The 72,089-nt window shown below is 32.4% G+C and overlaps 4 protein-coding genes and 1 long non-coding RNA gene across 9 annotated transcripts; 1 reads left to right on the forward strand and 4 right to left on the reverse strand.

The window, feature by feature from the left end:
* Positions 1–11,446: 11,446 nt before the first annotated feature.
* LOC148194115 (uncharacterized) lies at positions 11,447–13,509 on the reverse strand. The gene is made up of 2 exons (XR_015781774.1): positions 13,377–13,509; positions 11,447–11,624 (listed from the first exon to the last, which is right to left on the reverse strand). It is a non-coding gene; the product is annotated as an uncharacterized LOC148194115 (long non-coding RNA).
* A 13,134-nt stretch (positions 13,510–26,643) lies between these two features.
* On the reverse strand, positions 26,644–31,073 carry LOC124845567 (squamosa promoter-binding-like protein 9). Of its 2 annotated transcripts, none has more exons than XM_088095618.1 (3): positions 30,366–31,073; positions 27,835–27,974; positions 26,644–27,573 (listed from the first exon to the last, which is right to left on the reverse strand). In XM_088095618.1, exons 1-3 carry the CDS (start codon positions 30,740–30,742, stop codon positions 26,969–26,971), a joined length of 1,122 nt encoding a protein of 373 aa, XP_087951744.1. In that variant the 5' UTR covers positions 30,743–31,073; the 3' UTR covers positions 26,644–26,968. The 2 variants fall into 2 exon arrangements, with proteins under 2 accessions (XP_087951744.1, XP_047178640.2); XM_047322684.2 differs by having other exon boundaries at positions 26,644–27,576.
* Positions 31,074–49,334: 18,261 nt separating this feature from the next.
* LOC148194116 (myb family transcription factor RLI1-like) lies at positions 49,335–51,355 on the reverse strand. The gene is made up of 7 exons (XM_088095619.1): positions 51,038–51,355; positions 50,825–50,957; positions 50,446–50,522; positions 50,317–50,356; positions 50,059–50,113; positions 49,739–49,808; positions 49,335–49,635 (listed from the first exon to the last, which is right to left on the reverse strand). The coding sequence occupies exons 1-7, from the start codon at positions 51,353–51,355 to the stop codon at positions 49,564–49,566; spliced, it is 765 nt and encodes a 254-aa protein (XP_087951745.1). The 3' UTR covers positions 49,335–49,563.
* A 4,566-nt stretch (positions 51,356–55,921) lies between these two features.
* LOC148194117 (uncharacterized) lies at positions 55,922–58,155 on the forward strand. Its single transcript, XM_088097116.1, has 2 exons — positions 55,922–56,860; positions 58,138–58,155. Exons 1-2 carry the CDS (start codon positions 55,922–55,924, stop codon positions 58,153–58,155), a joined length of 957 nt encoding a protein of 318 aa, XP_087953242.1.
* A 4,810-nt stretch (positions 58,156–62,965) lies between these two features.
* Positions 62,966–66,718, reverse strand: LOC148194118 (myb family transcription factor RLI1-like). 4 transcript variants are annotated; one of them, XM_088096032.1, is made up of 7 exons: positions 66,175–66,713; positions 65,360–66,047; positions 65,060–65,276; positions 64,692–64,808; positions 64,285–64,336; positions 64,084–64,153; positions 62,966–63,435 (listed from the first exon to the last, which is right to left on the reverse strand). In XM_088096032.1, the coding sequence occupies exons 2-7, from the start codon at positions 65,969–65,971 to the stop codon at positions 63,226–63,228; spliced, it is 1,278 nt and encodes a 425-aa protein (XP_087952158.1). In that variant the 5' UTR covers positions 65,972–66,047; positions 66,175–66,713; the 3' UTR covers positions 62,966–63,225. The 4 variants fall into 4 exon arrangements, with proteins under 4 accessions (XP_087952158.1, XP_087952160.1, XP_087952159.1 ...); XM_088096034.1 differs by having other exon boundaries at positions 65,192–65,240; positions 65,360–66,718; XM_088096033.1 differs by having other exon boundaries at positions 65,192–65,276; positions 65,360–66,716.
* Positions 66,719–72,089: the final 5,371 nt, after the last annotated feature.

The following is a 72,089-nucleotide window of genomic DNA, read 5'->3' on the forward strand; positions in this document are numbered from 1 at the left end:
CATGGTATGGATGAACCAGAGGTAATAAAGAATAAATTAAATGAAGTTGTTGACCATTGTCATGGACCTTTAAAAAAGTGAAGATAATAGTCATGTTGACGACTTTCCAAAAGTTCACAAAGAAGGCAATAGAGATGGTCATCACAATGGTGAGTTTGAGATATAGATTGCGACTGATAATGAACATTAGGTGGGAGGTGAGGATCATGAAGTGGAGGTTAAGGGTGATGATGAAGTGGAGCGTGATGGTGATGATGAAATGGATAGTGAGGGTGATCATGAAATTAAGATTGATTCTGGTTGTGCAAGTGAGGATGATGACGAAATAGACGATGTAGGTATAATAGATGTAGGACTTGTAGATGTGCATGTGAATGTTGTTAGTGGTGTTGAGAACATTGTAGAAAGGAATGTAATAGTTGAAGTGAGTTTAAATGAAGAAGACATTGACGAAGAAGACAATGAATCACTTTATGGTATACATACCTTGTTGGAAGTTCCACATCGACTAGAGATAAGACCAAATTATAATATATAAGTGAGGTGCAAACCTCACCCTACAAGCCAGTTTTGTGGGGTTGAGTTAGGCTTAAAGTCCACTTCTAATATACCTAACCCAAATCAAATGACATAGGGTTGTTTGATGACAAGTAACATTCAAAATTTTTGGTGTGTCCGCAAGACACTCAAAGTGATGGTGATGAAACAACTAGTTATGGTTCATTTGAAACATTTATTGTGCCAAATCTATGATGGAGTATAAATGGGAAGTGGGAACAACTTTTATAGACAAACACCAATTCAAGGGAGCTGTTAGAACTTATGACTGCATGTTGATAAAAATCTAAAGCTCGTGAAAAATGATAAGTGAAGGGTTATAGTCAAATGAATGGGGGGCCAACAAATATGTCAATGGATAACTTATTGTGCATATTTGCTTTCATGTAATACTTGGCAATTGAGAAAAATTCTGGATGTCTAGTTGTAGTAGAGAATTCAATATTGATATAATGAATGCTAAGTGGTTGAGTGACACCTTAATAAGGTTCTTACTAGAAAATCCAAATTTGAAGATAAATTATATACGTATTAAAGCTATTAGGAAATGAAATACAAATGTGTTACGATCTAAAGCTCATAGGGAAATGGTAATGACATCAAATAAAATAGAGGGTTCATTTAAAGACCAATTCAGAAGAATTTATGACTATGCATATGAAATTGTTGAGATCTAACCCTGATCAACAATAAAAGTGAAAGTGGATGGTGATGCAATTTTTAAGAGAACTTACACTTGTTTGAAAGCATGCAAGAATAATTTATGTGTCATGAAAACCCATTATTGGTTAGGATGAGTGCTTTTTGAAAGGGAAGTATAAAGGAGAGTTACTAACTATTGTGGGTCGAGATCCTAATGACCCGATGTTACCACTAGTCTATGTTGTTCTAGAAATAGAGAACAAAGTAGCATGGACGTAGTTTTTTCAATTATCGATTAAAGACCTTCGGGGTCATGAAGTATGTAGGTCATGTATGTTTATGTCCGACCAACAAAATGTATTTCTATTCATTGCTGCTTTTATGTTTATGTTACCTTTTATGTGTGTATGCTGATTGATTCAATGTCATTTTCCATAGGGTCTATTGTCTACTATCCAAGAACTTTTACATGGGGTAGAGCAAAGATTTTTCATGCGAAATTTGTATGTAGAAAAATTCTTTTTGGCTAAAGATTGAAGAATCTTATGTGAAGGATTAGTACAAGCACATACCCTCAAGTCGGGAAAAAAGAAATGTTAAATATTAAAGAAGTCAAAGTAAAGGCATACAAATACCTGATAGCTATTACCTCAAGGTAGTCTTTGTTCCTTACCAAAACATTCACAAAATATAGATACCTCTTAAACACATTTGTTTTAATCATTGAAATATATTTTGGTCTAAATCTAAATTTACAAATCAAGCAATATGTGACACACTTGACAACAACATGAGTGAAGCTTTCAATGGTGTCATTGAAGTAAACCCATTATAATCATGCTAGAAGAGATTAGGCTTTATATGATGAAAAGGTGGGCAACCAACAAAATGAAGGCATCAAGTTTATAATAATCCATCTACTCGAAGATTCAAAAAACACTTCATAGAGAATCAAATTTAACAAAATATTAGATCTTGAGGTAAAAATATAACTTTGTTCTATTTTTTAAAACATCTTGCTTTGACTTTGTTGTCTTTGGACTTATGTATATACTTTTTGGACAAGTAGTCAAGAGAAAAATTGTTTAAAGTTAAACACGAATCCATGACTGGGGACAAGTCTATAGTCAACATAGACACTCAAGATTGTGTGTAGGAAGTGACTTATCACCAACATCTCTTGCTACTATGCAATTGCAGCAGTGAAGTTCTTAAATTTGGATCTAAAAGACTATATACCTTATTGGTTTAGACGCTCAATGTATAGAGAAACATATGGATCCATTATCTATCTAGTAAATGATCAACTTTTATGAAAAAGAACAAAGAGAAAAAAATGAGAGTTAAAAGAAAGATGACACCCAATTAAGTAAAAGGTACATTTAGAAAAATGTTGCATTCTAATAAATATGTATATGTAAGGTACATATGATGGGAAAGGTTTGAGATTAAGAAATAGTTTATACTCTTTAAATTCATCATAGTTGAATTTCATCATATTCGAACAAATGTTTAAAATCCTATAAATATTTATTATTTTGAATTCGAATAATTTAATTTTTCATTTTTTTGTTTTAATTTTATGGACATATATAGCGAAAAAAAATATAATATTACTCTTATTATTTAGATTTCAGAAGTTACGAATTTGATTTTACGTAATGTTAATATTTAGATTAACGTAATGTGATATTCAAATTCATTTCACACTAAATTAAACTATAAAAAATGAATTTTTATTAAAAAATTGCTTTAAATGATCTTTATATTTTAAAATTTTAGTTACTAGAAAAATATTTTAGTGCACTACTCAAACTATTATAAGAGTTGAAATGAAAATATTTACATCATTATTCACTATTTATTCTTGAAGCTATTGAATTTTTAGGCAATAATTCAATTATGATTTTTTATTAATAAAATTAAATATTTATTGAGAAATTTTACTTTTAATTTTTTTTCAATATTAAAAATGCAACTTCAACATTAAAGCGTACCACAAGAAAAATAATACAACATAGTATATATTTTTATTTTGGAAAAATTTTATTAATAGTTCTTTTACTTCAATAAATTTCCATATTTACATTACTTTATTTAATTAAATTTCTTAATAAAAGGTAAGTGGATATATGATATTTATAAATGAATTCATGTTGAATTTAATTGAAAGAAATATAATAATAAATTCTTTATTTAGTCCTCGTGATTCAATTTAAAAAAAAAAACAATTTAAAGACATATTCTTAAGAAGTACTTGTTCAAATATTATAGACTATCTCTAAATGAAAATTTGATGAATATTCTTAAGTACTTGTTCAAGTATTCTACACTATCTCTAAATGAAAATTTGATGATAACAAAATATAAATAAATATTTGAACTTATTTATAAATAGACCACGAACTTTCTAATATGTTTTGTATAACAAAGCTACCATATAACAACAAAAGATTTTAATATCATTTAAAGAGGAATTAATTGATGTTAAAGGTAATATTAAAGACAAATCAAAATACTTAAATTTTATTGAGAAACATATTTCTATAGTTTTTTATTTTACAACTCAAAGATTCCATGTAAATGACCAAACTGCAATAGGTATAGAAACTCATTTGTCCCTATCTATAATTTTGTATTTCACTTACATAATGGAGTTACTGGATTCAAGGGTAAAGTCGCCGAACCTGATTGGAACCCAGAACGTCAGTCATTGAAGGTTATTACAGTAATAATGAAAAATTAATAATGAAAAAGTAAACGAGGGACAGAAAAGAAAGTGAAAATAATATGTGGTTGTTGTGGAACCCTTAGAACTATCTCTAAAGGTTGATTTGATGTTAGATGGCTTTCATAAAATAAAAGAAGTTTGTGTTTTGTTTTATATTTCTGTTTGTCACAATAGGCTTCAACCACAATTTTCTTCTTGTAGGAAATCCTTGTGCATACTATTAATTACTCCAAATTAATTATATATATACATCTTCAACAAAAACAATTTTTTATTCAATAAAATGAATGCTTTTCATACTTTTTAGTGTTTTTTTACCTCATGTAATGTAACTTTCATGGCAAAATGTGAGATACATGCTGTATTTGTCTCCTCTTTTTGCACGTGTAACTATCTGTATACAAATATATAGTATAAGAACATTACTTTATATTATTAAACATGTTAAATATGTTTATGAAAATCGAAACCAAGTTTACATTGGAATTTTTTTTAAAAACTGATAAAGATAATAAATTACGAACAAAGATTTCTTGAGGAGTGTAAATCATTATTTTTTAAGGATTTATATGTCGTGTTATGCGCTTACTAGATTATGAATGTGTTCGATATTCATGAGTGCTCTAAAGAACATGTCAATATCTCATCCCCACTTAGCACTCATATACGTGATTTAACCAAATGTATGCTACAAATCATATACCACCCATAAGGGATATGAAGATCATTAAAAACTTTGTTTAAACTAAAATTCTTTCACCACATAGAATTTTAATTATTAAGTTTAACCTCTCAATAATGCAGCCTCTAACACTTTCACACACACCATAGGAATAGACATAATTGATTAAATCAATTTAGTGTTATTAGAACTAACAAGTGATTTGTTTTTACTCATATGAACCTTATTCATGGGATCTTCAATCACATAGGTTGGGTTACCATCATTTGTTTGTTTGCAAGTGGCCTAATACTTGTGCATTCTATAGAGGCATTTGAAGTAGAAGGTTGTTGATTCTCATACCATTTGAGAAAGTTACTGATAATAACAAATTTGTCGATGATATCATATGAAGGAGGATTCATAGGAGGTGATTGTGAGGGAGGACGTCATGTAATGCATAACACATGTCAATCTTATGGTCTAACTTGCCACAATGATCACACTTGTGACATCCTTTTCTAAGCTTGCGAGACTGATTGTGGTCATCATGTTGAGATGCTAATGCAAAGGAATTATCAACAGAAGTAAGTGTATCATTGATGGTGTACTTGGTACACCTAAAAGAGTGAAACAAGTAGAAGCCAAATTGGGTACAACAAGTGAACCAAAATTTGATCATAGATATAGAAATATTTATCAGAAAGTTTGTGTAATACAAATACCATGAAGAACTTTGACCGTTGCTCTATTTTTTGAGCAAAAGTATTGGCAAGAAACAATAACTCATTAAATTCACGTGAAGGAGCATGAATCTTACCCATATAATTAGTCATAGAGTCTTGAAGTTTAATGTTTAATGTCGAAGTCACATAATCAATGTCATCTAACTTATCGACAAACAAGTTCACATTGACATAGTTAGTATATATGGTCAGATGAGACGCACTAGTGACAAAAGAGATATCAGAAAAGATAACAACGGAAGAAGTCATATATGAACATGAGAGATAGAGAAACCCTAAAAATCCAAGTTTTTCCAATCAAGATAATAAGGTCAGATCCAAAGAAAAGAGGTTGTGACGAGTTCAACGACGATGATCGGAGCTAGAGAAGACTATGCACACACAACCACGGGCGGTTGTAAAAGAAGGCGGCTGCAAACTTCGACCGACGCGTGGGAGCAATATGGACTCTGATGGCGATGATCTCGGCTGGTTGAAATTGAATCTCTGACAACGGCGATGATGGCAGATGGAGGTTTCGACTCTGATGGCGGTGACGATTGTAGTGGACAGGGGCAATGAAATCTTTTTTGAAAGAACCTTAGGCTCTAAATATCATATTTAATGTAGTGAAAAATTATGTATGAGATTAATCTCTCGTGCAAAAATTATACATAGGATGCTTTATTTATAATGTAGGAAATATAGCTCAAAATATAAATCGAAGAATTATAACAAAATAATAAAAGATAAGTAATTCAAGATAAAAGATAAATATAAGATATCTAATCATATAATATATCTAATACAATTATTATGCATGAAAACTGATCAATTATTTATTCCAGAACGTTGGAATTATTTATTTGACTATTGAATAAATGTATATTCATATTTGGAAATGGCAAGAACATTTAATATCCACTGTTACTCTTGTTCTAGAAACTTCAACTATTCACTATAAACTGGGGTCTTGAGTGAGACGAAGATACACAATGGTAGTTGAGTAATCTCCAACTAGTAAGTTTAAGGAGTAGTAGTGAATTGAATATCATTTGAGAGAGAAAAAGAGTTTCCATAATATTTTGGTGGGTTTTTCCTATATTGAAATTATAGTGATCAGTTATTTTTTCTTTTAGCTTTTTTTCCCTTTTAATCTATTCTAAGTTACACATACAAAGAGAAAATTTTCTGCTTTCGCATAGTTTTCTCAATTTCCCAACAATAGGTATAAAAACTCCTCTGTCCTTATCAATAATTTTGTGTTCATTTTCATGCTATTATCTTTCAATTTTTTTTGCTCTAAGCTTTCTTTATAATTTTTTTAAGTGAAGAGTTTTGAGTTTTTTATTCCTCACTTGTTAAAACTTTTTACTTCATATTTTTATATATATAACTAATCTTCTCTCACATACTTAAATTCTAAGTTTGGTAGAAAAATTAAGGGATGGCCAATAGACTCATTAGTAATTAAGTTTGACTAGTGAAATTCTTCAGTTAAATTGTTCTTTAATAAAGAATTAGAAGTACTACAAAAACTGTATTAATAGTGAAATATAAACTGGCATGTTTATTTTGTACTTGTTGGACAAACTAAATGTTATAAAAAAAAAACTCTTGTCATTCTATTTCTTTACAACCTATTTCTTCATGGAGACAACATTAATTCATTAGACTAAAAAAATAGTTTAACTCAATTTGCTTCAACTATTTTTTTAATTTAATTTGGATAATTTTTTTCTTCTTTTTTTATACAATTTAATCCCGTACAACTCTTTTAACCACAGTATAATTTAATTTGATTTGAATAAAGGGTTTTTCTAATTTTTTTTATACAATTTAATCCATTGCAACTCTTTGAAGCATCCGTATGTACTAACACAGGCATTTTGAGATTTAAAGAATGTCAAAAATCACATCAAAATCGATAAACAAAACAAATTATTAGAGAATTAGATCAAACTCATGAACAAAAAAATCAGACAAACAAAAACAGGATGGCACGAAAACCATTCTTAGCCGGTTAAAAAAAATTGTAATCTATAAAACTATCAAAGCCGTACTCCGGCCACCATTGTCATCTTCCAAAGAATATATATGTGAATAATATAATATGGGCATTTTACTAGTTTAGTAATATAAATGTTAGATATTTTTTTGAGATAGACGGGGAAAATTATTTTTAAGATATTAGTTGTTCATATAAAATACCTTACACTTACTTCTAACATAAGATTTCATATTTATGGATTTTCTTATATATATATATATATATATATATATATATATATATATATATATATATATATATATATATATATATATATATCTCAACTTTCTGATTTTTATGAGACTTTAAATTCTACTTAGATTTCTTAAACAATAAAATAAGGAGACAAGTGACAATACATATTTTTATACCTTTCATTTGATACTCATACGAGGGTAATATATAGAGTTTTAATGATACAAGCTAGAGAAACTTTCTTGAAAAAGACAGAAGAGTTTCTCCTTATTCTAGTACAGCATGGAAGATTAAAGACACAGAACATTACATTATACCATAATCCGCATTGCTTTAGCTATCTTTGGATGCTCATGGTCTTACCCTCTTTTGAAGGAATATGTATTTCTAGATAAAGTTCTCAATCTCAGCTTCTTCCTTGCATTCTGAATATAATCCGAAAAAGGGTCTTCTCTGTTTTCCTTGCTGGTGGTAGCATGAGCCACATGATCTGCATGTGCAGGGTCCCTCGGATCCTCATTGCAGCCAATGTTTGAGTTGCTCCTGATTTTATACTTGGTACGTTGAATGTAATCGGAGAAAGTGTGATCATCGCATAGTGGTTTCTCATCACCTTGTTCTTCTGTTGGGTACGCCCTAACGCTCACCACTTCTGGATTTTTTGAGTGTTTCATTTGCATGGAAACAACATACTGTGGCTGTGGTTCTTCGAATGAAGCAATCTTTGCTCTCTGGCCATTGAGTGCCTTAGAAGCTGCTGAGTTTTTATTCCCCATGGTTGATGAGTTCACAAACACTATAAGGGTTTTTGCAAAGAGCTTTAAAAGATGAGAAGATTGTGGGTTAAGCACACTTTGGAAAGAGATTAAAAGGGTTTCTTTTATAGTGTGTAGATTCGGGTGAAAGGAAAAGAAGGGTTTGCAGAAGGTGTATATCTTTCAAATAAGATAAGATTCTTGGCCACACCATGTGAGACTTTCTTTTTTCTTCTAAGTTTATCCTTTGATTGCTGGGAATGTGAGGACAGTTTCCCTAATCAAGAGTGACCCTTTAAATGCGATTTTAGGAAGAAAGCCTTTAACCTTTTCTTTTTATATAAACAAAATATGTAGTTAAATTAAATTTTATTGTTAAAATATATACAACAAAATATAAAATGTTCTAGTGAATTTATATATACATGAAGTATATATATAAACCTAATAAGGTAAGATTGATTTATATATTATGGATTCAAAAGAGCTATTTAGTAAAAGATTTGAGGAGTGTTTGGCCGGTAGCATAAAGTAAAGAGTGTGTGGTTGTGAAGTTATCTGTGACCTCTCCTCAACACAAAGGAACATGTCAAAGATTCAAAAGCTTTCAATATTATTCTGTCATGTTTTCACATTGTGGGTACTCTCACTCCATTGGATATGTTATGATCATTTTCCACCGTCTAAATAAGTGTTTTCTTCTTCTTTGGTCAAAAGTTTAGCTCTTTTAAGGAACCTTCTTGGATTTTTCACATCGATATTATTTTGATGTCTCTATATCATTGGTGAAGTTTAAATTTAATCTCTCAAAAGATTTGCATTCATTTCCTTGCTTTAATTAGTTTTATATGAAATCCTTTAAAGGTTTTCTTGTTAAAATTAACTTAAAATAAAAAATTATTTCAAAATATCTAATCAATTAAGTCGAACGTTTTGTCAAAACGTAAAAGATTGAAGTGTGTTATGAGTTAGTTGTAATTTAAATTATTCAACTATTTGTAAATAATCTCCTGTCTCAATTCTTAAAGAGGGTGGTGTGAATGGTAAGGCAGCTGAGGCAATTGCTTTAGGATCTAATTGCTTAATATTAAAGCCATATTAAGTATTATTAAGGTTACATATCCTTAATTTTAAGGTTGTTGTTTCAATAATATAGTCTTTTATTATAAGTACGAAATTTCATATAAAGTATTTGTAGCTATATGATTTTCAAAATAATTAAATAATGCATAATCCAAATATATTTACACATTCCATATTTATTGCATTAAATATTGTATTAGAAATGTTAATATTAATTGTCGATTTTACATTACATGAATAGCCTTTTTGATATTATTATGTTAATTATATCATTATTTTTAAGCTTGATTAATTTTTAATCTTATTATTTATGTTTTATTTAATTTGATCTCACCATTGATAGAAGGTTAACATATCCATATTTTCAATATTAGCAAATGGTATTCTCAACTTTGAATCCGGAAGTGTTGCTGTGGTTACGTGTACTTAACAGTGAACTCTGACTTGAAATAGCATTTTCAATAATTCATTGTACATAAATAAGCATTTAAAATAAGTTGAGCTATATTTTTTAATAAATTTAATTATTTTTAATAAATTTTTGTTTCACAAATAGTTATTACAATTAAATAATACCTGATATTTGTGGAGTTCTTATAGCAAATTTCTTGAATTATTGTTCTGATAACTATTTGAATTAAAATAATAATAGAATGATACATTTTTACATTAATTTTTCCTATAATATTAAAATAAAATGATTATAAAATTAATAATTTTTTGTATTTTTTTTAAATAATAAAAATATATAATGTCAAATAAATATAAAAAAAAATGTATGTATTAAAGTATCAATTTTCTTCCGGGAATACTTTTAGTTTAGTTATGATAGCACCAAAATATGTGAGAAAAAAATGCACTGTGAGATTCATGTGAGAGAGTACACAAATCATAGGAGCATGGATGTGAGAAGAAAGATACGTCCGTGAATGTATGAAACATTGGATACAGGGTTGTTAGAAAGAAATTTTAAAGAGTTAAGAAAAAACTAAATGGATTAAAAAGACCTTTTTTTTTTATCTTGTTCTTATATTAAAAAATAAAATTATAAATTGTATTTTTTTTTTTATTTCCGGTACTCCACATGCATGTTTTTTTAACTTTTCAATTGATTTAAAAGGAAACTGAAATAATTTTTAACGTTTTAAATTTGTCATCAAATTAAATAATTAACATTTTTTTAACCTTTAAAATAAGTTCTATTTTTTTAAACTCCCATCTCTCTTTTATTACTTTTTTTAGTAAATTTTGTAATATTTTTTTCATTACCCTAACGATGTTAACATTAATAAATTAAGTAAATTTTATTTATTTTATTTTAAAAATGCATTTAATTAGTTTAATTGTTATTTTAATATAAATAGTCATGTTTTCAAACTTATTTGTGCTAGAACACTTGTTAAAATTTTAATTGATGGGATCTTGATTACATGCTATTAATATTATTAAGTTTTTAAGAAAATTAGAGTACTGTTATAGTTCAATTAGTCAAAGCTTTGGTTTGTCGTAGATGGTTTGGTGTAGGGTTCAAGTCTCATTTATAGTACTTTTTAATTTATTTATTATTTTTAACATGCTATTGGAATTGTCTTAAGGGGATGTTTGAGTGAACTAAAGTTGGCTTGGATTCTTAGATGTTACATGAAAAACAATTTGATGTGCAATGATGCTATTAAAAAGAAAGAACAATGAATGTAATTGGGTGCAGTTGGCATAATGCATCATAAATTCCTTGGAAATAGGTATTAAAATAATTGCTTTTATTATTTAAAATTTTGGATTATTAATTGGAGATAATAATTTGTAATTTTGAACTAAATATGATGTTCTAGGGGAATAGTTATTTATTCATTTTTTATAAAGCTCATTCAAACAAACCTCAAAAACATCTCCAAATAAAAAATTGTGTTATTTATAGCATAAAAATCATGAGTATATTAGAATATGCTTAATTTCAGTGGCAAGTTATGTAACATCCCTATTATATAATAACAATTATTACATAATAAAGACGTCAACATTCCAATAAAGAGAACAGTCGGATCATGACGTGTAATTAAATGTGAAATTACAGTCATCAAGAAATAAAAGGAACTGAAATTTAAACTTCAACAGTTTATAGATTCGAACACTACATGTGTTCAGATGGGAAACTCCTAAGAAGACTACTCTGCAACCTTAGTATCCTCCAGCTCTTACTCCAAAGGGATTTCCTCAACAACGTCTGCTCCCATCCAAGTGGATGATCATCGCCAGAGAAACATACCCAAACAGCACACAACACAAACAAGTAGGGGTGAGCTAGATATATAAAAAAAAACATGTTATATCAATATCACAGTTAACTCATGGTGTCATACATAGATTTATATAAAAGAACAATTATAGCATGCTCATTGAACCACGACTCACACATCTTTACACTCGCATAGTTCTGCTGGCACTTTCCAACACTATGCAAGGTAAATCCACACATATGACTCATCCGGATTTGTATAACTGTCGAACCAACAGTCGTCTTTGCACTCGCATAGTCTGTTGGTCTTTCTCCAACACTAGCAAGGTAAATCCCCAACCTGCCTATCTCTGCCATCAAAGGCTATAGACGAGGACCTCCCTCTACTCTCACCACTGACACTGTTCTTCTCTATGTGAGCATGAACAATGCTTTGAGTGTAGGGATAGACAGACCGATCCTAGGTTCACTACAGTTATACTCAACAACCACAACATTACATAGTCATCTCTCCCTGAGATGTCCAATTCATACTCACATACATCATTATAGTTCACAACCATGTTCAGATGCATAATTCAAATGCAATAAAATTCAATCATTTTAGAAATCATACAAACTGAATATATCAAAATAAATTAACAGTACATAATCTGTTCAATAGGATTTAAGTTAAAAACTTGTCGAGTAGACTTCCAGGAAAGAGAGGTGCGTCACAATGGACAACTTAAGTACCAAATCTTTCCTTAGCCAAAGCGTTCCTCAACTAGTTTTTAACAAATTTCTTATTTACAGATTTAAAACAACAGCATATAATATTAACACCGAAATTTAATATAGATATCAAAAAAATAGAAATTAAGCAATATTAAGATCCCTGAGAAGATACGAAATTAATATCTCTAAATCTGTAACTCCGATTTCAAATCTGAATGGTCACAATAATTCACTATTTGTTATAAACTACATATTAAAATTTCAGGTTGATCCAACGGTTAACTAGATAGATATTGAGGTTTTACCGAGGTAACTCAAGTGCAGAATTTTAAGTGGTTTTCAATTATACTCAAAATGCGAAACTAATTTCCCTAAGCACAGACATTTAATTACAAATCTGAACGGTCAAAATGACTTAATATGTCTTATGAATTACATACTAAATTTTGGGCTCAATCTAACGGTAAATAAAATATATATGAAATTTTTACCATAATAACTTAAGAACAGAAATATAGTGTTCATCAGATTTTTCAAAACTTAAAAATTATTTTCTCCAAACATAGACTTTTAATTTATAATCCGATCGGTCAAAGTGTATTAATATATCTTAGGAATCATATATAAAATTTTCAAGTTGATCTAACGGTCAAATAAATCGTAATATATATTTTACCGAGATGACTCAGTAACAGATCTACAGGGGTAATTAATTTACTCAAACATGCAGGATTTATTTCTCTAAGTACAGACTTCTAATTACAAATCCCAACGGTCAAAGTGAAGAAATAGGTTTTAGGATTCATATATTAAAATTTTAGCTAAATCCAACGGTCAAAATAATTAAAAGAAAAGTTTTACCATACTAACTCGAAAATAAGAAAATTATAATCATGAAAACTAAATTTATGTAAGTGAATAGATAACTACCATTACCAAAATTTTAACATACTCATAACTCATATTCATTATCATAACATGGATAAAAAATCATATACAAGAAAAAAGATTAGCTCCCCTTACCTCTATTCCAGACTTAATCTCCTGCTCCGAATTTGTTTCCCTGAAACCCTTCAGAACCTCTACTCTTCTTACAACTAAAAATTTCTCCCTAACTCTTTCTTCTCTATTTCTCAAGCTCTCACTTGATTCCTCTTTTCTTGGTGCAAAATAACATTCCCTCCTATGGCTATTTATAGGTAAAAAAATTTACTATTCATTAATATTTTAATATTATTTATTATTTTAATATTATTTAAAAATAATATTTCAATCATTTTCTCACCAAATCTGATCCTAATTTCTACCTACTACTTTCTTCCATGCTAAGGAATCTTAATGCTGAAAATTTATTTTTACTATTTACTTTTTTACTATTTACTATTTACTTTTTACTATTTACTATTTACTTTTTACTATTCAATTTAAAAAAAAATTTACTAAATAAGTTACCAAAAATTTGAACCTCTCCTTCTAAAATTACTATAATTTTATATCCAAAATTTACATTTTTCTATCCATTAAAATTATTATTACTAATAAAATACTAAAATTTACTACTATAAATATTTTCTTTTTTTTTTTTTTCATGGGTCTTACAAGTTACTATTCATTACTTGAACATATGAGCCACCTCGTGTTTCATTATCTACAAACTAAAGGGGCAGAAGCAAATAATGGAGTTTACACTAGTAAAAAATCGGGTTTTTACAGCGCACATTATGCCACGGTTCAACGAAAACCGCAGCATAATGGTGCGCGGTGGCAGTTTTGTAAATAAAACGAACATATATGCCGCGGTTCTACTGGGAACCGCGGCATATACCCCAGTCAACCATTGCCTTTGACGCCACGTATGAATAAAAAATTAAATAACAGAGTATATGCCGCGGTTCTCTGCACAACCGCGGCATATACCCAGCCAATTTATTGCAGGTGCTGACTGGGTCAGAGAATTTCAGAAGTTACAGGGGGTATATGCCGCGGTTCCCCAGAGAACCGCGGCATATACCCCAGTAACGTCTCAACTTCTCTGCCAGTCAGAGAATTTCAGAAGTTACAGGGGGTATATGCCGCGGTTCTCTGGGGAACCGCGGCATATACCCCCTGTAACTTCTGAAATTCCCCAGAAGGCAGTTGGGAAGCAGTTGTGTTGAGTACGTTACAGGGGTATATGCCGCGGTTCTACGAGCAACCGCGGCATATTCTGCTATCTGAAATTAATTTAATATTGATTTGAAATATTTCGAGGTATATACCGCGGTTCAGCGGGCAACCGCGGCATATAGTTTGAAAATAATTTCAAAAATGCCATTTAGTATTATTTTTTTAATCAGTATATGCCGCGGTTGCTCGTAGAACCGCGGCATATACCCCTATTATACCGCGGTTAAGTAGTGAACCGCGGTAGATTCCCCCGTTCAGAGTTAAAAATTAAAACTTTGAACAGTGATCGTCTTCTTCCCGCAAGCCTCTGTTTCGCGTTTTCTCTTTTCCCTCCGACTCCCATCATCTCCGATACGCTATTTTTCTCCGTTTAAACTTCAAATTGTTCGGTTCTTTCTCATTTGTGACGATAAACAACAGTTTTTGGCCGATCAAAAGCATTTGAAACGCGTCATTCCCACTCCTTTGCGATTTCGTTTTTTTTGCACCAAGCGTTTTCGTCGTTCTTCTTCCAGGTATTTATGCCCTTTTGCATTGTTAAGATGATTTCTTCATTAGTTTTTGCATAATGCTATAGTTTTGGTAATGTATGAAGGTTCTATAGTTTTGGTAATGTATGAAGGTTCTATAGTTTTGGTAATGTATGGTATAATTTTTGCTTTAATTTTGATAATGCATGAAATTGTTATAGTTTTGGTAATGTATGGTATGATTTTTGCTATAGTTTTGGTAATGTGTGTTGTAGTTCTTGTATTATTTATAAACCTTAAAATATTATTTATGTAATATTTAGGAATATGGATCGAAATTGGATTAATTTACCACGTATTAGTGCTGAGTACGAGAGAGGTGTAGAGGAATTTATACAATTTGCGCAACGTAATGAGGGGAGAACTGATGATGAAGTGAAGTTTAGATGTCCTTGTGTGAACTGTTTGAATGGGAGAAAGTTGAACGCAACTCAAATTAGAGAACATCTTATATGTGATGGTTTTCTAAGATGCTATACAACATGGATCTGGCACGGCGAAGAAATGGATTTTCCCACTGACTCTCAAAGTGTAAATGTTACTGATTCCACCATGGAAGAAGATCGACCGGATGAAGACAAATTGGAGGACATGATCCGCGATGTTGGAGCAGAAAATTTTGCCAAAGCTCATGTGTATGAGACGATGTCGACTGATGCGGAAACACCTTTGTATGTCGGTTCAACTAAGTTCACACGTTTATCAGCGGTGTTAAGGCTCATGAATTTGAAGGCGAGCAATGGATGGACTGATAAGAGTTTTACAGAACTGTTGACGTTGTTGAATGAAATGTTGCCAGATGGAAATACACTGCCCACTCGTAATTATGATGCGAAAAAAATTCTTTGTCCAATGGGTATGGAGTATAAAAGGATACATGCTTGTCCCAATGACTGCATTTTGTATAGGAAAGAGTTTGAATTTTTGACAAAGTGTCCAAAATGTGGCTTATCACGATACAAGTCAAAAAACAATAGTGAAGATAATGGTCAGATAGAAAAAAATGGATCTGCTTTGAAAGTAGTTTGGTACCTTCCAATAGTGCCCAGACTTAAGCGTTTGTTTGCGAATCCCAAAGATGCTAAAAATCTTAGATGGCATGCAGATGAGAGAAAAATTGACGGGCTGCTTCGTCATCCAGCTGATTCAAAGCAATGGAAAAATATTGATCGACAATTCCCCGAATTTGGTAAAGAGTGTAGAAATCTTAGGCTTGCTTTAGCCACTGATGGAATGAACCCATTTGGTAATCTGAGTACCAATCACAGTTGTTGGCCAGTTATATTGATAATTTACAACTTATCTCCTGCATTGTGCATGAAGAGGAAGTACATGATGTTATCTATGATGATATCTGGTCCAAAGCAGCATGGAAATGACATAGATGTTTATCTAAGCCCACTAGTTGAAGACTTGAAGGTTTTGTGGGTTGACGGGGTTGAAATATTTGATGCATTCGCTTCAGAGACTTTTATGATGCGTGCAATGTTATTTTGCACCATTAATGACTTTCCTGCTTATGGTAATTTGTCAGGATACAGTGTCAAGGGTCATAAAGCGTGTCCTATATGTGAAGAAAACACTGCAGCTCATCAATTGAAACATGGAAGAAAGACGGTGTATCTGCGTCATCGGAGATTTCTAAAACGTAATCATCCATATCGAAGGTTAAAAAAAGCATTCAATGGAGATCAAGAGAGGGACGAAGCACCAAATCCACTTACTGGCCTTGAAGTTCTTCAAAAAGTTAATAAAATACATCATGTATTTGGGAAAACATCGAAGAAGTCATCTGTAACGACCCCTTGGAAGAAGAAATCAATATTCTTTGATCTTCCATATTGGTCAAAGTTAGATGTTCGACATTGCATAGATGTGATGCATGTAGAAAAGAATGTGTGTGATAGCTTGATTGGTACATTACTCAACATTCAGGGAAAGACAAAAGATGGAGTGAATGCTCGTTTGGATTTGGTTGACATGAATATCCGAGAAGAGTTGGCACCGAAGGAGATTGGTAAACGTACTTATTTGCCCCCTGCATGTTACACAATGTCTAGACAAGAGAAGATAAGTTTTTGTGTATGTTTAAAGAGTATCAAAGTACCACAAGGATACTCTTCAAATATGAAGAGTTTAGTGTCAATGCAGGACTTAAAGCTTGTTGGCATGAAGTCTCACGATTGTCACGTCTTAATGCAACAGTTGTTACCGGTGGCTATTCGTGGAATTTTGCCCAAAAATGTTAGGCACACCATAAACAGGTTGTGTTCATTTTTCTCGTCAATATGTAGTAAAGCCATCCATCCTACAAAGTTAGATGAACTTCAAGGCGAGATTGTTATCATCTTGTGTCAACTAGAGATGTTTTTCCCTCCATCTTTTTTTGACATCATGGTACATTTACTTGTTCATTTGGTTAGAGAAATCAAGTTGTGCGGACCGGTATACTTAAGATGGATGTATCCTATTGAGCGTTATATGAAGATTTTGAAAGGGTACGTTAAAAATCCATATCATCCTGAAGGTTCGATGATTGAAAGGTATATTGCTGAAGAAAGTATCGAGTTTTGTTCAGATTACATGACATCAACGAATCCAATAGGAGTTCCTCGCACAGCATGGTTGAATAAATTTTCTACAAGTAAAAGCATCCGAGGTGTCAATGTGGTGACAAAAGATCGCGAAGAATTGTTGCAAGCGCATCTTTATATATTGAACAACACAGATGAGGTGATCCCTTTTTTGGAAGCACACAAAGCCATTGTTAAGAATCAAAATCCAAGACAATCAGAGAAATGGCAATTGATGGAGCATAACAAAACATTTATGTCTTGGTTCAAATCTGAAATTGACAAAGAGCCACATTCTTCTGAAACTTTATTGTGGCTTGCAAATGGTTTGAAGTTTGATGTCGTGTGTTGTACAGGTTATGAAGTCAATAATTGCACATTCTATACGAAGACTTTGGATGATAAAAGCACAGTACAAAATAGTGGAGTCAGTTTAGAAGCTGAGTCACTTCAATTTTCCACATCAAAAGATCAATCTCCTGTACTTGGATCAATGAGATATTATGGTATAATAGAAGAGATATGGGAGGTTGATTACACCAAGTTTTCCGTTCCATTGTTCAAGTGTAAGTGGTTTGACAATAAGAGTGGTGTGAAAATAGATGACTCGGGTATGACACTGGTTGATTTTCGCAAGGTGGGTTATCGAGACGAACCGTTTATCATGGTACATCAACCATCTCAAGTTTTTTATGTCAAAGATCCTTCGTCTGACCATTGGTATGTTGCTCTTCAAGGCAAAAAACAAATTGAAGTTAACGAAGACAATCTAATTAATATTGATATTGCTGACAACCATTCATTTCAAACTACAACAAAGTTGGATGACCAATCTGTAGTTGACGATGATGTACATGCAATTCGGTCAGATCATGATGAGGGAATATACATATGATGAATCCATATCTTTATGTATGAATTTTCAATTTGGATACTATTACATGTTTTGTTAATTTATATGATATTACATAAGTCTTGAAAGAAAATTTAATGTTGTTATTTATTTTGACAGATATATGGCTGATCATCCACATTCTTCAGGGGATGAGGCTCCCCCACCCAGATCCACTAGAGGACCCACTAGGATGAAACAACTATTAATCAGGAAAAATAGTGGTGAAAGAACTCCGGTGAATGTGAATGTCACCACGGGTGTGGCAACTGGCCCCTATGCAGATGACTTCCGATCATACCTTGGAGTAGTGGCACGTGATAAGATTAGCATTCTCATTCCATCTTTTGATCATGTGTCCGAGGGTGATCGGAACATTATTTGGCAAGATATATTGGTAAGTTAGTTAATAGCATTTGAATTATAATTTGTTTATATTGATAATTTTGTACTAATACAACTTTATTATGTTTTTTTCAGATGACATTTGACATTCCAAATGTCCCAACACTTAGAAATAAGTGTTTGTCAACTGTTGCAGAAAATTTCAGAAACTTTAAAAGCAAGTTGACATCAAGGTACATCTTTGGACACCTTAAACATAAAACTCCATGTAATGCATATAAGTCCATTGATGAGGAGACTTGGCGGGTTTTTAAAGAGAGTCGGATGTCAGAGGAATGGCAGGTTAGTGTAGTTCATATTATTCAATTCCTCATTAACAAATATATATCATATGAACTCATTAATTAATGTGTATGTGACAGGCAATTAGAAGCAAAGCACAAGGAACAAGTGCTAAGAACAAAAACCCCCACCTATTATCTCGTGGTGGGTATAGGAAGCTTGAGGAGAAAATCCTCAAGCAAAAGGCAGATGCTATACCACCATCTCAGAGTGGTAGCCCTCCTCAGCCTCCTTCTCCACCGTCTAGACATGAGAAATGGAAGTTGGCCCGTATGCGACCATCGGGCACCTACTCTTCCGACACTGCACGAGAGATTTCTGAAAAAATTGTAAGTTATCACTGTTCCTAAAATAATAAATATTGTCATTATACATACTACATTAAACTATTTAAAGAATAATGGTGTTTTGTAATGTTACAGGACGCCTTGGTTGAGCAGAGCTCCCAAGGCCAATTCACTCCAGAGGGTCGCCAGGATATTCTTGCTGCTGCAATTGGACGACCTGAACACCCTGGACGTGTACGTGCTGCAGGTCCTGGAGTAGGCATTACGGATTATTTTGGGAGCTCTTCTCGTCAGCCTTCATATTCGTACAGCGATACACAAAGGATGACAGAAGAGATCACAAAAAAGGTCCGACAAGACCTTATGCAGGAGATCAGGGCCGAGGTGAGGGCTGAATTCCAGATGCTCTACCAGGAGCAGTTTCAGAGCATGCGCCCGATGCAGTCTCCTATAGAGGAACATGTGGTCCCTCCCCCTCCCACAGGTAAACTTAATAAACATTTATGTGCAATTATTTCTATCTCTTGTATAATCTAACATTTACTCTGACAGGGAGAAGCGGCAAAGGAAGTTGTTCCGCATCAGCCATCCCAGAGGATGACATGGACGATGGTAGTCCATGTCTGCTATACATTTTAGAAGAAGATGAGATGGTGCTGGTAGCTCGTGGAACAGAGTTTAGGTCAGCGACTGTATGTCATGGTATGCAACTATTAGAGGATGAGGTGAAGGTCTCAGTGGATGAAATGATCATGCCAGATGCCTCGGTTCCACTGTCCACGGAAGAGATTTTCACTGTGGAACAAGCATATAAGTCGTTTATCACTTGGCCTAAATTTTTGGTTAAACCAGTTTCTGACCCCTCGGTATGAAATTCTTCTTTACACTTCTCAATTTTAAAGGTTTTTGATGTCAAAACTTATCTTATCTTTTCATGTAACAACAGACGCAGGAACAACAGAAGATTCCTCTATCTGAGGATGACCCTCTTTCTTCATTGCATCTACTTGCTGACATCCTTGATGATAAGCCTTTGGAGGTTCAGTATGATGCTAATGTATTTGGGCATGGCTCTGAGGTCCCAATATACCTTAATAGCCAAGATGTCCGTGAGCTTGCGTCGGGAACACAAGAGTTGAATATTTCAATTATTCAACTATGGACGATGTAAGTCTATGACCAATTATTTATATATAAAATTGATTTATATATCAAGTATCCTTATATCAAAGTTAATTTTTGATTTCAGGTATATGTTTGGGGTCGCTAATAAGTTGGGGCGTTCTGATGATTATGGATTCATTGATCCCCAAGAAATTCATGAATCAAATGATTTTGACCATATCAACATGAGTCTGATAAGAAGTTTTGGAAGGGGCAAGAAAATATACTTTTTGCCTTATATATCCGGGTAAGTGAACTTTGTTAACATAATAATGTTCCATATGTGATTTTAATATTTAATAGTTACGTTATTATGAATTTCAGGCGCCATTGGCAACTTCTTGTTATGTCTGTGCAAGACAACTATGCTTTGTGGTTCTGCTCATTGCACAGGCCTCCTCCCACACAACTCAGACAAGCAATTGATTGGTAAGAACCTCAATGTTTGGACTTTCTTTGTTATATAACTGAATGCTAAAACATTTTTTTATATACAGTTCTATTCCAGCAAGTATGATGATGGACGGGAGATCAATTGCTAAGAGTAGAAAGATTGCTTGGATTTCTCTCAAGGTTTGACATATGCTAAAGTCTGACTTTGTTATAATTGTTTTATAACAAATGTTATTCACTAACTATTATCAACTGTGATGATATATTGTAGTGTAACAGACAAAATGGGTCATATGAGTGTGGATACTATGTAATGTATTGGATGACCCATATTGTTCGTTCTCACATCACAAGAAGCTGGGAAACGGTAATATTTAACTTTAACAAATTTTGATTTTTTAACAAATGTTGAATTCATATACACTAATTAAAATGAATTGTCTTTTGCAGAGATTCAAGACTACTACACCAGTTCCTGAGAAGTCACTACTATTCATTAGGAACGCTGCTGCGAAGTATATAGTTAGATTATACAATAGCTCTTAGATTTAGATTTAAACAATGCATTTGATTAGATAGAATTTTCTTAGACTCTCTACTTTATTTGATGTTGAAATACATTTGAACATGTGTTTGTTATGTTGAAATTGAATTTCTGTAAATGTTTTTATATGCAGGTCTGTTTTTGTGGTAATGGATATCACAAAAACAGACCTGCAATTTTAAAAAACTGCAGGGGAATATGCCGCGGTTCTAACCACAACCGCGACATATAGTGCTTCGTTTTTTTTTTTACAAACGAGACATATGGCCGCGGTTTTGACACTAACCGCGGCATATTCGTCGGCCTATATGCCGCGGTTCAACCGCGGCATATAGTGCATTTTTTAATTTTTTTTTTAAATTTTTTTTAGGGTTTAGGCAGCGGTTCCCTAGACAACCGCGGCATATTCCGCAGCCTATATACCGCGGTTCGAACCGCGGTATAAAGTGTCTGACTTACTACCGCGGCTGAATATGCCGCGGTTCAAGAACCGCGACGTATAGTGAAAATGAACCGCGGTAAAAGCCCTTCGCTGCACTAGTGTTAAAAAAAAGATTTGGATAAAAAATTGGGTGAAAAAGCAAATGAATTAAAAGAACTAAATAAAGTAAAGGAGACAAAAGTCTATTTTTATTGAAATATTATGATAACCTGATACCCACTCAAAAAAAAGAAAAAAGAGAAACTTGCTTAAGAAAAAAGATACAAGAATTTCTGCTTATTCTAACGCACTTTCCATAACAACTGAGATGAAGTGCAGAAACCTGACCGACAATGTTCGATGTTTTTGATCTTACCCTCTTCTGACGGAGCTATTCCTTCTGGTTACAGTCCTTAACTTCTTCCTAGCATTGGCAATAAAATCTGAAAAATGGTCTTTTTCATAATCCTTGTTTCTGTCGTTGGATTCATTGGCCACATCCACAGGTACAGCGTTGGTATGATCCTCATGGCCTCCAACGTTTGACTTGCTCCTCATTTTAAATTTGGAATCTTTGATGTAAGTGGAGAAAGCTTCATCATTACCCAGTGCTTTCTTACCATGCTGCTGTTCTGTTTGGTACCCCTTTGGCCTTGAAGAGAAGTTTATTCGGTTTGGAACAACATGGTGCTGGTGATGGTGCTGGGCTGGTTCTTTTAAACCCATACTTTCTGCATGGCTGCTGTACTCTGCGTTTGAAGGTGCTGAGCTTTTGTTCCCCATTTTTGCCTAGTTTTTAGCAGAGAAAGCTTGTGGGTGTGGTTGGAAGGAAAGGTGTCTGTTTGGTTTGAAGATTGTGGTTAAGTGCTTATACCTACTAAAGCTGCAGAACAAAGCTCCGTTTTTATAGTGATTTGAGCGTTGGTGTGAAAAGCATATATTGAAGAACATGGAACAAAAAAGTAAAACATGTTATGGACTGCGTCAAAACAAAACCAACAGTTTCTGCAGAATCATTGTTTTATTATGCAATATAATGTTAATACCTTAACAAAAGTTATGAAGTTAAAAAGTTAATGCTATTATGTATTTAATAATATTTAGTCTCTATATTTTATGAAAGTTATTTAATTTTTTTTTCAACAAAATAAAATATAAAGTACTTTTATAACAGAATTCTATATAATTTTTACATGTTGAAAAAAAGATTTTACATAACTTTTATAAAATATAGGAATGAAATATTTATAATTTAAATTAAAAAAATATTTTTTAAATGTATTTAATCATTAATATAAATTTAATGAAAGAAATTTTATTAAAACATTTTAAATTAAAACATTTTAAATTAAAACCTTAAAAAAAACATATTAAAAGAATTATACGCATAAAGACAAAAACCCTTTCCAGAGTTTCAATAAATAGTGAGCTGTAAATATCGGACATTAGGCTGCCACTGCAGCATTTATACATCATGCTTTCCTTGTGCCCCCTGACGTATATCAAACAACCCTCTATTTTCCTTTAGCGGACACAAATTAGGGTTCAATCAAATCACATAAAAGCAAATAAATAAATAAATAAAAGGTAACGATTCTCCTTGAGAATACACCTTTTGGCTGGCTAAGTGCATGCTTAAATTATCCTATTTATAGAATAATTATCCAATCAGAAAAATATATCTTCAGTTGATGAAAATATATCACGATAATATTTTAATCTTTTTCTTGTAGAGTATAGTATTTTACGAGTTTGACAATAAAAATAATTCATTGTTAAAACAACTAACCAATAAACTTATAACATATATATATATATAACTAATTATGATTAGATGATAGTGTAAAAATTGTTTGCATAATTAGAACATAGGTTATTTGATACACAAAACAATTTTCAAACTCTCTTACATTAAGTGTATTTTTGGATTAAAGTATATTAGAGAAATATATAGCTTATGAGGATATGATAAAGGAACATGTTCTTTTACTAGAACAAATTCTTAGGAAAGATTAAATAAACAAAATTTTAGCATATGCTTTTTCTCAACATATATATATATATATATATATATATATATATATATATATATTCGATCTTAACAAAAATGAACAAAAGCTTTCGGCATTCTTCTTCTCTTTTATTTCACACCATAGCTGCTTCCACGGTTTTGCGTTTCAAGTTCAAGGTAGCTACACTATTTTGTAGAACCTCTTTTTGGATTCCTACTTCAACTTTTATTCATTTTTAATAAATTTAATTCAATTAATTTGAATACTTTTTCAAGTTATTTTTAACCACAGAATGTACATAAAACGTCTGCATAGTAAAAACTTCTACAAGTTAATTTGAATAACTGCATAAAACGTACAAGTTAATTTTTAACTTGAATGTTTTTCACTCTAAAATAAAGGAATTTTGTTTGGTTAAATTTCCCCATAAAAACTTTAACGAAACATAAATGAAAATAAAATTTTAAATTATTTTTTTGTAAGCTAAAATCAACTTGTCATGAGATAATTTATAAATACTCTTTCATATAATTTTTCACTTTTTTTCTTAATTTTCTTTCTTAAAGCCATTATGAAAACACGCAAAGTTTGAGTCGGAACTGATATGCTACTGTATTGGGGCAAATTCTTTCTGCACCTCCATACTTTTCGTCCTGTAATTTCATGATTATGAATTTTTTTTTGTTTTTTCGGATTATATAATTTTAAAGTAATAAATTATTTTCAGATTATATAATTCTAAATTTATTTATTTTTCATAAAAAATATTTTTGAATTATATAAAGTAAAGAACGATTACAGACTACACAATTTATAAACTATTTTTTTAACCTTATTCAATTTCTAGAAGTTACTTAAAGTTTTCGAATAATATAATCATGCAGTCCAAAAGTTTTTTGAATCAGGCAATCTAGACTTTATTCAAAAGCTTTTTGCACAATCTAAAATCATTTTCAAACATGGGAATTAAAATATTCAGGAGGGTGCAGGACAAAAATATATAGGTGTAGGAAGAATTTGCCAAGTGGATTATGAGGCCCATTATTTAAAAAGAAAGGCCATATTTGCTCCAATCTCATCTTACAAAATCGTTCAAATTCTTGTCCATATATATATATATATATATATATATATATATATATATATGGGTTTGCTAACGTGGCGTACGCCTGTTTTTCAGTTTTTAGCAATATGTACCAAGTTTTAGTAGACAAAAATACCTTTATATATCATGGATTCTAAGTTTTAAGGTTAAGGGTATTTTAATAATTTTCATTTTCAAAACTAAAAAAAAAAAAAGAAACCCCCCAAACCCTTACTTACCTCTCTCATTCCTCTCAAGCTCTTTTCTTTCATCTCTCTCACTCCAACCTTTTATCTGTCATCCCTACTGTAACCGTAATGAAAAAATCAGAAACACTTGCCTTTAAACAATTTGCCTTTGTAAAGCGTTGAGTCATTGACATATTCACCTTCAGGCAAAGGTTCATTCAAGATCTCCTCAATTTCACCATCTTCACTAACCTATATAATTTCATCATCTGCATATGTTGTTGAATTATCATCTCTAAAAAAAAATCCTCCAGGCCAATTACCAATTCTTTCGTATGTCCTTATGTTTGTGAAAATTAGATAAAATTATATACGATAAAAATTATAAAATGAAAACTCATTATAAATCATTTTTTGTAAGAAATTATTTAACAACTGAGTGTTTTTGATTTTTTCCAGTGTAATTACCAATTCTTTTGATGTCATTATCTTTGTAAAAATTAGATAAAATTGGACAAGACAAAAATGATAAAATGAAAACTCATTATAAAATCATTTTTTGTAAGAAATTGTTTAACAACGAGTATTTCTGATTTTTTTTCCAGGTCAATTACCAATTCCTTTATGCTTGTGAAAATTGGATAAAATTAGATAAGACAAAATTTATAAAACGAAAACTCATTATAAAATCATTTTTTGTAAGATTGTTTATTTCAATTGGGACTATAAGGATGACGACAGAGAAAAGATTGGAGTCAGAGATGAAAGAGAAAGAAAAAGGGTTAAGAGGAATGAGAGGTGAGTAAGGGTTTTGGGGATTTTTTTTTTTGCTAAAATGTACAAACTGAAAAAACAAACGTACACGCGTTAGCAAACTCATATATATATATATATATATATATATATCGGTATTGATTAAAATTTAATATCATAAATCATAAAATCATAAAATCATAAATAGATAATAAGGATTTTTTAATATGAAGTAATTGTCACTGAAAATGTTACAACTTTTAAAAACTTTGAAAGGAGGGCAACAGTAAAAGGACTTCTACTCTTGAAGCAATCTGAATTTTGCTCTTTTAAATATATTATACAAAAACTGATCAAATTACTACAAAAAGATTCTATTCCATCATTCATTTTTCTTTAAATTTGACAAATAAAAGCGAAATATTTTTCAAACCATTAGATTACAAAAATATATAATTTCATCAAGTCTAAAGATTTTGGGGGTGACAACTAGCCAATACAACATTAAAAATGAATTCAGAGGAATCTGAGACCTAGATGCAACCTAGATGCAAGAAAACATTATAGTCATGCCACATTCAGCAAATGATCCAAGTCTGAGATTTCCAAACATAAAACAAGGTTACCCATCTTGGTAATAAGTTCCAATACCAATATAATAATGTCTGAAAAGTTCCACAAAACGAAACAAGGCTACATACAGCCTTGCTCACAACTTCAAACAAAATAAGGAAGTTTCAATTTTCAAAGTTCCACAATCAAAGGAAGGATACACCCACCTTGCTGCTAAGTTTAAAGAAACAATAACGCAGTAGTACAGAATTTAGTAACTGATAAATAAAGCACAGATTCCCTCATGTTTTTCTGTGCTGCATGATATTGTCATTACTATTATTATGCATATGATTGCAAAGAAGATCTTTAAAGTGACCACTGAGGAGACTCACAGGCCCTGGAATCCCCAAGATCCATGTAATGCCTCCTACCCTGATGTGGCAGATCAAGCTCACCATGAAGATGGCTATGAAGAGACGGCGAAATTTGGCCTAGGCCGAGATCAGGAACACCCTCCGGCGAGTCAAGGGTCTTCAGGTACCATGAGGTGGCATTTGGAAGTTGATGGATGGCTGCAACCTGTGAGGAAGCAGCAGTGAATTGTGTTATGGATGTTCCATTGAAATTCAACAAGTTATTGTTGTTGTTATTATTGTTGTTCAGTTCAACACTTGGTTGTGTGATTCTGGAACCCCATGTTTGATTTGACAGAAGAGAGAGAGCACAGTTTGAGTCAGTGACTCCGGTGTAGCTTTCCACAAAAGGATGTTTGGAACCAATGAAGCTTGTTCCACCACTCCCTGATCCATGCATGAAAAATTCAGATGGTGTGTCTGAGCCGGTCTGCCAGGTTGCAGCATGGTTTCCGGGTAGTGGCTCGGCTGATCTTGGAGTTGGCAAGGTGTTTCTCAATGTAAGCTTTGGATATGAAGCAAATTCCATGAGAAAGCCACCAGCTCTACCATTGTTATCTGCTGAACATGAGTGAAACAGTTGAATGTTTTATAGGCAAGCAAGAGCAAAATCTGAAATTATTGATACGTCCTAGGATACATAAATGCATGTTTGGTTTGGAGTTGAATCCATGTTTTGGATGTAAAACATGGAAATTACTCAAAGTAGTTTCAATTTGGATTTGGATTATAAATCAACATTTGACTTGATCCATGCCAAAACAAACATGCACTAAGTACATAGAGAGGTTTGGAATTGATGTTCTGATAAATTCTAACCAAAAATAGAGGACGAAAGCCTGCCATTGCGAGATGTTAACATGGAGCTGGGTGGAGGCTTTCGCCGGCGCTCATTATGGCCGGCAAGTCGCCGGCGGCAGCTTCGCTTTCCTTGATCAAATTCAGAGAGCAGATGAAACCTGGGCAAGGACTAACAAAGAGAATATTAGCAGTTCTGAAATATATCGGCCACCAAGCTTATGTAAAGCATGCTACAAAAGATAGTATGAGCAGACACAAGATTTCAGAAACATAACCAGGTTTAAGTAGAATGCTACAAAAGAGAACGATTGAGAATTTCTAATATGTCAAGATTGCTTCTTATCAGTACATGCAGAAATGTTCGTGCATTTGATAATGGATAACATAATTGGCAACAGAACCAAAGGTTTTAAACTGAGGGTTGCAATGGCATGGGCGAAAAAACATAGCCTTGATGAGGTAGGTGTCTTAGACAATTGAGATTTGAAGTAAAGGGAATATGATTTAAGATTATGTAACACCAAGACATAATACCCTTCCAATTTAAGGAAGGTCACAGAAACTATATATAAAATATAATAACGCCAAATTACAAACTCAGATAAAGCTTAAATAGCAGGCTGGCTTAAGGTATGTTTAAACTCTTCTTATGAAACAGAAGACAACTGAACTTGAGTTAAACACAATTTAGACTGATATACAACATGCTTAAGGTGTGTGTGTGTATGTGTGTGTACCAATGCAGCTTCCATGAAAATGAAAATGAACATGAAAGTCAGTTACTATAAATAACACTTACAGACCATCCTATCAACTACCCTTAGTTGAATAAAACTGAACTTTAACTTCAATTAGTAACCAATTAGCCACAAATATTGGATAATCAAAACCATATGTTTCCAACCATGTCTGAAAGCAGAAGAGAAAAAATAACAACCGAAGTCTTTTTCCCACTCAAAGGGTTTCAATATGTACAATATCCATAAACCAGGATACACCATTCAAAAATTCCCAACACTTTTTAGTTGTTAAATACCATTTTTCAACGTAAGTGATTAACATCCATCGTTGTCAGTGAGTAAGATTAAACATGAAGTCACTTAGATGAGATTTTCTTTCAAAATACAATACAGATCCCACATCACACAAGATCAGTGAAGGTGTATGAGATCCATATCATTATTTTAGAGCACAAATTTGTATGTTTCAAAAGTTGGAAATTTTACAAAGGGAACATCTTAATTTGAAAACTTTAGTTCTTCATGAAGAGAATCATCCATACGATATCTCAATCCAGAAAAGTAGCATTTTTCCGTCATGATAACCTTCCACTTCCAATATTACACACATGTCAGTATCATTTTGCCATTAAAAACATCCCAAAAAAATACCCAGTAGCATTTTCTGGCACAATGAGTCACTGAAGAGGAAATTAATTTCAGATGTAACCTGGCTTGAACTATTAAACAGAAAAGGATAAACAGTTTTTAAGAGCTGGATCAGAATTCAGGTGCCATAATGATAATCTTTATTTAAGAGCTCAATCCCTCCTCTGTTAACATCTAACTTCCAAAAGATATGAGTCTCTTCCTCACTTTCCTACCCTCTTCACGTACCAGATTAAAAGGGGAAATAGTATTTCATGAATTCATTATTCCAAATATTGACCTACATATTGACAGTTCTGAAGATGTAGTATAGTATGCCTAAACAGCAATCATGAATTCTTCACTTATCTGAGTCCATTCCACATTTTTTCACTTGTTATGCAGCTTAAATCATGTTTCACTCTCATTTCTAGACCTCTTTTTTGCCTTCCCTTGATAAATCCCCTTTCTTTTCACGGTAACTTCTTTTCTATTGTATGCTATCATTTATAACTCACGGTAACAACAGATACATCAAATCCATAAAAATGAGCCATTCTCGAATCAATAAGGAGCATCAGAAACCAAAAGACAAAACAAAACTTGCAACAGTTCACTTCACACACACTTAATTTATGAAGGGAAGCCCATGAATCAACAGTAACAATATAAATTCTACAGAAAGCAATCACAAGGAACAGAAACAGCTTGCTGAATGCCCTGAAATTTAAAACAAGCAACTCTGTCTAAAAACAAATGCAAAATATATAGTCAATAACCATGAAAAAGTGGATGCACCATGTTTGCCTTCATCATTGGAAAAAATAATTGACCATTTTTAACCATGAAATTAATCCAAACACATCACTAATTGACTATTATTATTTTTTTCAAAAACTAGCAATATAACAAAAGCACTAAAAATAGAAAAAAAAAACACTAAAAAATAGGAAAATCACTAAAAATAGCAAAAACGAAGATGCAAAATGACGAAAGTAAGGAAAACTGATAAAAATAGCAAAAAGCAAAGCAGAATGTAAGATGATGAAAGTAAAAGAAGAAGACTACCCAATATAGAAACAACACCAAAAATAGCAAGAAGCTAAAGAATAAGAAAGAAAAGAAAAATTTCCTTTATTAAGTCAATAATAAAGAAAAACAAAGAGAGAGAAAGAGGGTAACCTGCTACACTGTTGGCAAAACCTCTGTTCCAGACCAGCCACAATGACCGTTGGAGACTTGGAGTGCATGGCACAAACTTTGTGCCTAGAATAGTAAGCCTTAGCTCCACTCAGATCTGCATTGCAGCCCTGAACCTGACATCTAGGAGGCTGAGCCGGTTGCACTGAACCACCCCTTCCCTTCTTTGAAGAAGAAGAAGAAGAAGAAACCCCACCACTTGTTTTGGCCCCTTGAGTGGTTGCAGCAGCTCCAACACTCACATCCTCAAAGTAGATTTTCTGGCCAAATTTCAACCCATCAAGCGACTCAGTGGAAGAGTTGGGTGATGAGGAGGAAGAGGGTACTGCTGCTTTGCTCACTGAACCAGAAAAACTCATTCTTGCTGCTCGCTGCTTCTGCTGCTGATGCTGATGCTCAAGCCTTCTCTAGCTACCCATTTTTTTATTTTTGTTTATTTTTCAAACTTTATATTCATCTTTTTTATTATTTTCGATCGTCTGTTTTTAACTTTAAAACAATACATAAATACAAGTATTTGTTACGTGGATGAAGTAAAATATACAGCTATTTTCTTAAAATTAAATCAATTTATTTATATAACCCAGTCAGTAAAGAAAGAAAGAGAGACTATCTTCTTCTTCACTTTATAGTTTAAATTCTATCTATTTGACAAAAAATGAGGGAGAATTATATATAGAATGAAACTAAACATCTTTAGCTAATTATGGTTTAGAACATGAAAAATTTATCTTTGTGATTTTACGATTCATTCTCGTAATAATAGAATAATATGTTTGATCAGCTAATATGATCCGTGAATACAAATTAATATTTGGTGGTCAGTTTTTAAATATTGCAACTATTGAAAATATATATAACTATATTATCAAATGTCACATGTAGTGTTTTTATAATATATTTTCTGAGCATGTTAAATAATTAAAATATTTTATGATATTTAGAAATTAAATTATATTTTTCAGCCAGAGAAACCTACTATATACTAAGTGTTCATAATTTTTAGATCTATGGCCTATTAGGTTTAATTTGTCCCGTAAAATGAACTTATCATTACAAAGTTCATTCGTTTTAAGCTCAACAATCAAGAAAATATGCACAGTCCAGTTAAATATTCCAATTCAATTAATAAAGGTGGAAATCTTATTAAGAATGTTCAACGTAGTTGAAACCATTTTCTCGTTTACCATTTGCATAAACCAAAAAAATTAAAAGATCTAAGTAGATAATTAAAAAACCTAGAATTACTATTACTCTTAGAACATAAAAATTATGTTTTAAAATTATCATTATTTATTATCCTAATTAATGTTTACCTAACAAGACCTCTTTTTTCTATAATATATGAGAAGAAAAAGATTAATGACATATTTCATGCTTCATGTTTGATTTTCTCATTTTTATTCTCTTACTTTTGATGTCTTACTATTATTATTTTTTATTAATGTTATTATATAAACTCCTATTTCAATGTTGTAATTATCACTTTTGTACTATGAACCTACTCATCTTCAAAAGATTCGGACTAATGTGCACGTGGACGGTTATAGATGTGAAAACTACGACTGGAATACTAAGTTTGTTAAGATATCATTAAATACTATCTTTATCATATACCTTAAAGTAGAAAATTATTATAATGTCTTATAAAGTATTTAGTTTGTCTTAAAGTAGAAAATATTATAATAGTATCTTATTGTGTATTAAAAAATTAGGACAAAACAAGTTAAAGTATTTAGTTTGTTTTAGTCCTTTTGTTATTATACTTAATTTTTTTTTTGGAAATTTTATTCTAATAAAAATATTTAAATTTATGATGTTACTCTTTGGAAAGAAAGAGAGAGAAGTGATAAAGGATAAAGGTGGGGGTTGGTGGAAGAGTTACATGTAAAGATAAAAGAAAATAAAAGTTACTTAAGAAAGTTGTCAGTGAGATGTGAGAACTTGTCTGTACAAATCCAAGGACCACGCAGCTGAACAATGCAGGATAGAAAATGGAGCTTCTACTTTTTAATATAAATAAAACTTAAATATTTAGTCATTTCATACAGTAAAGTATTGTATATTTATTTTTAATTTAATAAAAAACAATAGTATTTCGTTTTTAATAATCATTATGTATTTATTATTAGAGAAAAATTAATATTAATGCATTATTATTTTTTTTCTAAATTACTAAGAATTTTAATTTGTAGTAAAAATAAATAAAAAATCTTTTTTTTTTCTTTTAATAACTATATCTGATCATTACTAAAATGTTAAATTATTTTAATTATTACTAAATTTTAAAAAAATAGCTTTAATTATTATAAGATTGTAATTGTTTATATTTTAAATATATCATACTCATTATATTTATAGAATTTAATATAAATTGTAGGTATTAGAGTACACTAGTACAGAATTGGCCTTTAACGTCACTCCATAGACGTCGGTCCACCAAACAATCAACGTAAATTATTGACCGATGACATTTTCGTAAATAAGTGGGCATAGAGACGTCCGTTAGGAGGGGTCCCCGACGTCTATAATAGTATAAACGTCGGTGCCCCTCCTAACGGATGTCTATATGGCTGATAGGGTAGGTGAGGAGTTATTTTTTCAGCCACCTAGACGTCCGTTAGGAGGGGCCCCGACGTCTATAGACGTCGGGGCCCCTCCTAACGGACGTCTAGGTGGCTGACAGGGTAGGTGAAACGTTCACTTAGACGTCGGGGTCCTCTAAACCGACGCCTATAAGTCCCGCGAATATGAATATTTAAATCAGAAAGACGTCATATTAGTTAGGGTCCCAACGTCTATACTATTATAGACGTCGGTCCCCCGCAACACCCGACGTCTACAGCCATTTATACTGAAAACGCGAACCCGCGAGGAGTTACGCTCACTGTTCATCGACTTCCCTGCGTTTTCTCTCTTAGACATTGCATTTCTAGGTGTGTTTCCTCACTTTTGGACCGTTTAAATTTACTTTTACTCCAATTAAATTACTCTTTGTTGAAATATCTTCCATTTGAACCGATTAAAATTCGTTTTCGTTACGTTGTGGTGCAATTTCTGGGTTGTGCTTGGGCGACTTTTGACTCTTTTTGGCCTACGTTTTTGGGCATGCATTACTCCATTTCCCTGCATTGCTTTTTTAATATGCTAAAAAGGTTAGCTTCTTTGTTGATAACTTTTTTGTATGCATGTTATTGGCTTTTGTGTATACATGTTATTGGCTTTTGCGTATGCATGTTTTTGACTTTTAGGTATGAATGTTTTATTGGCTTTTGAATATGCATGTGATAATTGTGTTATTATAATTGGCATGTTAGATTATAAGTATCAAATCATTGAGTGAAACTTAGTTCCCGTTTGAAATTTAACACAAACGATTAATCTTTTAATCATTTGTATTAAATTTTGAATTTTCCGATTGGATAGTTTGGGAAAATTATTTTTCATAATTTGCTATAACATGTATATTGGAGTTCATGGATAAGATTGATAAAATTTCGGTTCAGTATTTGTGTTGTTCTCCGGATGCGTATTTGATTGTGGTCATCCTTGACTACTCTCATTTCGTGTATTTCAGAGACCAATGCGAAATGCTGCTGAAATCTTATCAAATTTATGATGTATACTTCTTTGCATGTGTCTTAGCAATTTATGAAAAATAATTTTTCTGAATGGTAGGGCCTAACCTTGTGAGAGTTAAAAAACTGAAACTGATGAATGATTTTACGAACATAGTATGGATCGAAGCTGGATGAATGAACGTCGCATCAGTGAAGAATATGAGAAGGGTGTTTCAGAGTTCTTGCAATATGTTGAACAAAATGCTAAGTCTGTGAATGAGACATATTTTTGTCCTTGTGTTCGTTGTCTTAATCAAATACGGCAAGACTTAGGCAATGTGCGTGACCATCTATTCATGTTCGGCATAATGAGAACTTATACCGTTTGGACTTGGCATGGAGAAGTACTGCACCAGCCTACCACGTCACGAGGAACGAATTATGTGGAAGAATGAATGAATGATCATTTAGAGGACATGATACATGATGTCGGTGAAGATGATTTTGGAAAAGCTAATTTGTATGATTCTCTTATAAATGATTTAGAGCAATCGTTGTTCCTAGGATGCTTGAACTTTACACGTTTGTCTACAACTTTGAAGTTGTTTAGTTTAAAAGCAAGGAATGGATGGACCGATAAAAGTTTCACAGAGTTGTTGGAGTTGTTGAAGGAGATGCTTCCAAAAAATAATATTCTACCTATTCGTGATCACGAGGCACAATTTTTTTTTATGTCCAATGGGTCTTGAATATCAAAAGATACATGCTTGTCCTAATGATTATGTTTTGTACATAAAGGAGTTTGCTTCACTAAAGTATTGTCCAGCATGTGGTTTATCCCGTTTTAAAAAGAAATATGACAAAAACACTGCCGATGAAGGTAATGATGGTGCATCTGCTAAGGTGATGTCGTATTTGACTATAATACCTAGGTTCAAACGTATGTTCTCTGTTAAAGAAGATGCAAAGAACCTTAAATGACATTTTGATGGAAGAAAGTGCGATAATCTTCTTCGACACCCAGCTGATTCACCACAATGGAAGAAGATTGATGATAAATTTTCAGAATTTGGTGCAGATCCAAGAAACTTAAGACTTGCACTTGCAACTGATGGTATGAATCCTTACGGGAACTTAAGTAGCAAACACAGTTCATGGCCAGTTATGTTGATGATATACAATCTTTCTCCTTCGTTGTGCATGAAGAGAAAATATGTGATGTTGTCCATGATGATATCGGGGTCGTAGACAACCTAGAAATGACATTGATGTTTACTTAAAACCTTTAATTGATGATTTGAAATTGTTGTGGGAAGAAGGGGTGGAAGTGTTTGATTCACATGTTTAGGAACAGTTCCGTTTGCATGCAATGTTGTTTTGCACTATAAATGATTTCCCATCGTATGGAAACTTGAGCGGTTATAGTGTTAAAGGTCATTTTGCATGTCCCATATGTAAAGAAAACACTAGTCAACTTCAATTGAAGCATGGTCAGAAGACAGTATATACAAGATATCGGAAATTCCTTCCTTGGAATCACCCTTATCGTAGATTGTAAAAAACATTTAATGGAAGTGTTGAGGATGAGGTTGTGTCCAAACCTCGAAATGGTGAAGAGGTGTACAACGAAGTCAAAAACATTGACATTGTGTTTGGAAAACATCATAAAAGTACCTTTGCAAAAAACATTTGGAAGAAACGATCAATATTTTTTAAGCTTCCATACTGGTGTAAACTTGATGTTAGACATTGTATTGATGTGATGCACGTTGAAAAAAATGTTTGTGACAGTGTCATCGAAACTTTATTAAATTTCGAAAAGCATGACAAAATTTGGCTGACATGGGAATCCGATCTGAGTTACATCCACAGATAATAGGTAGATGCATCTATCTGCCCCCAGCCTGTCACACTCTTTCTAAAAAAGAAAAACAAAGTTTTTGTAACTGTTTAAGAAGTGTGAAGGTTCCACAAGGTTATTCTTCAAATATTAGTAACCTTGTTTCTATGCAAGAGTTAAAGTTAGTTGGTTTAAAGTCTCACGATTGTCATGTATTGATGCAACAATTGTTATCAGTTATTATTAGAGGCATATTACCTCCTTCTGTTAGGGGTATTCTGACACGTCTGAGTTTGTTCTTTAATGCCATTTGCAAGAAAGTTGTTGACCCTCGAGGTTTAGATCAATTGGAAAATGAAGGAATAAAACTACTATGTGAATTGGAGATGTATTTTCCACCTTCTTTTTTTGATATCATGGTTCATTTGATTGTTCATCTAGTCAGATAAATTCGAATATGTGGGCCGGTCTTCTTAAGGTGGATGTACCTAGTTGAAAGATACATAAAGATCTTAAAGGGATATGTCAAGAATCTATCGACCAGAAGCTTCAATCATAGAGCGATACGTTGCAGAAGAAGCCATTGAATTTTGTTCAAGTTATATGCCATCTTGTGAACCAGTGCGTGTTCCCAAGAGCAGACATGAAGAAAAATGTGAAGGTAAGGGTGTTCCAGGTGTGAGAATTCAAAGTGTTAGTAGAAAAGAAGTTGACCAAGTTCCTTTGTATATCTTAAACAACACTGTTGAGGTGATTCCTTACACTTATAAATACGTTAATAAAATAAAGGCATCACACCTGAAAAGTGCTTTTGGTGTCTCTCACCCAAACTAGATAAAAAGTGATTGCACGTCGTTAACATATCTCGTGTCAAAGTGGAAACTGTGTCTGAAAATGATGTTTCCAAACAAAATAAATAATACTACATCTTTCTTTTCTATATCTTGTTTGACAATTTTGTTTTCCCTTACAAATTTTAAAAGTCTAGAATAATATCAATAGTTATCTTATTAGTTATATCTTTTATATGAATTTTAAATATTTTGTATGTTTAACATAAATTTAAAAGGCTTAAATATATTTATAGTTTCAAAAATTTATATTAAATTCTTTATTTTTAAAATTTAAAATAAATAATTTTTAAATAGTCTACTTTTTTTCTCTTTTATAAAGGGATTTTAAATAATTTAAAAATAAACAATTTTAAATAGGAGAACGAAAAAATATTTTAAAATTTAGAAAGAAAAACAAATTCAAATTTAAGAGACTGGAATATGTTTAAATTAATTTTAATGCATGAATGACAATTACATTAATTATAGACATATGATAAACAAAGAGCTAAAAAACATTATAAAAAAAATGAATACGTCTTATAAGTACTGATTAAAGGATATATAGAATCTAAGATTATCTATTACATATACAATATTATCATGTTATATATATATATATATATATATATATATATATATATATATATATATATATATATATATATATATATATATATATATATACATATAGAATATGATCAATAACTTTTTATTTCATGTGCTTATAGTATATTTAATATATTTTTCAATGTATATTCAATGTTTAAGTTTACTTATGGTATATATTGATGAATCATAAAGGAGCACATTTATGTCAGTTACAAAAGGGTTAAACGTAAATTTTGAATAATTATTCACAATAAATCAATAATAATTTTTTATGTTGGTTATTTTCTCATCATATAAAAAACTATGTGGAAAGGTGTTTTTGTGTTAGTGGTATATAAAATGGAAATAAGTTATTATGTACATGTGTTTAACATTTTGCAGGTACCTATAATTTAAAACTCATGTGTCACATAATTATTTAAGATAGAAAGTAAAAATATATTTTACAGTATAATTCTAAATACGACATGTAATAAACATGAGCACAAATAACCCTAATTTAATAAGTTGTTTAATAAAGTATAAATTTTAAAATATAAATAAATTCCATTTTATAAATATAAATATAAATAAAAAATATATAAGTTATAAAATTAAATTATAAATTATTTTCCATTGATTAATATTTTTACTAATAACTTTATTTTTGTCATTTTTAAAGGGTTAAATATGTTTTTAGTCCCTAAACTATTGACCGTTTTTGGTTTTCGTCCCTCTTCCAAAGTAAGGTACACTTTGGTCCTCAATATTTAAAAAACGTTCGTTTTAGTCGAAAAAACGAACGTTTTGAGGACTAAAACGAGGACTAAAAACAAAATTTTGAGGACTAAAACGAACGTTTTTCTAAAGAATGAGGACCAAATTGTACCTTACTTTGGAAGAGGGACGAAAACCAGAAACGGCCAATAGTTTAGGGACTAAAAACATATTTAACCCTTTTTTAAAATATTTAAATAGAAATTATCAAAAATAGTGAATATTCATAAATTAAACAGCATAATATCCATATTTATTATATTAAAAATAAATATTTAAAACATATATACTTATTATTTTTCTAATATCCATGTTTAATATTTATTTTATATTTTATACTTTCAATTTATTTTTCATCCTACCCTGGAGTGTACATAAATTTTTCTACTTTAGAAAATAATATTTTTCTACTTCATAGGACTCGATTGAGAATTGGGGGCATTTTTGTGTCCGTACTACTACTTTAATCGGGAAATGCCCCCTGCTTTGGGGGCTTCAGTGCCCTTTACTTTGGAAAAGAACCTTTTCTTCTTTATTCGTTCTTTCTAAGTCTAATTATGGTATCACACTATTGCATCCCATTATAAAAGTCACTCTAGTTATAATATTATTCTTCAATTATACAATCATAAAACAATACTTGAATTTTTAACACTTATAATATTAGTTATTGTAGTGGAAAAAATATAGTTAGAAAGAGAATCTTAGGTTAGATTTGAAGAGTGCATAATAATGTCTAGAGATATTTTATCCTGTTACTGTATAATAATGTCTAATTTTTATGCACTTTTTATTCTTTAGTCGTTATCACTTGTATAGGTTCTCTTTCATGTATTTGAGTGCTATTTAATAGCTTCTTTAATTTAATAAACGTATCCAGTTGGCAAGAGTAACAATATACATCTTTTATTCTTTTCAAACTGGTATCAGAGCTCGTAGTGGGTCTGATACAGAAGCTGCAGCTTACGAAGATGAATAATGATAAATTCTCCTAAAAAATCCCTTATTTTGATTGTCAACATTATGATCATTGGAGTGAACTGATGGAGAATCTTTTATGTGCCAAGGGTCTCTAGAATCTTATTAAAAATGGTGTTGAGGAGTCTGTGGAGGGTACTGTTCTGTCTCGTGAACAATTGGAGCAGTTGGAGAAATCCAGAATTGAAGATCACAAAGTCAAGCATTACCTTTTCAGGGCCATTGATAGATCAATCTTTGAGCAAATTCTGGATAGGAGCACATCTTAGATTGTTTGGGATTCCTTGAAAAGAAAATATGGAGAAAATGACCGTGTGAAGAAATCAATGCTCAATGCATTGAGAAGGGAGTTTGAGGTGCTTAAATGACAGAAATAGAAACCATCACAAAATATTTTGCTAGAGTCATGGCAGTGGCAAACAAAATGAGAAGCAATGGAGAACTTATGTCTGACTCAAAGGTGGTTGAAAAAATACTTCGAACGTTGACAACACGTTTCACCTATATTGTAGTTTCGATCGAAGAGTCAAAGGACATAGAGACAATGTCTATTGACGGACTTCAAAGCTCCTTGGTAGTGCATGAGCAAAAGTTTAAAAAGTTCTACCAAAATAATAAAGAAGTTACTACATAATAATGCCTAATTTTTATGCACTTTTTATTCTTTAGTCGTTATCACTTGTATAGGTTCTCTTTCATGTATTTGAGTGCTATTTAATAGCTTCTTTAATTTAATAAACGTATCTAGTTGGCAAGAGTAACAATATACATCTTTTATTCTTTTCAAACTGGTATCAGAGCTCGTAGTGGGTCTGATACAGAAGCTGCAGCTTATGAAGATGAATAATGATAAATTCTCCTAAAAAATCCCTTATTTTGATTGTCAACATTATGATCATTGGAGTGAACTGATGGAGAATCTTTTATGTGCCAAGGGTTTCTAGAATCTTATTAAAAATGGTGTTGAGGAGCCTGTGGAGGGTACTGTTCTGTCTCGTGAACAATTGGAGCAGTTGGAGAAATCCAGAATTGAAGATCACAAAGTCAAGCATTACCTTTTCAGGGCCATTGATAGATCAATCTTTGAGCAAATTCTGGATAGGAGCACATCTTAGATTGTTTGGGATTCCTTGAAAAGAAAATATGGAGGAAATGACCGTGTGAAGAAATCAATGCTCAATGCATTGAGAAGGGAGTTTGAGGTGCTTAAATGACAGAAATAGAAACCATCACAAAATATTTTGCTAGAGTCATGGTAGCGGCAAACAAAATGAGAAGCAATGGAGAACTTATGTATGACTCAAAGGTGGTTGAAAAAATACTTCAAACGTTGACAACACGTTTCACCTATATTGTAGTTTCGATCGAAGTGTCAAAGGACACAGAGACAATATCTATTGATGGACTTCAAAGCTCCTTGGTAGTCCATGAGCAAAAGTTTAAAAAGTTCTACCAAGATAATAAACAAGTACTCACATCAGAGAGCAGTCGTGGTAGAGGTAGAGGAAGAGGAAGAGGAACATATCGAGGTCGTGGACGGGGAAGAGGAAGACAATTTTCTTCAAAAACCATTGTGGAATGCTTCAAGTGCCACCAATTGGGACATTTTCAGTATGAATGTCCTCAATGGAATAAAGGGAAAGCAAATTATGCAGAGTTAGATGAAACATAAGAGCTTTTTCTGATGGCTATTGTAAAAAAGGAATCCAAAAGGAGTGACGCATGGTTTCTGGATTCAAGGTATTCTAATCATATGTGTGGTGATAAATGTATGTTAGTAGAGTTGACATATGGAGATCAACATTTTGTCAAATGTGGAAACAATTCTCAGATGACTGTCCTTGGAATAGGAAGTGTCAGATTGACATTTAATGGCATAACCTTCCTTATTCGTGATGTATACTATGTTCCAGAGCTTCAAAAAAATTTGTTAAGCATGGGATAATTACAAGAAAAAGGCATTGCCATTCTTATACAAAAAGGAACATGCAACATCTATCATCTGTCTAAAGGCTTGATCGCATATACAAAAATGAGCAGCAACTGTATGTTTATTCTCTTCAACGAAAGATCTATCACCCCACCCACTGAAGAATGTCTACACACCTCCTCTGACCTCACTTACCTTTGGCATCAAAGGTTTGGCCACTTAAACTACAAAGGCTTGAAGACACTACAAACACGGCAAATGGTTCATGGACTGCCTGAACTCAACGGCTCTAGTATCATGTGTGTTGACTGCTTCACTGGAAAACAACATCGTAATCCTATTCCTAAGACAAGTAAATGGCATGCTAGCAAGGTCTTGGAACTCATACATACAGATATTTGCGGTAAACCCATTTCAAATAGTGGAAAAAAGTATTTCTTAAGCTTTATTGATGATTATAGCCGGAAAGGTTGGGTGTATTTTCTCTCTGAAAAATCTGAAGCTTTGGAGTGTTTCAAATCCTACAAGAAAATGGTGGAAAAGGAAGTCGAAGCATCCATCAAATGCTTACGAACGAATAGAGGAGGGGAGTTTAACTCTCTTTAGTTCAAGTTGTTTTGTGAAGAACATGGAATAAAATGGCAACTTACCACAGCTTATACACTGCATCAAAACAGAGTTGCAGAACACAAAAACAGAACTGTTATGAATATGGTACGTTGTTTGCTCTCTGCCAAAAAGGTTCCCATGTTTTTCTGGCCTGAAGTAGTAAACTGGACCTTTTATCTATTGAACCGATGTCCAACGCATGAACATCACTCCACAAGAAGCTTGGAGTGGAATCAAACCTTCAATAAACCATCTTCGAGTTTGGGGATGCTTGGCTCATGTGCACATACCAGAGGCAGAAAGATGTAAGCTTGATGATAAAAGTTTTCCTTGTATTTTATTGGGTGTTAGTGAAGAATCCAAGGGTTATCGTCTATTTAATCCTAAGACAAAGAGGATTGTTATTAGTAAAGACGTCATATTCGAAGAAGAGAAGAGTTGGGATTGGGGTCCAATTCAAGGGAGAGAAAGAAGAAGGCCAAGCTGGATGGAAGAATTTGTAACTGGAGAAGGATTAAGTGAAGAAGATGAAGCTGAGATAGTAGCCTACATAGTACAAGATGTCACAAGTGAGGATCCAATTTTATTTGAGGAAGCTGTTAAACAAGAAAAATGAAGAAAAGCCATGGATAGCGAAATAAACTCCATTGAAAAGAATCAGACATGGGAACTAATGGACCTACCAACTGGAACTAGAACCATTGGAGTCAAATGGATCTACAAGACAAAGTTGAATGAGTATGGAGAAGTTGATAAATATAAGGCAAGATTGGTAGCTAAAGGATATTCTCAACAATATAGAATCGATTTTTCTGAGGTCTTTGCTCCTGTTGCACGCATGGATATAGTATGGTTAATCGTGGCACTTGCGGCATGCAAAGGATGGCAAATTTTTCAATTAGATGTAAAATCTGCATTCTGACATGGAAATTTAAATAAAGATGTCTATGTAGAACAACCAAAGGGCTATGTCAAAAAGGGGGAGAAGCACAAGGTTTACAAGTTACATAAAGCCTTGTATGGTCTAAGGCAAGCACCAAGGGCATGGTTTAGTCGTATAGAAGCACATTCCATGCAAGAGGCCTTTCAAAAGTGTCCAAGTGAGCATACTCTATTCATCAAAAAAGGTACTGGAGAAAACATATAAATTGTCAGCATATATGTTGATGATTTGATTTATACAGGCAATGACGTGGGCATGATGCTTAAATTCAAGAAGTCTATGATGCAACCATTTGATATGAATGATTTAAGAAATATGAGATTCTTCCTTGGCATTGAGGTCTCACAAAAACCAGGTGGAATTTTTGTGTGTCAACAGAAATATGCCAATGATGTGCTGAAAGTTTGCAATGTCAAAAAGTAAACCTGTGAAAAGCCCAATTGTTCTAGGTAGTAAGATTAACAAAGATATTGAAGGTACAACCGTGGATGAAACTTATTTCAAGCAAATTGTAGGAAGTTTATTATATCTAACTGCTACACGGCCCGATAACATGTTTAGTGTAAGTTTAATTACCAGATATATGTTTAAGCCAACAAAGATGCACTTACAAGCTGCTAAAAGAATTTTAAGGTATTTAAAAGGGACTACTAGTTATGAGATATTTTATAAGAAGGGAGGAAAAGAAAATATGCTCGCTTTTACAGATTCTAATTATGCAGGAGATGAGGATGATTCTAAAAGCACTTCTGGTTATGTATTCTTGCTAAGCTCAGGAGCAATATCATGGATGTCCAAAAAACAACCAATTGTTACTCTCTCAAGTACAGAGGCAGAGTTTGTAGCTGTGCTGCTAGTGCTTGTCAAGCAATGTGGATGAAAAGAGTGTTGGGAAACTTAACTTATATTCAGGACACTAGCACTATTATGTGTGACAATAATTCATGGCAAGAGCAAGCATATTAGAGTGCGTTTTCATTTCTTAAGAGATCTGGTGCAAGATGGAGAAATTGAGTTGATGCACTGTGGAACTAAGGAACAAGTTACAGATATAATAACCAAGACTTTAAAACTGGAAGCTTTTCAGAAACTCAGGATGAAGATCGGAATGGTTGATTTATCTGAAATAAACTGACACACACTATAAATCAGTTTAAGGGAGGGAATGAAGAGATATTTTATTCTGTTAGTGCATAATAATGCCTAATTTTTAGGCACTTTTTATTCTTTAGCCATTGCCATTTGTATAAGTTCTGTTTCATGTATTTGAGTGCTATTTAATAGCCTCTTTAATTTAATAAACGTATCCAGTTGACAAGAGTAACAATATACATCATGTTTTAAGTCATATAAATAAGATATTATGTAATAATAATTGATATGACATTTTGAATTTGTTTGTAAGAATTTACCATGATCCATGATTCTGAGTTTGCTTGTAATTTATGTTTTAAATTAAATTTAATATTAATCTATGGTAAAAAATACTTAATATAAGCATCGGGAAAGATGTGAGTTAATATTCTATTGATTAAATATCTTTTAGGAATAATATCACTTATGATATTTATAGTTTTTTGAATATTAATGTTTTGATATAATTGAATTGTTTTGTGTTATCTAATTGCCACGTTTATTTTATTGTACAGTATAATTTAATTTGTAGAGGGTTACAAATAACATTTTAGTTTAAAATTTAAATATAATGATATAAAAAACCACACAAATTTAAATAATCAAAACAATTAGGGAAAATAAGGTTGAATTATATATTATTTTTATAAAATATAAAGAGTATCAACAAATCGATTATGAAAATTATATCAATTTGTAAGAAAATGTTTTTATGAACATAAAACCTCTTCTTTTTTATTAAACAAAGTTAGCAAACCCAAATTACTTTCACGTTTTGTCTTGTCTTAAAAATTGTCATCCATTTCTTCTTTAGTTTCTCATTCCTTATCTTTCTTTTGGTTAGGGGTAATTGTAAGTGAAGGAGAGTTTTTCCATTATGTTGTCTTAGTTTGCCTTAAAGGTTAGTATTTTCCTTCTTTTTTTTTGAGTCAATTATTCATTTCTTGAAGCTTATTTTTTCTCCTGTATGTGAGTTTTAAAGCTATCAAGGTTTCCCTCTTGAGGGTGAATTTAACGTAGTGATTGTATCACTAATTCAAGTTGTATCTTATTTTGTAGAACTTGTTGGGGTTTTCCTTTTCCATTTTTTTTGGAGCCAATTGGAGAAAGAGTAAAAATTTGTCCAACATTCACATGACAACGGAACTAGGATTCACACAAAAATTCATGTTGATTTTCTTCTTATTTCTACCCATTGGTTGCTTGTATGTTAAATTTGTTATGTGACTTTTGAAATTATGATGCGTGATGAGTGTTTGGTTCATGAAATGTTGATTGTGTTGTTGCATGTAATGTTTTGATTGTGTTTTGTTGTTGGAAATTTTTTATTGCAGATGTTTGAGTTGTGTTTTAGGGCTATTGATGAGATTAGAGGTTTCTATTTGGACAATTGGCCAAATTGATGTAGTTAAGAAAACATTTTAAAATGGATTTGAGAAGGAAAATAATACAGGGTGTAAAATTGAGCAATTGTGCAATAATTGAAAATCTAATTTCACAAAAGTCGTTGATAAAGTGTTGAGCGGTGACTTTGTACCATTAAGCGCCAGTTAAAAATCCTAGTCTTAGAGCATTCTCGTGACAGAGTGCTGACAATTATTTTTACTGTTGAGCGTTACTTTGACAAGGAACCCCCTAACTTCGTGGTGTTGAGCGCCAATTCCTATCGCTCGGCGCTACGTAGTTTTCACTCTACGTCCCCTTTATAAAATGAAGATTCTCGTAAGGATCAAATTGAAATTTTAACATTAGGTCCTAAACACATAGTTCTTTATTTTGACGAGTTAGATCTTGATTTAAACATCTTTAGTAAGAGCAGTTTTTCTCGTAACCTTCTTGAATATTAGATTGTTCACAACTTTGGCTTTTCTCACTAATTTGATATATAATTTTTTCTATAGTTATCCAATTAGGTTAGTTCTTTTTTGCATTGTATTTTTTATTCAATAATCTTTAATTCGAAGGCGAAGGTAAAAACAAAATTTTTGAAGTTCTACACACATTATAGTTTTATTTCTAAAATCCAAATAGTTTGTGCATATGTTGTCAAGTTGTCCTTTGTATCTTTAAAACCTTGTGTGAGGATGTGCAGATTAATGCGAGATGGAATTCATTAATATCATATGAAACCTTTGAGTGACGTAAAGATTGTAGAAGTGCACACACGCATACACACATGGAAACACGTACACATGCACACGAACACGCACACTAACACATGTACACATGGACACCCACCCCTTCATCCACCCACCTACACACACACACATGTGAAGTAGGTTAAACTTCAAACTCTCAAGAATGACCTTGAAAGTGTGAGGGTGAAAGAGGCCAAAGGAGTTGTTGAGTGCATCTTTAATGTTTAGATTGTGGTGAACCAGCTTGGAAGGAATGGAGAAATAATGCCCACTGTCGAGTGGTGGGGAAAATCTTAATGTTCATTAATCGACGACTTTGAGAATATAACATGCATAATTGAGGAGTTTAAGGACTTGTCAAAACTCTCGATTGAATAGCTTGTCAGGTTGCTTGAGGCACATAAGTAGCAGAGAAGGAAGAAGAAGAAGAAATCTCTCGATCAAGCACTTCAAGTAAAGGCAACTATTAAGGAGAAGAAGACACCTTATACTCAGAGCACTAAAAGTCATGGTAGTAAAGGTAGATGAAGATATGAAAAAGGTAAAGAGCAATCCGAACAACAAAATTGACATGGTCAAAGACGAGGTAAAGATCGATGACAAGGTATAGACTAAGGAGGTCGGTTAAGAAACTCAGGAGTTTGGAAAGAATAATTTAGTGAAGAATGTGTTCGAAAAACATTCGAGGACCTCGTTTTTAAGGACTATCACGTAAGCAAAGGAACAATTCAAATTGATTCATATGGATCTTTATGAACCGATTACCCCTAAGTCTTTTTAGTGGGAAAAGATACTTTGTTTCCTTCATTGATGATTTCTCAAGAAAAACTTGTGTACTTCTTAAAGGAAAAATTCGACGTGTTCAAAATATTAAAAAGGTTCAAAGTAATGGTTGAGAAAGAGACGGGCATGCTTATCAAATCATTTATGTTTGGTTGAGGAGGTGAGTTCGTTTCATTTGAACTAATGAAGTATTGTGAGGAGCAAGGGATAAGTACGTTTTTTACAACACCATACTCACCCAACAAAACAAAGTTGTGGAGAGGAAGAATTGAACCATGCTTGACATGGTTCAAACAATGTTGAGAAGAAAGAACATGATTAAAGAGTTATGGGAAGAAGTAGTGTAGTGCATCATTTATGTGCAAAATAGATGTCCACATGCTAAGTTGAATGAGAAAACATCATGAGAAGTTTGGAGTGGAAAGAAATCGAGAGTATCTCATCTTAAAGTGCTCGACAACATTGCTAATGGCCATCTTCAAACTCAACAGACCAAAATTGAAGACAAAAGTAAGAAGTACATGTTCATTGGGTATGATGAAAAAACTAAGGCCTACATATGGGTTAACTAATAAAAAAAAAGTTATTATGAATTGAGATGTTAAAATTTATGATGTGAGCAAATGGAAATGGAACGAAGCAGAGGAGGAGTCTATTGGAACTAAAAGCTCAAAAATTGTTACACCATCTGCTGAGAGAAATCATGAGACTTTTGATGAAGAAGATGAACCTCTACAGCCCATAGCACGAAATTTACAAGACATATATAACTCCATTGACAAAGCGCATGTTGTATGTTTTTTGGCAGAAAGGCTTGAGCTTTGAAAAGGTAGTGTAGGAGATCAGAGCAATCGAACACACGTGGAAATTGACCAAATTGCCCAAGGGACCTCGACCTATTGGCATAAAGTGGTGTATGAAAAGAAGACAAATGCTGAAGGAGAGTTTGAACGATATAAAGCCTGACTCGTTGTTAAAGCATACAAGCAAAAGGAAGGAATATATTATGACAATGTATTCACCTTAATCATAAGGATGGAAACAATTTGGTTGTTAATTTCCTTAGCAGCTCAACACAAATGGACAATCTTTCATATGGATGCGAAGTCGACATTTATAAATGAAGTCATGGAGAAGAAAATATTTTTTCACTTGATACATGCGTAGAGGAAAAGAGAAAAAAATGCTGAAATTGAAGAAAGCATTTTATGGCTTGAAGCAAGATCTTCGAGCATGGAATGAAATAATTGATACTTATTTTAAGAAGAATAGGTATGAGAAATATCCATATGAACATGCTCTATAAATAAAAAAGAATGGAGGAGATGTGATGTTTATTCCCTTGTATGTTGGTGATTTCATCTTTATGAGAAACAAAGCTGAGTTGGTTGAAGAATTTAAAGAGCTGATGAAGAAGGAGTTTGAGATTGGTTTGAAGTTGTTTAGGGAGAGGAAGGCATCTTTATGTCCCAAGAAAACTATGTTTAGGAGGTTTTGAGAAAGTTAAAGATGACAAGTTGCAACCTAGTTTCCACCCCTATGGAACCTGGTGCAAAACTTTCTAAGTATGGAGATGGAGACAAAGTTTATGTGAGCAAATACCGAAGTTTGATTGGAAGTCTTAGGTATCTTACAAATACAAAACTAGAATTAATGCTAAGTGTTGGAATAACAAGTCGATATATGGAGGAGACAAGGCAGACTCACTAGAATGCACTAAAAAGAATTTTAAGGTATGTGAGAGGAACATTGTCATTTGCCTAATGTATACGAGGACAGATAATTATTGACTAGTTGGCTACTCTGACAATAACTGGTGTAGAAATTTTGATGATCAAAAGCATGTATGGATATGTATTCTTTATAGAAAACACAACATTCATCTGACTTTCAAAAAAACAGCCATTGTAATGTTGTCAACTTGTGAAGTCGAGTATACGTTGTAACATCTCAGAGTGTTTGTAATGTACTCTGACTTAGAAACCTTCTAAGCAAGCTAAAGATGAAACAAGAAAAAAAGATTGTGAAATAAGTTAACCATTAAATTGGCGAAGAACATATGAGAGAAGCAAACATATTGATTTCGGTTTCATTTCATCTAAGAATAAGGAGAGAAGGAAATGTGAAATTAGAAAACGTTAGAAGTCGAGCACAAGCTATAAATATGTTCATGAAACCATTGTTAACCACTTTATTCGAGAATAGCAAGAATGATTGGAATGAAAGACAAAAAAAAAATTAAGTTTAGGAAGAAATTGTTGAACAAACTTAAATATGGATAGTTAAATTTAATGATAAGTTAATATGTTAATTATCTTAAAAGATTATAAAGGTTAAAAATGCTTATAATAATGATTAAGACATACAATAAAATTTCTTAATAATTGGTTTAATAATAGTTACATTTGCATGTAGTCTAAAGACCTAGTACTTTTCAAAGTTTGATACAGATCATAATATCAAAGTTTGAATATTTAATAAAACAATTTTTTTAAATATATACATAGTTGAAAATATCAAATTTACGAGATAGTTAAAACTTAATCAAGGTCTTTTTATTAGTTTTGTTTTTTCACCGTTACTAAATAGAAAATATTAAATTCTTTACTCTAAGTAAAAATTATTGAAGAAATAGTTTAGAAGAATATAACAAAACATGTTTTTTATAGGTAAAATAGAAAACATAATAACTATAGGATGGCGACATGATTCTAAAGATGCAACACGACAATGACAGAAAATGTCGACACCTGCAAGAATGGTTCTCATTTCTTGGTCTTTATCATGTCGTAGTTCTAAATGAATGTGGACCAATGATAGCATAACAAGTGAAAGAAACCGAAGAATATCACAGAGAATGACGCTAACAATATCGTAAAAATGAAGCCCACACGAGAACACCTTTGCTTCAATATGTTGACACATTACACTTTAAGGTTGATGGCATGACAAAAAATCGGAGAGTTTTTCCGAAAAGAAAAGTGATTTAAGTTTAACATGTGACGTCGTGAAAGATACAAAATCTCAGAACCTTAAATGCTGATATTAACTTTAATGATGATCTTCAATTTGCTTTGTTTGCATCGTTGACCTGTTTCTTTTGTTCTTGGACTAGCATTTGCAGATTTCGTTGCAGCTGAAAACCAGAAAAGTAAAAAGATAAGAGTAGATTTGGGATTATCTTTTTAGAATTAACATTCACAAATTTTGAAAATCTGAAAATGAAAATTTTCACGCACCTCTAATTGTTCTTGAATACCCCTCCCAATCTCAAGTTGCAGTTTTCTTGACTCCTCAATTTGCATACATCTGCCAGAAACATTCAATTACGTTTTAGAAACATTTGTATAAAGTGATATGGAAGTAATTTTGAGAAAAAAGATCAGACATTTGGACCAGCTTCTTAGCTGCTAGAAAAATGAGAAATAACAAAAATAAAATTAACTTCTGCACATGAAAAATTAGAAGAATTTTTAGAATATGAGATTTTATACTTTAGTTAATCTAAACAACCTAATAATTGAATAAACCTAATAACTGTTGCATGGTACTACGTTACATTTTCTGCTGAAGTTCAGTCACCATGTCTCTGCCATGACTTTCTTCGTGCCCTTCTGCATTGGAAAGACAACAGTGGGAGGTGATTTAATCCATAGAAGAGTATATATGCAATTAATTCAAACTCTTTTTATTATTTAAGTAATATTTGACAATAATAAGCAAGATAATGACTAAAAGCATAACTGTTAATTACATGACATAACAAGGCATCCATTTCTGCTATACATACATGAACATATTGAACAAGAATTTATACCTCTGGAAGTGTTCTTCACGTACATAGTGGATCGATATTTCTGCACCCAAGTAATGCCAATTATGTTACACTAGTAAGTAACATAGAATTCAAGAACATAAAGCTAATTCGTTAAGAAAAGATTGCAACCTGCAAGTGGCTTTTAACATGAAAAATTGTCAGGGACTTTGAATTCATCATCTTTAGCACTGCCTTGGGCGTTGCTTCTGCAAGTTAGAAAAAAAAAAAGACAACGAAAATTTTCATGACTATTTGTAGCTTCTCTTCTCCATAGTTTAAACTTTATACAAAGTTAAATGCAACTCCTTATATCTTTGACATTGTTCTCTAATGTGATAATTTTTCATAATTTGTCATGTTTCACTAATAAAAGGATTAATTTGTTCTAATTGAGAAACTTGAAGAAATCAAACTGAAATATCTTCAAACTTATCCCACCAAACTGAAATTTAAAACACAAGTGACTATAATTCTATTTTGTCCTCTAATTTGAACTTAATTAACTTACTTTGAGCACCACCAAGATTGTTAACAGCTGCTACGAACTGTTGATGCAAATCTTTGGTCCATTTTATTCCTTTTTTCCTCGTTGGAACCATGCTAGAAGCTGAGTTTCCAGAAGTGGCAGAAACAACCTCAACCTGAGAGAGCAAAAATCCAATATCAGATTCATAGACCTCACTCAAAAACAAAACACCAATCATAAACACGAAGCACGAACCCCATTAACCGGGGCAGAAGCACCACCCTCCAAGATGTTCTTTTTCTCGTTTCTGAAATGCTCGTAAACATTATACGTTTCACAGAACGTGTCTTCATGGCTGAATAAGAAGGAATCAACAACACTTCCGAACAGTGGAGGCGAGTGGTCTCCAGAAGACTGGCACAGAAAATTTTGCGAATCGAAGTTCAAACATGAAACGGGGACATCAAACAGATGTTGCTCATGATGTTGGAAGTTGAAGCTGTTGTTTTCTGAGCCTCCAACGTTGGCCACACTGTTATGAACTCCGTTCAACTCCTGCGGAGAATGATACATAGTGTAGTCTTAGTGATGAAAACTTCTAATTCTTTGATGTTTATATATATGTGTGTGTGTGTGCTTAAAAGTTGTCACTGTTACCTATCATTGGCTTAATTTTCAATTTATTTCTGAACATAAATGGTATGCAAGTATAACAGATTCCAAGTTTAACCACCTACTTTATAAGTTTAATAAAATAATAAAAATATTAAAGTTAGTATGCACGAGACCAAGGACGAAATGAAATCGGTTCCAAAAAGCTGTACAAGACGACATAACGTCCACGCAGACAATGTTATCCTCCTGAAAAAACTAATTAATTACTATTTAAAAAACTCCAAACTAAAAATTTCATTAAAAGAAGTATGAAATCTGATCTAATATTCATATTTATTGCACATTATTGACTCGTCGAAATAACATTCTTTAACCAAAACCTAGTTAAAATACATATTTAAATCACTACAAAAAATATCATTAAACAAAAATCAATTTTAGAGATCAACAATAATTAATTATTATAATAACTAATTTAGATACTAATTTATAAAATAGAAATTATAATTTGAAAACTATTTAAAAATAACTTTTAGTTTATAATTCACTACAGTTAATTAATCACTATAGTATATAAATTAGTCAATAAATTTTAGATTATAAATTAGTAAACTATATATGAATAATTTTATTAACAGTTTTTTTTTTCAAAAAATAGTTTTTATTTAATGGTTTTTTTGTTATTTAATTGATTGACCTGGTTATGAAGAAACAGAAATTCAAGTAGAGTCAACAAGTATCTGTGTTCAACGAGTGGAGTTGAGTCTTGTAAAAACAGTTAATTTGTATGTTTGAATATAGTTTTTTAACATTTTATTTTTAATTTTTGTATATTATAATTTTGATTTATGAAAGAAAACGTATATTATGTTTTCTTTTATTTTTCTTACTTGAAAAAGTATAGGAGAAGTTTCACTAGGAAAAGAGATGAAGTAGAGAAAGAAAAAAAAAACCGGAGTGTTAGTACTGCTTTCATTTGCAGTACAGCATCTCTGCTGTTGGAGTACAACTTAAAAAAAAAAACTTATTTAGCGCAATAATAAGAAAATTATACTTTCACAACTGAAAAAAAAAACTCTTATTTATCATTGATTTAATGATATAATAGAATACATAAACACTTTAAAAGTAGAAAATAAGATTAAAATATTAATATTTTAAACTGTTAAGTGAATGTGTACTTACTATAAAAAAAAAAGATAATTAAAAGCTAGTACAAAAGCATACAAATCGATAATAGTGTTGACTTTTTTGCATTTAGAATTAAAAACTGTAGAAGCACATATGCTAACAGTGTAACAATGGCTTTCTCAAATGCAATGAATGCTGATAGTAACTTTCACTAAGACACTGTCCCAAAAATTTAAATAATATTAATTGCAATTTACTTAAACCCACCCTTAGAGTCTCTTAGGATGATGTTAATAAAATATAATGCAATTGTTTATTGGATATAGCATTAGTTTAATTGAAGTTAAGTGCCTATACTTTTATGTATGTTTTATGTATATGTTTTTTTAAGTGCCATTGAAGTTAATAATGTCAATGTACTTATCTATGCATGCAAGCATAAACATACATACATGTGCACATACGCACACACATATACGTATGCACACACATGCATCCACATACACATGTTTACATGCAAACATACATTTGTATGTCTGCTCACCCATGCACGCATTTTGACATGTCTGCTCACATGCACACACACGCAAGTATGCATATACACACACGCATGTTAGGATGCCCACTCATCCACATATCCATGCACACACAAACGCACAAACTTACACATGAAAGAACACACGCCCGCTCACCCACACATGTCGACATGCCTGTTTACGCATGCACGCCGACACCCCGTTCACGCACACATGCTAGCATGACACACACACATTCAAGGAAAGATTAAATAATAAATTTACTAAAACTTAACTATCCAACTATCCAAGATTTAATAACATAATTAGGATAAGGTTAAAATAGCACTAAGACCTTGTTCACTTGAATGGATTTGGGGGAGAGTGATTGAGGGGATTTGAGATGATTTGAAAGTAAATATTTTTGTTGTTTATTTAAGTGGATTTGAAGGTAAGTGAGAGCGAATTTGGAAGTAAAGTTTGTGAGAATTACTGTAGGATTTGATTGACGTGACAGATTAAAAAAATTTACTTTCAAATCCACTCTCAGTTACCTTCAAATTCACTCAAATAAACAACAAAAAAATTTACCTTCAAATCCTCTCAAATCTCCTCAATCACTCTCCCCCAAATCTATTCAAGTGAACAAAGCCTAATAGAAGTTGTTTTTATTCGTATATTGAGTGTGAACTTATGGACAGGTGGCAAGATCATAATGGTGATTTGATTACTCCTATGACATGGAAAGGACTTCCTTGCACTTGAGAGGAGGGGAAGATTCACTTACAAAGACTTTTTGACGCTCGTTAGTAAGAGAGTTAGGATTTATAAGTGAGAGTGAGTATTATGAAGTTAGTATTCCCTGGAAAATACTAGTTGCATTATAGGATCAACATGGGTCGTAGACTTATGTTTCTATTGGAATAATACTTACATGAAGAGTATAATAACAATATAACATAATGATAAATAATAATAATAATATACTAAACTACCGAAATTTTGTTATAATATGTAAATATGATCTAAATAGACGTAGATTGGACTATTTCATAATGGAAAAAACTTAAAAGACCTTATTGGATCGTGCTATTTTAATATGTCTATTAGGTCGAGTAAGAAAAAAAATATTTAGTAAGTGTCTATGGATAAGATTTTCACATAAAAATAGTGTAAAATTATGATACATTGGTTAAACACTAAAAACACATTAAAATTACAACACAACTAAAACAATATGAATAAAAGTAATAATAGATTGGGAAACAGTTCTCAATCATATTAAAGCAATGTATTAAAGCATATATCATTTACCTTGTGAAATTCAATTTAACGGTTGGTTGTGAAAGTCTTTACCATGATAGGGTACACTTAATTCTTTCATTTGTTTCCTTAACTTCTCATGAGTTCTTTCTGTCTGTCTTAAGTTGTGTTTGATTAAGGTTAAGAGTTAATGTTTAGGGTTGAATGAGAATAATAAGAGTTATTTAGAGTCTTAATTTTTCATGAATTTTTTGGTCTTCCAAATTTACATTATGAGATTAAATTATTATTTAATTTCAGAAATCAAATTAGAAATTATAATTTGATTTTAGAAATCAAATTATGAATCAGTTGAATTTTGAGTTGATAATTAGATACAAATTAGATTGAATTAATTCACAGTTGTTATTCAATGACATTTTCTCTAATGAATTAATTAATTAAACTAATTAATTATTATAGTTTAAATGTGAATCATTAGAGCTTTAGAGAACTTTGATAAAAGAAAGTATACGGGTCTTGAATTAATTTTGTGAATTCACCTTTCACTTTCTTAATTTTTTTTAATTCTTGCATTTGATTTTTGTTTGAATTTCAATTTGTTGAGTTCTAAAACCACAAAATAATGGAGTAGGAAGAATATTAAACATTGAATATAATAAATATATGCTTTAATAATCAATATATGTTTTGTTTTGTGGTAGGACATGTCATAGTCGAACGTTAGATAAAGAAAGAAAATTTTCTTTTACAAAGTGTATTATCTCCATGATATTGTGTAGGCATTATCTCGGCATAAGATTCTTCATGCAATATGAAGTGCAATGACAGTCTAAAGGTTAATCTAGAGTATATAATTGGCATTATAGTTGGGATCATATCTATTATTATTTATTAATAAAATATTACAAAGATACGTGTCATCACTTGCGGAGGAAGTTGAGATTGGACCGCAAGTCTTTGTCTTAGAGATATTTTCCTATATGCTCGCAGCCAACGTCACTTTTGGTGTGCAACGTTCATGTTTGTTTCCAACGTTGCTTTTCTCTCTCCACAACCACCGATTTTGTACTTTAATTTTAAGGTTTGGTGCCACTTTTTACGTGAAGTACTCCTCAAGCTAAGGAGGGTTAGTTCCATCATAGGCTCTATAAATAGAGCTTTTCTTTCATTCAGAAGATATGATCAGAATCATTCTTCTCTCTTTCTCTTTTCTCCTAGTTTCATTCTCTCTCTCTTTTCCTAAAAATATTATGGATTTATTTATTCTCTTTTTAAGAGATCCTTGCCAGTTCTGAGATCTTCAGAAATTCTGAGAAGTTCCTGTTGTATCCTGGGGGCTTGCGCAATACACCGCGGATAAGTCCTTAAGGACAGTGATCTACACGCCTTAGGAAGTATTTTGTTCGTGATCTTTATTCTTTATTGTCAGCTTCTACAACAATCTTAAGGACTTATGGCTGACAACAACAACAACTCAATCCCGGAGAATCAGAATATTGTTTCCAGAACTCAGACGGTCTTCGCGAAACCTTTCCCGAATGTATCAAAAATTGAAGTCTTCTTTGGTCAGAATTTCCGGCGTTGGCAAGAACGCGTGTCAACCCTCTTAGACATGTATGGAGTCGCTTTTGCCCTTTCTTCTTCAAAACCCGACTCCACTCTCCCTCCAAATTCAAAACAAGTTGAAGACTGGGTTCATGCAAACAAGGTATGCCGTCATACTTTACTTAGTGCACTCTCTAACGATTTATTCGATGTATATTGTTCCTATAAGGAAGCGAAAGAAATTTGGGATTCGTTGATTCTCAAATACACTGCTGAAGATATAGTCAGGAAAAGATTCATCATTGGGAATTACTATCGTTGGGAAATGGTTGAATATAAGGACATAAAGTTGCAAATTAATGAGTACCACAAGCTACTCGAAGATATCAAAGTGGAGAACGTTCTTCTTCCAGATGAGTCTGTTTCAGAGCTTCTGATAGAGAAACTGCCGCCTTCCTGGACTGATTACAAGCAACAACTAAAACACAGGCACAAGCAAATGTCACTTTCAGAGCTGATCACTCACATAATTATTGAAGATACCAACAGGAAAGACTGTGCTGTTGTGAGGGCCAAAGCATTGTCTGCAAAAGCAAACATGGTAGAAGACAAACCTGCTCCAAAAAGGTACGAACACAAACCTGATCACAATAAGAAAAATAATTTTCAAAAATTTCGCCTCAACACATCTAACCCCACCTTTAAGAAGAAAGGAAATTGCTTCGTATGTGGGAAGCCGGGCCATCATGCACCGCAGTGCAGGCGCAGAGTAAGAAACGACAATCCTCCTAAGGCTAATATAGTCGAAGGAGATGACATTATTGCTGCGGTCGTTTCTCAAGTAAATCTGATGACAAATGTGAGCAAGTGGGTGGTAGACTCTGGTGCTACTAGGCATATATGTGCAAACAGAAGTGCCTTTACCTCTTACACTAGTGTAGGGGATGGAGAAGAACCCGTCTACCTCGGTGATTCCAGGACCACTCCTGTTCTGGAAAAAGGGAAAGTTCTTCTCAAACTCACATCTAGAAAGACTCTGGCCTTGAGTGATGTGCTACATGTGCCATCAATCAGAGTTAATTTAATCTCTGTAGCACTGCTGGGAAAAGTGGGGGTTAAAGTGTCATTCGAGTCTGACAAGATTGTAATGACAAAAAATAATGTTTTTGTGGGGAAGGGATATTGTGATCAGGGTCTCTTTGTACTTAACATTTCTGAAAATATTAATGAATCATCTTCTTCTGCTTATTTATTGACTCATATGATATATGGCATGCTAGATTAGGACATTTGAATTCTTCCTATGTTATGAAATTACAACGACTAGGATTAATTAATATGCATGATAAACAGAGTAGTAAGTGTGATATATGTGTAGAATCTAAAATAACAAAAAAAACATGTTTCTTTGTAGAACGCCAAACTGAATTGTTAGGGTTAATTCATACTGATTTAGCTGATTTGAAACAAACAATGTCTAGAGGAGGTAAAAATTATTTTGTGACCTTTATAGATGATTATTCTAGATACACCAAAGTTTACTTAATCAGACATAAAGATGAAGCCTTTGATGTGTTTCTTACCTATAAAGCAGAAGTAGAAAATCAATTAAATAAGAAAATTAGAGGATTAGATCAGATAGAGGTGATGAGTATGTGTTATTTAATGACTATTGTGTTAAAGAAGGTATCATCCATGAGGTAACTCCACCATATTCACCTGAGTCTAATGGAGTAGCTGAGAGAAAGAATAGAACTCTTAAGGAGATGATGAATGCTATGCTTATTAGTTCTAGTGCACCTGATAACCTTTGGGGAGAAGCCTTGCTTACTGCGTGTTTTTTACAAAATAGAATACCTCATAAGAAAACTGGTAAAACTCCGTATGAGCTGTGGAAAGGTTATCAACCTAACCTTAAATATTTAAGAGTGTGGGGGTGCCTAGCTAAGGTGATGTTACCCGATCCTTAGAAAAGGAAAATAGGCTCTAAAACCTCTGATTGTATGTTCTTAGGCTATGCTGAACATAGTGCTGCCTATAGGTTTCTAGTTCTTAAAAGTGATACACTTGAAAGAAATTCTATAATGGAGACGAAAAATGCTGAGTTTTTTGAACATGTTTTTCCTTTAAAGGTTAGTGAGACGTCTCAACCTATAGAAAATAATAATAATAGTGACGCCATGTGTGAGGAATTAAGAAGAAGTAAAAGACAGAGGAAGGAAACTTCATTTGGTAATGATTTCTATACCTATCTAGTTGATAATGATCCATGTAACTTTGTAGAAGCCATTGTGCTCCTGATGTAAAACAGTGGGATAAAGCCATTAAGACTGAAATTGAATCAATTCAGAAAAATAATACTTGGACCTTAGTAGATTTGCCTAAAGGAGCAAAACCCATTGGTTGTAAGTGGATCTTTAAGAAAAAGTATCATCCTGATGGATCTATAGAGAAGTATAAGGCAAGATTAGTAGCAAAAGGTTTTACTCAAAAACCCAACATAGATTACTTTGATACTTTTGCCCCTGTGACTAGGATTTCCTCTATTCGAGTGTTGTTAGCCTTAGCAGCAATCCATAAGCTAGTGATACACCAAATGGATGTTAAAACTGCCTTTCTGAATGGTGATTTAGAGTAGGAAATTTATATGACTCAACCTGAAGGGTGTGTAGTACCTGGTCAAGAGAATAAAGTTTGTAAACTTTTAAAATCTTTGTATGGGTTGAAACAAGCACCAAAACAGTGGCATGAAAAACTAGATAATGTATTGTTATGTGATGGTTTTTCACCTAATGATGCTGATAAATGTGTGTACTCTAAATTTGAAAATTGTGATTGTATCATTATATGTTTGTATGTGGATGACATGTTAATTTTTGGTACATGCAATGAGGTTGTTACTAGAACTAAATTATTTCTAGGATCGAACTTTGAAATGAAAGACATGGGTGAAGCCAATGTAATTTTAGGTGTTAAAATCATAAGGAAGAGAGATAGTATATTACTATCCCAAGAACAATACATTGAGAAACTTCTTAAGAAGTTTGGGTATTATGATTTCAAACCCATGAGTACCCCTTATGATGCTAACTCTAAATTAATGAAAAATAGAGGAGAATCATTATCTCAGCCTCAATATGCCCAGATAATTGGGAGCTTACTACACTTGATGAGCTTTTCTAAACCTGATATTGCTTATGCAGTATGTAGACTGAGTAGGTACACTCAATGTCCAAATCAAGAACATTGGGATGCCCTTTCTAGGCTTATGAGATACTTGAGAGGTTCAATGGATTATGCCATTGAATATAGTGGATTTCCCGCTGTACTAGAAGGGTATAGTGATGCTAACTGGATCTTTGATTCAGATGAGACAAAATCCACTAGTGGTTATGTATTCACTCTTGGGAGTGGTGCGATTACATGGAGATCAGCCAGACAAACTATTATCTCAAGATCAACAATGGAATCTGAGTTTGTCGCTCTTGAGATGACTGGTAGTGAGGTTGAGTGGTTGAAAAACTTCTTAGCAAACATTCCACTAGGAATGAAACCAACCCCATCGGTGTCAATATACTGTGATTGTCAATCGACAATAGCTATAGCTAAAAACAAGAATTACAATGGAAAGAATAGACATATTCAATTGAGACATAATTTGGTGAAGCAGCTGCTAAAGAGTGAAACTATTTCCATTGACTATGTGAAGTCAGAACGGAATCTAGCAGATCCTCTGACAAAACCCTTGGGAAGAAATATGATCTTAGAAACATCGAGGGGAATGAGACTTAAGCCATTAGCAAACAAACAAGTGATGGTAACCCAACCTTTGTGATTGGAGATCCCATGAATAAGGTTCATATGGGTAAAAACAAGTCATTTGTTAGTTCTGATAGCACTAATTTGATTTCAAATCAAATATGTCCATTCCTATGGTGTGTGTGTGAAAGTGCTAGAGACTACATAATTGAGAGGTTAAACTTTGTAATTAAACAAAGTTTTTAATGATCTTCATATCCCTTATGGGTGGTGTATGACTTGCAGCATACACTTGATGAAATCACCTATATGAGTGTCAAGTGGGGCCGCTTGCATGAGATCTTGGCATGATCTCTAGAGCACTCATGAATACCGGGCAAGCGCATGGCCTAGTAAGCGCATCACAACGATAACAACAAGGATTGTGGGGGTGTACTGTGATTAATAAACCTCTAACACACTCAAGTATCTTTGGTTCATATAGCTTGCTATACCAACTATACTGTGTGTTAAGTTTTTCTTTCTAGGACTGGTTCATATAGCTTGCTATACCAGCTCTGATGCATTACATCGTATAAAACCCAGGATTTTTTCTTCTTTCTTTCTTTCAATCATTATTTCTTATCTTTTGCAATATGTGGGGGATTGTTATTATTTATTAATAAAATATTGCAAAGATATGTGCCATCACTTGCGGAGGAAGTTGAGATTGGACCGTAAGTCTTTGCCTTAGAGATATTTTCCTATGCACACAGCCAACGTCACTTTTGGTGTGCAACGTTCATGTTTGTTTCCAACGTTGCTTTTCTCTCTCCACAACCACCGATTTTGTGCTTTAATTTTAAGGTTTGGTGCCACTTTTTACGTGAAGTACTCCTCAAGCTAAGGAGGGTTAGTTCCATCATAGGCTCTATAAATAGAGCTTTTCTTTCATTCAGAAGATATGATCAGAATCATTCTTCTGTCTTTCTCTTTTCTCCTAGTTTCATTCTCTCTCTCTTTTCCTAAAAATATTCTGGATTTATTTATTCTCTTTTTAAGAGATCATTGCTAGTTCTGAGATCCTCAGAAATTCTAAGAAGTTCCTGTTGTATCCTGGGGGCTTGTGCAATACACCGCGGATAAGTCCTTAAGGACAGTGATCTACACGCCTCAGGAAGTATTTTGTTCGTGATCTTTATTCTTTATTGTTAGCTTCTACAACAATATCATGCTATATAACCAACATCATTGCGAGACTTGGATTTATGGCTAATAATATGATACAAAATTTTAGGTGATGTCCATGTATTATACAATTCTAAAAGGATAATGATACTTTGACAACATTTTTTGACAATATTTTAACATCACTTACGTGTCATTATGTGATTGGTCCAAAATTACTTCACAATTAATAATAATAATCATAAATACTAACATGGATCAATCTCAGAATGACAAATAGATGATGTTATTAAAATGTTAAAAAATGTTATCAAAATATCATTATCCTTTCTAAAATAAAGACAACATGTTTGAGTGGAGACCATTCACGCAACGACCTATGAAAAAGGTATATAAATAGAGTCAATTACCAGGAAAATTGTTACTTCTCGATAATACATATATTTAATATATTATATACTTGAATATTAGAGTATTTACAGATATTTCACCTCAAGTTAGATCTAAAAGTAAGAATTGAACATTTCAGACAATAAGATAAAAAAAAAGATAAAATATTGTGGAAACATCTCTGTTACAAATAAGAATATATGCTATCCAAAATTTTATAAAAAAACTTAAATATTTAATTTTATTACAATGATCATCAATAAAAAATTAACAAGTATATATTGTAAATGTTCAAATATTGAAATATTGTAAATATTTAATATTTTGTTACATTTTTTTCAATAATAAAAAAAATACGTGTATAAAATTGAAATAACAAGTTTTTCCATATTATATATAACTTTTACATATCTCTTGTTTCTAAAACTCATTCCTAATATATATATGTGTGGGTTTGCTAACGTGTGTACGTCTATTTTTCAGTTGGAACATTTTAGCGATGTGTACCGGATTTTAATAGACCAAAATATGGATTCTAAGTTTTAAGGTTAAGGATATTTGAATAATTTCATTATCAAAACTAAAAAAACAAAAAATCCCCAAACCCTTACTCATCTTCTTCGTTTCTGTCAACCTTTTATCTTTCATTTCTCTCACTCTTACGAATTATCACGAATTATCAGTATTGTAGATGATTACATAACAAATTATTTATCATAGAATCAAGTGCAAATATGGTAGAACTAGTTCACATACACGATAACGAGACAAAATTTAGTTTTTTTATTATATTTTTCTTTTGATGGCTATCCATTTATGCCACTCTTGTTTGACTTTGCATGAATATGCTTGAACAGTGGCTAGAGTAAGAGACGTGTTTTTATCATACATTTTGATAATTAATTAACAAAAAAATAGATAGAAAGGAAAGAGGGTCCCATAGCTTGATTGGATAAAATAAGGCACAAATATTCTGCTCTTTTTCAAATATGATGCTCTCTTTTATAATTCCATAATTTTTGTTCACAGAAACAAAAAGTTTTCTCCCAAAGTTCTTCACAAAATGGCACAGGATGAAACACGAGGACTCAAACTTTTTCCATCAAATAATTAAATTGAAAAATACTATCAGAATTTGACACAGACGTGCAAAATAATCTAAAATTATTTTCAAAACATGTTTGACACAGCTCATATTTGTAATTTCCAACTATTTTATTAAAAAAAAAGTTGCTTACAGAAAAAGCCATATATTTTAGTTCGTGATGAAGTTGATAATTTTTCTGTAAAACAAAAACTATTATTTTGTAATGTAAAAGTCTGTAGTCTTTTTCCACATAATTTTACTATTTAACAGTCGATTCTTTTTAATTGAATCATTTTTTTTCAAGCAACTTTTCTGTTAGAATTTTTACTTTTACTCTAATAATTTTCTTAATACGTTTTTAATTTTGAATCATAAAAATATAACTTAACTTGTTTACCAATACTATATTATAAGAAAATTCTAAAAGTTTGAAACTTCATTCAAGATATTATTCGTTATGAAGTTTTAAATTCTTTTACAGTTTTATTTTTAAATATATCTTATAAAATTGAAAAAGGTGTATTTAATTTGTTTTTATCTCAACTTTTAAGCAATTATTGGATTTACCAAGTGAGAAAGAGGAGAACAAAATATAGATATGTTACATAAGGGATTGTTATACCATGAATTATGTAAAAAGTAAATTTGCATTTTTTTTTTCTGTTGACTGCAAATCCTGAAGGTAAAGGAAATACAAGAAGACTCTGCTGAACTGAAACAAAAAGGCTATATTTATGAAAATTGCAATGAGCAAATTATGATGTTTTTTGAAGTAATATACAAGTAGCACACTCATCTTATATGGACAAATTTATTAAGTTTGCACTTGAAGGATAACAAAAGTGCTTTTCTTACCAAAATGAAATTGTATGGTGTGGTTTGACTCTCTTACAAGTATGATTTGTTGGAACACTGTTCCTAAAATTAATTGCTTATGAATAGAGCTATGAACATATGAGATTGCAGATCTAAGTTATGTTGGAAGGAATAAGTAATCTTTTAGACCCTTCGGAAACTGAAACCTGAACATCTTTAGAACTAATAGGTCTATCATTATTAGTTGTATTGCCCAAATTCAGAGTACTCAAGTTGCTGTCACTTGTCTTCTGCTGTTGGTCAAACATCATTTTCAGCTGCTTACCTTGTTCCTCAATCCTTAACTGTAGTTTTCTCTGAATCTGGAAACAGTGAAGTAAATTGAAAGAAAATTTTAACTCAGAACATTGCCAAGCAGTTCTGATTTTCATAACTTTGGGCTTTTCCACCCGTCGCACTTGGTTAAGCAAGTATGCAAATTTGACCAACTTCATTTCACATACAAATTAAGAATAAACGTTAAAATAAAGACTTTAAGCTTAACTCAACTCGTGAATAAAACAATAAACTCAATAAACATCAAATTTTGTTAGGAGAGACTCTCACTTATAATTCTGATACTATGTTAAAAAATGAATTTTAAGTCTAACTCAATTTTACGAAACTATTTTGTGTTGAAAGTTCCACATCGACTAGATATAAAGTCAATTCATAATATATAACTGAGTGCAAACCTCACTTACAAACTGATTTTGTGGGGTGAGTTAGGCTTAAAGTTCACCTCTTAACCCTTTATACCCTTTATAAGGTGTATCTATTTTTTCTATATTGTAAACTTATCTCTGATCAGTATCCAACTTCTAAAAATAATTAATGTAATTAGATACAGCAATTAATGTGTGATTAATATTCCCATGACGTCATTTAAGACATAAGCATGAAGTAGCAAGTATGAAGCTGTAAGGTTAGGAGAGCATGGAGATACAGTAGCCAAAAAGTAAATGATATACCTCTAGTTGTTCATGAAGGCGCCTCTGAACATCTAGCTGCAACTGAAGAGCCTCTCTAATTTGCAGGCCACTGACGATGAAGAACAAGAAACTCAGTTGATTAGAGTCACATCATCTAATGAAAATATTAAAATAACCATGAATGGAACTATTTGAACTGTGGAATGGTAACAGGGGCTTAGGCAAAAGAAGTAGAGTTACGTTTTGGCATCAAGATGCACATTCTCTACATTGGTTCTTTTCTCAGATTTCCCTGAAACATGATAAAGTAGTCTGAAAATCAATAATAACCATAAGGGCATTGAAGATCATGAATCACAGGAGAATAATAAAGCAGTGGAGGTCATGTTCACAACAGCATTTATTCAATAGTTTTGGCGATTTCATGTATCATTATCATCCAGCTGAGAAATAAAATCAATTTGACATTTAATAATTCAAGGTTTCTGTCATACATGAAAAAAAATATAGGGTTTTTAGTAGTTTCAACCTCCTGTAACTTGAGCATATTCAATAAAAAATGAGTGACATAACAATCTCAACATTTGAGCAGCAAAATATATTTGGCATGATGTAGAAACTACACTGAAACAGTGCCAATAAATTACCTTGAGTTGATTGTGGCATGTATTTGGCAATTCTATATTTCTGCAGATGACTTTTGACATGGAAAATGGTCAATCCATCTGATTCCATCAGCCTTAATATAGCTTTTGGCGTTGCTTCTACAATGAAGTAGACAAGAAGACTATCAGATGTTGAATATGCAGAGAAAAATTCAGCAAGTTAATTAGTTTATGTCTGGTTTCTATTTTCAGAAACTGTCTAGTTCTCAAAATGCAACTAAACAAGGTTACTCTTAATGCTGGAAGATGATGAAATGGATGAAGTTGAACAAGATGAAAACAAACAAAAAGTATGAAACTACTTTAGAAAACAGTTTTCAAAATAAAAGGGAACCAATACAAGCCCTTACTCTCAGCACCTCCAAGGCGATTCACACACTCAACAAACTTCTCATGAAGTTCCTGAGTCCATCTTATTCTTGTTTTACTTGAGACTACTGGTCCATTTGAAGAAGAGTTTCCAGAAGAAGTTAGCAAACTACCTGCTGAGAGTGTTGGTGACAGCATCTCTTGCTGAGAAGAGAAGCTAATCTGTGCAGCAGGTAAATTGTATGAGCCACAACAATCCTTCAGGGTAGAAAAGAAGCAATAACAACATAAGCCATATGAACAACAGAGAAAACTAAAGATGGAGATGGCAACAAACTTACTCTTTGATCCTGATTTCCTATACAAGGAACCGAAGGGCTTGAAGCATCATCAATGAACAACTTGGGTTGTTCAATTGGAAGAAAACTGCTGCCAGGGAAATTCCCAGATGAGATTTTATTAGACTTTTCAGGAGATCTAACACATTGATCGCTATTCACATGGGATAAGAGCATTGCTTGCAAGGGATTTGACAACTCAAAGTTAGGGGCAGGTTGGTTTGCCAATGAAGCCAAGAAATGGTTTTGCCTTGGAGATTGATACAAAGGGAATTCCGCATCACTGATCTTAGAGAACTGAGATATCAAAGAGGGGTTACCAACTAGTCTATCATATTGTGGGAATCCCATGCAGATTTCTGTTGCATAAAAGGCTGAAGCTGGTGATTCAAAACGGCTTATAATGCTGCTAGATGATTTGGTTTGGCCTATGTGTGGTTCCTCTTCAAATCCACCACTGGCCATAGCAAGTGGCTGATTGCAAGTTCCCATATGTGAAGCCTGTATTATATCAAAACATTGACTAGAACAATTGCCAAACTCTGAACTCAAATCCCCATTTAGACCATAGCTTTGTTGAATCCGTCCAACACAATCAATCCTGTACTCGTTCATTTATAGACACTCCAAACGTTCCCACAAGATTTGAACAAAGATGGCAAGAAGAGTTTCTCAGTAACAGATCAAATTTCTGAAGTAGCATGCATGAAGAGAAAGTTGATCCTTATTAAGGGAATGGTGAAGGGAAGAAGAAAAGAAGAACCAGAAAATGAACAAGAAGATTGGAAAAGGTAAGAATGGTTAGGCTAAATTCTAACCTTATGGCATAAAGTGCTGTCTTATATTCCTGAAGGCTTCAGGAATAAGATTTGAATCTAATTTGTCCAAATGCTACCATGCAAGGTCATTATTTGTTATTTCTTTGTTTTGTTTTGAGACTGCAAAATCCTCTACAGAAAGCAATTTTGTTTGAACCAAAGTGTTATATATGACAAACTTTTTTAACTGTTACACAACCAAGACTTCAAATCCAAATTACTTGTTAAGTTGAAACAGCCTAACTCCACCTGTTGGTCTATTCTCTGTTGACACAACCGAAGTACATAACACAGAAAACAACACAGCTCGATAAGCAAATAAAATAGTTTTGTCTAATGTTGTCTTGAAGTGAATATAAAAGAAAAGGCAAGAGAATCAGAAGAAAGATGAAAGCTAAAAGCAACCGAACTTGAACAAGTCACAAACAGAGGTTTAAAACCGCCCCAAACTATTACTAAATAGTTTAAGATCTTGAAATTGTAGAATATTGTTATTGGCATCTATAGTGTGATAATAAAATGTTAGATAAAGATACTGGCATAAATTCACAGGTTAAAGATCTGCAACTATTCTTATAATGGATTCGGAAGAAATAGCTTTAGCCACCCACAGTAGTAATAAATATGAACATACAGATAGCCAAATCTTCCTTTCCAAAAGAAGACAATATATATTAGACTCAAAAACCTTGTTCCATTGCATGAAACTGCATCTTGCAAAGTGGGGTATCAGAAATTACTGAAAAGTGTAGCTAACTTCTTATATTCATCTTAAAAGCAGAACAGAATTTCAACTACAGAATTTCCAACATTGATCAGTAACTTTTATGGTCTTTCCATTACCGAAAGGTAAAACAATATACACATATTCACTGTATTATTCATCACTTGTATCACTTCCTTCTTGCCATTGATTTAATTTGGTCAAAATGCATCAAGTACCTTTTAACTGTAGGTCAATTTCATTCATATAAATACTTATAACATGTTGAGGAGGGATGGCAACGGGTCGGGCACGGATAGTGCCTACCCGCAACTCGACCCGACAAAAGAAAATCCATCTGCTACCCGACTTGCTACCCGCATGGATATCCGCTTAAAAAATATTCGCGGGTATTTTAAAACCCACGGATACCCGTGGATATCCGCGGATACCCGCAAATATTAAAAAAAATATTTTAATAAATTATTAAAATAAAATTTAAATAGAATTACAAAAAATATATAAAATATAATATAAATTAAATTAAATATAAATTTAAATTCAATTTTAATTAAATTTAATCTTGTAAAATATAAATTAATGTTAATTTTAATTAAATTTAACTTAATAAAATATAAATTAAATTTTTATTTTTATTTTTTGCGGGTAGCGGGTATCCACGGATACGGATAGTATAATACCCGCACCCGACCCATTTATAAGCGGGTATTAAACCATCTGCTACCCGCGGGTTGCGGGTAGTAAATATCCGCGGGTATCAACTATCCGTCGCGGATTTTATTTGCGGATATCCGCGAGCGCAGATTCTTTTGCCATCTCTAATGTTGAGTTGTTAATTTTTAAATGGCTGCTCCAACAGTGTAACTTTACTCTTATAATCAAGAAAAATATAGAGTTATAGCCATTCACTGAAAATAATCATTGAGATTCTAATTACTTCATAATTTTATATTCATAATTTTATATTAATCTTAATTGTTAATATTTTAATCAATAGTTTTAGAGAAAATAGTGTATGCAGTGATGTTGTAAATATTTTTCACATCAATTGAAATCATTGTTTAGCTTAATAGCATGTTTGGTTTAGGAAAGAAAAAGTATAAAATGAGATTACGTTTTAGGTTGTCTATAACATAAAAAAGAGAAAGATCCACTTGTTTGGTAATATAAAAAGTGAAAAAGTAGTGTGGTGTATATATAATAACATAAACATCTTTAATAAAAATAATAATATATCATATAAGTTGAATATAATAGAAATTATATATGGATTAATCTTCTTTCTGTTTAAATATAAACATAGGATTCTCTATTTATAATAAAAAAAAATATTGATTAAGCCTAAAATATAAATAAAAAATAATAACAAACTAATTAAAGATAAATATAAAATAAAGATAATATATTTAACACTTTCATCAAGTTATTGCATACAAATCGTATGAATCAAGTTTGTTATTAATATAATTCATAAAGACTTAGTGAAAATATATGCTTCTATACTTGAGTGACACCAAATTACTAATGATTCACAAATCTTTAAATGGCCTAAACCAATCTTTTAGGGCCTGGTTTGGAAAATTTAGTAATGTTGTTCAACAATTTGGTATGACTCCAATCAAGGCACCTGCAAAGGAAAAAGAGCAACATTTATGCTCTGAATAGCTGCCTGAGAGGAGACAAGACGTGCAACAATGCAACGATGAACCTGAAAGAGGAAAACGAGTGACATCGACGCTCTGAATTGCTACTATAGACATGTCACCATGCACAACCAACAAGAGATCAAATACACAACTTCAAAAGGTGCTGAGAACACGTAAGGGTTCCGATGAAGGCATCGTTGATGATGCTAAGAAGTAGACTTAAGTCTAACTCAAGCCCACAAAATTGGCTTGTAAGGTGAGGTTTGTACCAATTTATATACTCTAAATTGGCCTAGTCGATGTGGGACTTCCAACACACTCCCCTCACGCCGAGGTATATACATCTCGAGCGTAAGATTAAACATTAATGGGTGGTCCGATAATGGCCTGATAACGGGTGGAACAACACGTCTAACAAACAACAAGTATCCTTAGGATAGGCTTTAACCATAGTTGTGATACCATGTTAATAAGTGGACTTTAAGCCTTACTCAACTCCACAAAACCAACTTGTAAGGTGAGGTTTGCACCCACTTATATATTATAAATTGGCCTTATCTCTAGTCGATGTGGGACTTCCAACATACCCCCTTCACGCCGAGGTACAGACATCATCTCGAGCATGAGACTAGACATTAATGAGTGGTCTAATAAAGGCCCGATAGCGGGTGGAAGAACATGCCCAACAAACAACAAATATCGTTAGGATATGCTCTAACCATAGCTCTGATACCATGTTAAGAAATGGACTTTAAGCCTAACTCAACCCCATAAAACTAGCTTGTAAGGTGAGGTTTCACCCACTTATATACTCTAAATTGGCCTAGTTGATGTAGGACTTCCAACAGATGACATGGTGGCCGCCTGGCCGAGACGATCTAACCATGTGATCCTCGGTCGAAACTAGAACTCTGGTAGTGACAATGGTAGACGATGACGTCGCCGACAATGGTATATAACATTGTCGTAGGCAGCATGTCAATATTTATATTTTTTGTGTACTGACGTGTAACTGACTTACAAAAGATATGGTGTTTTATTAGGATAGGGTTTTTTAATTTGGAAAAAATGTGATTTAGGGCTGATTAGGGGTTCTCTTCCTTCACGGTCAAACCCAGTTTTGGGTTCTTCTCCTTTCTTTGTTCATTCTTTCTCTCGGACAAAATTCAATCCTGAGACTCTTCGTCTCTCACTAGAAGCGGATTAGGGGAGCACGAGCACCCACCTTCATCTTCTCCTCACTCAATTTCTCGGTTCGTGCCGCAAGGGGAGAAGGCTTCATTTCTCTTCTCTTTCTTGGTTCTGGGTGGGGGGTTTTTGCACGTTGGGGATGTGAGTTTGGGTGGCTAGGATGCGAACTCCTTTCTCGCGGCGTAGTGAGTCTTGCAGCAGCGGCGCCTCTGCAATAGCTTGATTCTTGACGTATTTGCGGTGCTAGAGTCCCTGTTTAATGGCGTCGTCGTGAAGAGCGAACGGGCGTTTTGCGGTGTGGTGGTCTCCGTTCTTCGGTGTTTCTACAGCGGTAGGGCTTGCGTGGGGATGCATCGCGATTTTGAGGATTCATACGGTCATTTCTAGTTTGCGATTTGGGGTTGTTCTTGTGGTTCTATTATTCTCTACAGGATGGCGGCCCAAGGTTTAGGGTTTTGATCTTGTAATTTGGGGGTTTGATTTTAGGGTTTCTGTATTTGGGAATTTTTCATTTAAATTTTTGTTCTTGATTTTCTTGATTTTCTTGATTTTTTGATGTTGCGATTGAAGGAGTTGTGAATTTTGTTTTCAATTTGGATTATACGATTTTCCTGTCATTGCTTTCTCATTTTGGAGTTAGGGTTCCTGCATTTAGGGTTTCTAATTCTCACGTTTTTGGGTTCTGGTTGACGGTGGTGATGCAAGTTTGTGGCAATGGTGGAGCTGATGGGTGCAACCAATGGGTGTCACGATGGCTTCGGCAAGGTTGGACTGTGGTTGATATAAAATTTGGACCCTAAATGACATTTTCCCCAAATTAAAAAACTCTATCCTAATAAAACACCATATCTTCTCTAAGTCAGTTACACATCAGCACGCAAAAAATAATATATTGACACGTTGCTAATAACTGGTGCCAGATCATCAACCTACTATCTTCGTTTGGTTATACTTAACGGAAGGGACAAATTAAACGCAAATTTTACTAATTGTGGACTTATTCCAAACACTTTTAAAAAATGAGGATTGAATTGACATTGTCCAACGAAGGTACAGACCAAAGACGGTATTAAACCATGAATAGTATTTATCCATTGCAATTAGGAATGATAATAAATAGGGTAGGATAGTGTTGATCTATTATCCAACTTGAAAAAAAAAACATTTATTATTCATCATATATTCGTTTAAAAATATTAGTAATATGTGAATATTTATGAATATTTAAATATATATATATATATATATATATATATATTATAAATTTTAAAAATAAAATTTAAATAAAATTACAAAAAATATATAAAATATAATATAATATAAATTAAATTTTAATTTAATTTAATTTAATAAAATAAAAATTAATTTTAATTAAATTTAACTCAATAAAATATAAATTAAAATTTATTTTTATTTTTTTGTAAAAATATATATATAGATACTATGATATTCGTATCTTACTTGTTTATAAATAAATATTAAAATTTTTGTTACTAACTAATAATAAGTATTCATAATTACTATAGCGCAGATCTTATTGGTAGATATCTAACGAATGCTTTTGCTATTTTTAGTTGTAATGTATTTGTGATCAATTTGTTTGGCAAGAATAATTCATGCGAACGAAAAAACAAACTAATAAAGACAAAACAAGTTGGATATAGGGATGAAATTCTATAATGCAAAGAATTAGGAACCCTAATAACAAGGCATTGATTCTGCTTTGGATAACCCGAACGAACTAATCACCCTACTGGATGAGGATGATATAAATAGTATAGATGGCTTCGTTCTTTCATTTTTCTGATGTAAAATTTCATGTTCAAATTAGTTATTACTTGAAAAAATAAAATTATATTAAAAGAGTTAATTATGATTACTTCTAACATAAATTCTTGACTTTTAGTGTATTCCCACAAAAAATCAATTCTAATAATGGAAAGTGTTATTAATATGAAAAAATAATTCTAATAAAAATTAATTTCGCATGTAGTTGATTTAACCGATTGTGTAATGTTAAATACTCCAATTGAGAGCATGATTAAATACTTAGAAATAATATTTAAGTTTCATCATAACTATAAGAGCAACTACACAAGGAGGGACGTCAACAGGTATGGTCAAGTACATATAGTGTTTACTTACAATCCAACTCGTCGAATAAAACTGTATCCGTTACTCGTACAGGTACTGTTTAGAAAATACTGATAGGTATTTTAAAACCTACATATACCCACAAAAAAAAATATTTTATACTTTTTTAAAATAAAATTAAAAAAAATATAATATAGTATAAATTAAAATTTAATTTTAATTAAATTTAACCTAATAAAATATAAATTAATTTTATTATT

This window comes from Vigna umbellata, chromosome 8 (assembly GCF_029865625.1).
Source record: "Vigna umbellata cultivar VRB3 chromosome 8, Vumbellata_1.0, whole genome shotgun sequence".
NCBI lineage: Eukaryota > Viridiplantae > Streptophyta > Magnoliopsida > Fabales > Fabaceae > Vigna > Vigna umbellata.

What these genes read in the sequence shown, in the direction of transcription:
- LOC124845567 (XM_047322684.2), bottom strand. Translation starts at nt 30,742, where the DNA reads ATGAGTTTTTCTGGTTCAGTGAGCAAAGCAGCAGTACCCTCTTCCTCC. An exon ending in TTTTGCCAACAGTGTAGCAG is followed by an intron (nt 27,975 to 30,365) that starts GTTACCCTCTTT and finishes GTCCTTGCCCAG; the next exon opens with GTTTCATCTGCTCTCTGAAT. An exon ending in GCTTTCGTCCTCTATTTTTG is followed by an intron (nt 27,577 to 27,834) that starts GTTAGAATTTAT and finishes ACTCATGTTCAG; the next exon opens with CAGATAACAATGGTAGAGCT.
- LOC148194116 (XM_088095619.1), bottom strand. Translation starts at nt 51,355, where the DNA reads ATGTATCATTCTCCGCAGGAGTTGAACGGAGTTCATAACAGTGTGGCC. An exon ending in CTTCTGCCCCGGTTAATGGG is followed by an intron (nt 50,958 to 51,037) that starts GTTCGTGCTTCG and finishes TTGCTCTCTCAG; the next exon opens with GTTGAGGTTGTTTCTGCCAC. An exon ending in ATGTTAAAAGCCACTTGCAG is followed by an intron (nt 50,357 to 50,445) that starts GTTGCAATCTTT and finishes ACTTGGGTGCAG; the next exon opens with AAATATCGATCCACTATGTA.
- LOC148194117 (XM_088097116.1), top strand. Translation starts at nt 55,922, where the DNA reads ATGTATGGAGTCGCTTTTGCCCTTTCTTCTTCAAAACCCGACTCCACT.
- LOC148194118 (XM_088096032.1), bottom strand. Translation starts at nt 65,971, where the DNA reads ATGAACGAGTACAGGATTGATTGTGTTGGACGGATTCAACAAAGCTAT. An exon ending in TAGGAAATCAGGATCAAAGA is followed by an intron (nt 65,277 to 65,359) that starts GTAAGTTTGTTG and finishes TCTACCCTGAAG; the next exon opens with GATTGTTGTGGCTCATACAA. An exon ending in CATGCCACAATCAACTCAAG is followed by an intron (nt 64,337 to 64,691) that starts GTAATTTATTGG and finishes ATCATGTTTCAG; the next exon opens with GGAAATCTGAGAAAAGAACC.